Here is a 72089-nt window from a genome sequence, read left to right as displayed (position 1 = left end):
GTCTACCAAGACCAAATACATTAACCTCGCCATTTTCATTAACATGCCAAAATTCCTTTGAGAGTTCTCATGACTATCATCAACTATTTTTAACTTAAACCGTATCTCTTTGAGAAATGAGGTGATATGCAATGTATCATGAGAAAATTAAAGTGTTTTTTTGACCTTGGATGCATGTAAACCCATAGGAGACCTTTGAAATGACATAATAGGGGCACTTTAATATACACTTCAAGTGATTTGTGGTTACAAGTGTGCATGTAGACCTTTTTTAACAATGGTTTGAAATGTGGCTCATCCAATTGCTTTTTTTTGCACTCATTTTATAAAAATACATTATAATATTTACAACTAAAAGCATGCATTAATGTAGTTAATAAATAAAATGATAAACAAATAACTCAGTATCACAAGTATGCAAAGGCAAAACCTAGAATTGTCAAGATGAATGACAAGGCGCTCATAATGCCATGGTGACAGAGGGATGAAGTGACGGTCCTCCGCACTCAATTTTAATCCAGGCTGCTGAGATTAGCTCTGGGAGATAGGTGTCTCAGCATGTGCTATCTGCTGATGGGGGCCTGAGAAATTAAATTAATGGCAAAGGGAAATCAAGTGAGAGAGCTCCTGAAATCAAATTACCAATCCAGTGCAAATGACTTAGTTGAGAGTCAAAGTTGTAATTGATAGCAAGCAAAGGATGAGACACTGGATGAGACAATATGATCTAGCATGCATTCTTGCTAACATCATTTGTGAATCTGCTGTCTTGATTAAATATTAAAGGAGTGTGGATGGGGAAGGAACATTTCGGTGGATGGGGGGGTTAGGAGTGGTGATGGTTATACAAGCTAATTTACATGGCCTCTGGGTGTGTTTGAAAATTGTCTTTCTCTTGACACCAGTCAGAAATAAGAAATGTTATACTTGTTAGGTCAAATGTGTTAAATAAATCCTTCGAGGATTTTTATCACAACAATAGAAAGGAAATGCAAAATAACACTTTTTCCAAAACGACTACTTGTTGATTTGTCTGAAGGATTCGTTGACTAGTCAGTCTTCAAGGGTTAGTTCACCCCCCCCCCCCAAAAAATGTCTGTAATTAATTACTCACCCTCATGTCGTTCCGAACCCGTAAGACCGTTCATCTTTGAAACACTAATTCACTGTTTTCACATGGACTTTTTTATCGATGTCTTTGCTATCTTTCTGGGCCTTGAAAGTGGTAATGGAGTTGCTGTCCATGGGGGGCAGAAACCTCTTGGATTTCATCAAAAAATATCTCAATTTGTGTTCCGAAGATGAACGAATGTTTTTTATAGGGTTTGGAATGACATGAGGGTTAGTAATTTATGATTTTTGGGTGAACTAACCCTTTAAGGAAGCATTGAATAAATAACACAGACAAAAATATGTTTTGAGAGTGCACACTTTCACTTCGTAAAGAAACCTAGTAGAACGCCATTGTATTGCCACCAAAATTCAAAAAATTCATTTCCCGTATGAGTTTTTGTTTTACATTTCTATATGATATAGTTTAGCAATATCACATAAGCAAGTGTGCTGTTTTTCTCAAATATCAGCACAATTGAAAATTGTGATCTTGATTTTATTCAACAGTTCAACAAAATAATTGACTGTGAGTTACATTTTAGAAATAATATGTCTGATAGCAACACACAGTGGTGTTTTGTTCCTGAAAATTTGAGCAAATCAATGATTAATAATTCACAATATTATCAAATAAATGCAGCCTTGGTGAGCATAAGAGACTTCTTTCAAAAACAATTGTACAGACCCCAACTTTTGAACAGAATGCATATCAACTGACATCTGCTCTCTATACAGTCACAGACCTATTGCAATAGCAAATGCTAGTTAGTGAATTAGCATGTTTCCCCACAAGGACTAGGAAAACAGCATCAGGAGTGCATGATGATAGCGTTTATCTGTATACTGAGCTACATTTGTCATTGAGAGAGAGAAAGGAGGACAGAACAACAGAGAGACAGTGAGCGAGAGACAGGGAGGGAGAGAAAGAGAGCCAGATACCTGACATTATTGAATGAAGTTGTTCTTTTAAGGGTGTAATTTTCACGCTGGTGTCCGGCTGTGCACAGCGCGTCAGTCCTGCTGAATGAACTCTGTGTGATGCGTGCGACGAAGGGCTCAGACAGTGAAGGCACCTATTCAGCCCGGCTAGCGTGTGAGCACAGTAGCAGCCCTTTGAAGTCTGTTTACTGCATAGGAGCCATGCTGAGAGCACTAGAATGCCAATCTGTGACACCACTGACACCTGGCATGTAAACATCTATAATAATTCCATCTTCAAATGTCATGTGGTGTTGCCCTTTCTTACTTTTGTGGACTGCAACAGTCTGCTTTTTTAATATAATCCACTGAGAGTTGATATAAAATTGCTCACTCTGCTCTTTCTGTAATATATGTACCTCAGATAGGTTAACTGAATTAAGTTAACATGAACATATAGAGCACAAATGTACAGAATCTGCCTATACTGCTTATTTTCAAACTGTCTTATGCTTAACTAGCATAGTCAGTCATTTCATGCTAACACTGCTGTTGTGGATGTCCAACAGTCTCTTGACATTTCTCTTCTCAATTCTTTCAAAACATTATGATCTCTTGTCAAAACAAACTTTTTATTTGAACTTTACCTATTATTTCTTCAACTACAGAGTACAGACACAGTTATGTCCTTGGTATTTCTTTTTTATTAAAACTAACAGATTGTAAGACTTTACATTTTGTTAAACAACGGTAACAATGTCTGGAATTGCATTCATGATTAATTTTGCTACTTTTAAAGACTTCAAATGTCTTTTATGTATAGATCTGGGCTGGGTTTCCCGATAACGTTGTCTCTTAGCGCGCTACGAAGACTCTTAAGGTATAACTTAATTGAAGGTATACCATTTCTAGGCGTGTTCCCCGAACCATACCTTAGGAAGCTGCTTAAGATATACCTTCTTACGTGCGACGGTGCTGTCCGTAGCGATGGTGCTGAATTGGTTGATCTCGATGGCTCGAGAATCAATTATTCTCTCGTGCAGGGGCTGTTTATGTGAGAAAGCGGTGTTCTTTATAAAATAAGCACTTCAGAAATAGTTGAAATTGCATTTATTAGGACTCATGGGATATTCTAAAAAATAATCCAAATTATAATAGCCTAGACTACATATTTTTAAATTGTATCATATATTGCTGCCATGATAACCATTTCAAATTTTTACGTGCTTTCTTCTCTTTCCCATTTTTGTTCGCTGAGGTGGAGCTGCGATGAAATATTGTTCTTGTAAATACTTTCCAGCATTTCAGTAATAAAAGTGTACTAACAGTGCTCGGTAGTGATCAAAAAGGATTTAAACAGTGGATTTTGAATCTCTTCTTGGAAAATCAGAGATGTGGATTCAGACGGCAATTAAATTACCACACGACCTGTTTGTCAAAAAACAGTATAATTTGGCCAGGGATTTTTACGCGGTTTGGGTGAGAAAAAACGAAAAATGGATTTGGACGGCACTAAAATCACCGTCTTACCGACTGTAAATGTTTAAAATACCGTACGAGCCCATGAGAAACAATATTAGCGTCCGAATAGGACTTAACTGACAGTAGCCTATGCTTTCACTGGCCTTTAAAAGCGCTCTTTAAAGGGGTGGTTTACTGCTTTTTTTCTTTGCATGATTGTGTTTATGGGGTGCAATATAACATGTCTTCGTGTTTCTTTTTGTTTTTTTTGTCTTATTTTTCATAAATTTCACCTTTATTGTAAGCCGCTTTCTCCTCTGTCATTTGAACGACCGGTTGACTTCCTGATTCTATGAAACCACTCCCTCGGAAACAGGCAATGGGCTCAGATTGGTTAGTTGGGCCGGTGTGTTGTAATTGGCTAAACTGCGTAGTGCATGTTGTCCGGAAACTTCACGCCCATTACCTTTACGGGCGAAAGTTGCATGTGCTCCGGTCAAATGTAAATAATGGTGTCAATACTGCCGTATCAGTTTGAGCAGGAATCAGACCCAGAAAGCGGCAATGAAGAGAGTCAAGCAACCTCCACAAACACGGCTCTTACAAAACGTTTCTGAATGGTAAATTTTTTTATTATTATTATTCTATTCTATTCTATTCTAATCTACTATTATTATTATATAAGAATTTCGATACGCTGTTACTTGAAAATGCTACTGCTGCTTGTTAGCTTTTGAGATACGGTTTTCTGAATAAATGACTGAGTAATACCGTTTTTTAAAGTTATTGTTTTAACTTCAGCAGCTGAAGTTTGCTGTTGCGATTACATATCATTTTTTGAACTTTATACACGTTTGTCTTATACACACAAAATAGCATCGAACTAACTGGCTATAAACAAACAGCGTTGGCATTGGTTTACGTTCTTGATCAAATCGAAAAATTACGTCATAAAATATACATGGAAAATACATTTACAAAATTTGTACATAATTACAAATTCAGGTCCAAAATGTTTGTACGTGTAAGTGGCTACTAAAGCCAGCGCTGGCATTTGTTTACGTCCTTGATAAAACTAAAACATTACGTCTGAAATTATACATGCAAACATTATAAAGTCTTACTTACAGGTTGTGGCCCAACAACTGCTGCCTCTGGTTTTAAAGTTGGAACTGCTTCATGTTTTAGTAACAGTTTCTTGTTGAATCCGGCATTGAATTCGTGGAGATTCTGGAAGCTGTCTTCCGTAAAATGCGCAGCACAGAGAGCTATTACGATTGAAATTTTCAGGAACATAATCAAACATAAATTTTAGCCATTGTTGACGAACTACAGCGTCCGAATGAAGCCCGAACACAGAAGACCTGGCAGCGGGGTGAAAATAACACACTTTCGACGGCATGGCTACAGCTCTCCACTATAGGCCTAACTCTTCCTCTTCGACAAAGCCGCAGAAATATGGCCATGCCCCCTTTTTTGCATGGGTTAGTTACGTATAAAACCCGGGAAGTATCTCGTTGTAGTCCCATTCGAGTCGTTTTTGTAGGCATTAAACTTCCTGATTTTTAAAAGAGGATATCTCTGCTTACGTTGAACTTTCAGCGCAGCAACTTTGCAGATACTGTTCATGCACCAACAGCAACATTACACACCATTTAAAATGAAAAAAGTGAAATCACAATCAACCACCCCTTTAATAATATTGTATAATAATATAATTAAAAATCTAACAACAATCAGTGTAATGACAGTTTTATTCTTTGCATGAAAACACTTGAATTAGCCTAATTGAACACTGTCTGGGAGTATTAAAACTTCAGAATTATATTCGTATAGACTAGCAACAGTGATAAGGTAAAGCTAAGAGTGGTCCAGACCAACCTTCCGAACGTATGACTTACAGAAGGTATACTTAACGTTTCGGGAAACACGTATTAACGATAAGGTACAGCTTAAGGTGTAATTTAAGAACGACGTAGCGTTAACGAGGTTTCGGGAAACCCAGCCCTTATTGTTTTACTTTTGTACCAGACTTTCAATCGTAAAACATATCATAAATATATTAATTAAAATGATGATGAGTGACAAGTGACGAAATGTGAAGAAAACACAAACACAATCTTTTTTCAATAGTTCTGCGTAATTTCCAGTCAAGTTGTATATTTTTCAAACTATGCCAAAAGTGTGAAAATAATATATAATTGTGTGTATTTAGCATATGTTTTTACTGTTATTTTCTTTACATAAATAAGATTTTTATTCATCAAGGATGCATTAAAAATTATCAAAAATATAGGCATTTTTAATGTTACAAAATATTTGTATTTCAAATAAATGCTGTTCTTTTGACCTTTCTATTCATCACAGAATCATGAAAAATATATATATGGTTTCCACAAAAATATTATGCAGCTCAACGGTTTTCAACATTGATAATAATAAGAAATGTTTCTTGAGAGGCAAATCAGCATATCAGAATAATTTCTGAAGGATCATGTGACACTGAAGACTGGAGTAATGATGCTGAAAATTCAGCTTGCCATCACAGGAATAAAATACATTTAAAATTGTATTAAAATAGAATACAGTTATTTTAAATTATAATAATAAAATTTTGCAATATTACTGCCTTAGCTGTATTTTGAATCAAATAAACACTTCTTTTTTTCAAAAATGTCTTTGAATGGTAGTGTAAGGACAAAAAAAGAAAGAAAAAAAAGTGGAAACTCAAAAGTGAACTTCTACAGCATTTGACTCCACACTACTGTAGTACTGTGTACTGATGACTTGGCAAAGCTGAACATAGACTGCTCCCCATTATCTTTCTGGTCTCTCATCCAGGTCAATTTCAGACATGATGTCTTTGAACAAACAACCACTATCTCTCCATCTCTCCAAAACAATTGACATTTTAAACTTGATTTGTGGCTCGGCAGCCGGTTCTCATTAGCATATTATTTAGCCAACATCGCACTTGTTTTGACAGATTGCTTTCATAAGTCACCAATGAAAAGCTTCCGTGGACATTTTGGGTTTTACAGTCACCAAGCTTCCATCTGTTCCAGCTGGACCCAGTTTTATGTTCCGCTATCACTCACCTCCTTAGAGCAATAAAGTTTTTTTTTTTTTTTTTTTTGCAACTGGCAAGATCTTTTTACTTCAATATCAGTTCACAATGCTGGCTAATTTAGCATTTAGCTCTAAAGCAAGGAATATCATTCATTCAATATATGCTGTTTTTGAAAGAAATTTTCTTATAACCAAGGCATAATTTATTTGATCAAAATACAGTAAAAACAGTAATTTTGTGAAATATGATTACAATTTAAATGCACTGTTTTCTATATGAATGTACTTTCAAATGTAATTTATTCCTGTGATGCAAAGCTGAATTATCAGCATCATTACTCCAGTCTTTGTCACATGATCCTTCAGAACTTAAATTATGCATAATTGCATGCAACTAACCCTCAACCAAATCCTAATCCTATAGTAAGTACATGTAGTTGCTTAATACTTCTCAGTACTTAAATATAAAATTGCACTGTAACAACGACACCTTAAAATAAAGTGTAACCAAGATTTCTTATCAATGTTGAAAACAGCTGTGCTGCTTAATATTTTTGTGGAAACGATGATACATTTTTTAGGATCCTTTGATAAAAAGAAAGTTCAGAAGAACAGCATTTATTCGAAATAGAAATCTTTTGTAACATTCTAAATGTGTTTTTTTTTTCTTCACTTTTGATCTATTGTGTCCTTGCTGAATAATAAATTAAACAAATTTTAAAAAATCTGCACATCTCTATTTTTACTTCCAGTTTGCTGTATTCTAGAAACTAACGAGAAACAGCTGAAGATTTGCCAGCTTCTGTATGTGTCATACGCCCAAGAGTCGTTACAAATGAGGGGCAATCGTTCTCCTAAATGAAAATTAATGATAGTCATAGGTCTCTCATATGGTGTGTGTCCCACACAAAAGACTAGCAATATTGACTGTGTAATTCAATTGTGTTGTTGCAGAGCAGAGTTAAAGTAATGAATCAGAAGAGCTGATGGAATCATCACAGCAACATGCATCAAAGAAAACATTTTCCTCTTTCTGCATTAGAAGCCTTGTCAATTATAGACACAGCATTTGTTGATAATAAAGAATGAATCCAAAAGAGTCACACTGCGGCGCAGATGCAGAAGTCAATGCTGAAACAAAGGAATAAACTCACTGTGACACTCAGCCATAGCGGGGGATATTCAGATGCACTGTAGACACTGTGAGTGAATCAGCTGCGAGTCCTTATTCATATCAAAGCCAAACTGATTCCTAATGAGCTGCTTTTCTGCTGAACACAAACAAAGTGTGAGACAGGCGAGTTTCACCCTTTAAACGATACAAGAAACAAAGCAAAGCAAATTTAATTCTTTTGATCATGCTGAGTTGCCCCAATCCATTAAAAGAAAAAGAAAATAAATGACAGGCCTCTTTTTCATTTATTTATACACCTTCATGTATTTCCAAACCTGTATGAATTTCTTTCTTTCGCAGAATAAAGAAGGTGAATATCCTAGACACTATTTTCAATGTATTGAGTGTTATACAATTGTGCACTATATTCCTGAAGTCCTCTGAAGTCATTTGATATAGCTTTGTGTGACAAACAGACATATAAGTTGTTTTTTAACAACCTTTTTCCCTTCCATATGCTATTAGCTGCTGCAACCATATCAGTGAATCAGTGAGTTGAAAACCCACGAAAAAGAACAATTTGTTCATTCATCTAAAATAACTGACTCATGAGTCGAAAGAATGATTCGCTCTTTAATCAGACGTTGCTAATCAATTAGCTAGGGTGAATATCAAGATTTCCAGTGAATAATGACAAATTTTGGTCTGTTCCGCATGTAAAGCTTTCATATGGCATCAAATGCATAAAGATACATTTTAAAGTCAGCACGAAATGGATATTTCGATCGCCTTTTCTTATTAAAGATTACGAGAATTAAAAAATAATCAATTTTAAAATAAGTGGTCTTAGCATAACATATAAATATTTCTGCTTCATACGGTGATCAGAATCACCATCAGATCGCAATTGGAAGTTATTAACACTCGCTGATGTCTGAAAGTGAGTTCTGAGCTGAAAATTGTTTTAAATGTCTTAAATGTTGAGGTTAGCTGATAGCTGATATGAAAACATGGGAAATGAGCAGCAATGTTGACCCTCTCCTGACTCAGATAAACTCAGCCTTTGTTTATGACCACTCCTCAAGCCCCAGTTAGCCTGCTTTGGACAAAGGTATTTGTGGGCCAAAAAGCCCTGGCCATTGACCCCGGGGAGGCCTGATCAAGCCCCAAAAGTGACAGCGGGAACGCGCTAGCACTAGCACTAGCACACTCTCTTTTAGCCCGACAGTGAGTGCGACTAACAAGCCTCAGGCTGAAGGAAATGCTTCTATAGGTCAACTTCACAGATGTGACGGAACCTGTCGTGGAGGACCAAAAAATAATTAAACAAGCAAGTCTTTCTATCGTGACATGAAACAAATGATTCTTTTGCGTCCCGACGCCCATTGTTGTTTACAAATCACCAGGACACCTTAAAGGCAAACGGATCATACCAAAATCGAGCTGATATCATGTATATGAACCCAGCATTACTTCAGCAATTAAAACAAAAACAAAAAAAGAAACAAATGTGATGTTTAACTAAACAAATTTTTGCTTTTTGGTATGGTTAAATTGGATCATCGAAGGTCAGCAGCAAAGAATTTGCTAATAAAGTGAGATTAAATACATTAAAGGCCTGGTTTCATAGACAGTGCTTAGATTAAGCCAGGATTAGGCCTGGGCATTTAAGTAGCTTTTTATAAACGTGCAAAAAAACAAAACAAAAAAAAAAAACACACACACATTACTGGTGTGCATCTTGAGACAAACCAATGGCAAGTTGCTTAAGCCTTGTCCAACACAGGTATTTGGAATAAGATTATTTTGTCTTCCACAGAAGAGAGAAAGTCATGCGGCTTTGGAACGACACGAGGATGTATAAATGATGATGACAGAACATACATTATTAGATGAACTATTCATTTAAAGCACAATAGTTGAATTAATAACTATGATTGTTATTGAATTCGGCTGATTGTTTACCAGACACTTTTCGTCAGTTGCATCAGTTGACCATTACATTTGAAGAATATACGCTTTAATTGGCATCTGTGGTTCCAGAAAGAACCTTCTTCCATTGCACAAAAGGTTCTTTATAATGGAAAAAAGGGTTTATATTCAAATGTTCTCCACACTAAGAAAAAAGGGTTATTTTAAGAACTGGTCATTGAAAGGTTCTTTGGGGAACCAAAAATTGTTCTTCAATGGCATCGCTGTGAAACCTTTAATTTTAAGAGTTTATTGTGAGCATGCCTCTGAATATCATGCAGCTTTCTTCACATTTGGCTCAACCTATTTGGGGCCATTTGAAAGAACATATTCACGTGATGCCTATTATGCACAGTGCCATTTTTCTCTCTTTTTTTTTTTCCTCAAAATGAGGTTTTAGACACATTCATAGGCAGAATATACAATAGTTGCTCTTTAGTTCTGAAAGTTAGACAGACTAAAGTAATTCTAGTGCATATCAATCACTCAGCTTTCAGTCGCTGTACTGCATTTGCCGGCTTATTTTGATAACCCCTTATTACTTTCATTGGGAATGGAGGCACTTGTGGCTGGCCGCTGATGGCCTGAAGAGAATGAATCAAACTTAAGGTTATATTTTCAAGTAATACATCAGTTACACACCATATGAAGCACATTTTTGCTTCAACACAGAGAGAAAATGAGACAGAACACCCAGAGTGTTTATTCTTTGATCTTCATTAGCAGTATATGGAAAACACAGCCACTCTAAGCTCAAGTGGACACTTGGGAAAGTATTTTGTGTGTGTGTGTGTGTGTGTGTGTGTGTGTGTGTGTGTGTGTGTGTGTGTGTGTGTGTGTGTGTGTGTGTGTGTGTGTGTGTGTGTGTGTGTGTGTGTGTGTGTGTGTGTGTGTGTGTGTTGCTTTTAGAAGCAGGGCGCATTATGTTGTTTATTTTCACATTATTTACTTACACATTAAGTACAAATTAAATGTACAATTCCATTCAAAAGTTGTGGACCAGTAAAAAAAAATTTGCAAAGAATAAAAAATAATCGATGCTTCAATATAGTAAGGACACATTAAATTGATATTTCTATTTAAAATAAATGCTATTCTTCAGAGCATTAAGATGATTTCTGAAGGATCATGTGTCACTGAAGACGGAAGTAATGGAGGCTGAGAGACTGAGACTGAGCTTTGCTATTACAGAAAAAAAAACAAAAAAAAACATTTTACAATAGAAAACAGTTATTCTTAAATTGTAATATTATTTCCATTTTTGCTGCTTTTGACACACACACACACACACACACACACACACACACACACACACACACACACACACACACACACACACACACACACACACACAATTAATTTGCATTATACTAAAAACAAGTAACTTTTAATTACATGGAATAAAACATATTTCAAATCAAGCAGTTCACAAAACAATGTGCAATACTACATATGCAATGAATGAATGAATATAGTATTTATTTCTTGTATGTAATGCAATGACATTCAGACGTTTCAAAGTGTGACCTAAAAGTGTCCAAATACTTTGTATGCCACAGTAAATACGAGTTCATGTCATAGATCGATGACGGAATCAATTGAGTGTGTCAGGAAAACACACCATATTCAAACGGCAGGCAGTGTGGCCAAGAGCTTAAGCTTTCAAACTGAGCTGCTTTGGTGTCTGCGTCGTTGTAATTGCTGAGCTTCTAAATTGGGAAGCAGAAGAACAACAGTCTGAATTAATGAAGAATTTCATCCGGTCTAGACATGCTGTCTGCCAGTTTCCTGCTCCTCAAATCTGCCAAAGCACAGCAAGATACCAGGAAATGGTGATGTGGGTGCCTTGTGCGTTACGTTTCATTATGCCCCTGCCATTTGTGAGGGCTTTTTTTTTTTTTTTTTTTGCCTTGTACCTCCCCTATCATCAGGGAGAACTTTGCTGCTTGATCTGGGGGATAATTTGCTGGGTTCTCTCCAAGGAATTATTGATCTGTCTATGATGAAACAGAAACCCCAGGACTATAGTTTCCCAATTATGTTTTAAAACCCACTTAAAACACCCTGGATTTGTTTTTCATCATTGTGTCAAGTACACTTTTTATGTATGTGCAATACTGCAGCTATAGCGAAACACCTTCAGAACTAATCAAAATGTTTAGGACATTTTTTTTTTTTTATACCGCAGACTTTTCGCGATTGACTTTACAGACATTCTGGAGTAAATATTAAATTGAACAGCTATTCTCTATAAACTACTGTTGTTGACACACTTGAAAAGAGAATTCTTTCATTTTTTTATTTCAACCAACATGCCACTTTAAAGAGCCCTTATTATGCTTTTTCAGTAATTACCCCCAGCAAGCAATTTTGTGTTTAAAAGACATCTAATAGTCGTCCAAGCACAGCCCAGACGTCTAGGCTAAACAAAGGCAAAATTTGGGCTGTCAGTGAAAATTTTATAGACATCTAAACCATAGCCCAAGAATAGACTCATCAATTAGATAACAAAGAAACTAAATGAGGGAAGAAATGAAAGCAAACACCTTGTAATCACTGTTTACATACATGATGGAATATCTCGCAAGTTATTTTGGCAAAAATGACATTCAAGGTTATTTTGGCTAGAAGTGGGTTACTCATATAGCCAGATTATATCGGGTCTATGGTTAACCTAGACAGTGAAATGACGGCTATTGCTTGCTGGGATATAGCTGTTTGTGAATATAAAAAAAACGGCAAAGTTTCAAAGACCAAAGTGCATGAAAAATGTAGTATCCCAAAAGAAAGAACCGATTCTGAACTGCCCGAGTCGTCAGTAATTCCAGTCTTACCCCTAATTTACACCAACTGCGGAACGGCTGCGGATCTGCTCCGGAACGCCGGCGGAGTCAATAGGTTTCCATTAAAGTCAATGTGTGTATTTTCACTGACTGCGTTCCGACTCCGGTGATCACTGCCCTCCGGAGTTCGCGGAGATCTCGCGAGGTCCTCGTGACTTCAGCTGTCATTCATGGCCGCAGCCGTTCCACAACAAATCCGGACCTGGTGGGTATTGAAGGACGGCGGAGCACGGAGCCGACACGCAGTGGAGCCGATCCGCAGCCGTTCCGCAGTTGGTGGAAATCTGGGGTTACTTCCTGCACAAACATACGTAGTCTTGTAACAGATTTGCATAATGCCAGCCTATGGTCTTCATTGGCTGCCCGTGTACAACGTCTACTTTGACCGGCTCTGAAACACAGTAGTTCTAGCTGAGGAAGCTAGCCTTGGTTTGGTTCATGTTGTTGAAAAGTCAAGAAGACACTCTTTTCTGTGCTGCGAAAACAAGTTCCAAAGGATGAAGACTAGACAAGAATTGTTACAGTAAAACAGAAGCCATTGCAACTGTTCGTATGACTGTGTATACAAGTGCTGATGAAGCCTCCAGAGTAGAAATTCAGATATGATATTCTTTAGTTTCCAACATGTGCTGTAAGCGCTAGACCAATCACAAAATACTGGGCCATCTGACCAATCAGAGCAAAGTAGGCTCTTGAAAAGGAGGGGTTTAGAGAGACTGAATCCTTTATCAAATGGTTTCAGACTCCTTGAGAAAAGAGGTGAAAATTAAAGTGTATTTTTGACCTTAGATGCATGTAAACCTATAGCCTGGTAATACCAAACTCTGCTACTTCGCTTTGCTTCCTAGACAGAGTCTGGAAGGGCATAATTGAAAAGCGTTTTCTTTCTCGCCGGGGGGGCGCTTGTCTGAAGTCTAAAATCATTGGTTACCCGTAAGCCAATCACATAACGTTTGGTTATGGCGTGTGTTATGCGCATGCTTAGCCGCATCTAACTTCCACTGTAAACACATGTATGATGCGAAAACAAAACCATCGAGCGAAATACCGGAGTGAACATTGCTGTGAACGACTTTTGCAGATTATGTGAAGTAAATCTACGCATCCACGGTACAATCAGCGTCTACGTCACGGCTCTCAGCCCGCCCTCTGTTCGTTGATTGGCCGGCTATTTTGAGGCTGGAGGAAAACTGGGAGATAGGTCGCTATCTCAGACTGAGTACATAAGCGAACTGAAATTGAGCGGAAGTACGAAGTCTGACGTAGTCAGGCTAGTAAACCTATTGACCTCCAAAACATAATTATAGGAACCTTTAAAAAGGTGCTGATTTAACTTATCAGCAATACTGTAAAGGAAGTAATACAGTAGTTCAATCTGCAAAAGAAACATCTCATGATAACAAGAAAAGTATTCGGTGAAACAGGACGACTGCACTCTTAGCTGCTCATGCGTATTGCGCCATCCCTGCTTCATCATTAAATAGATATGAACAATGCATTACCTGCAGCTAAAACCAGCAGTGCCACTGTTTTAAGTCAAAATAATTATGCACAAAGAAGTGTTGTCTCTGGTAAATAATGACTGTGAACGAGACAAGTGATCTAGGACAAAAATTAAGCTTTAATTTATGCCAAATAGCATTTTCAAACCCATCTGCATGGTCTTTATATAACAGAGCCAGTTGTAAATGCCCTCATAAATTTTTTAAATACACTCAAGTTGGGATGAGGTGTCAGGATGCTGCAGAGCCGAGAGTGTGTGTGCTAGAGTTTTGTCTCTTTAAGAATATATAGTTTCATGCAAAACAAGCAATTCATTTTAGACTTAGCTATGTGCGAACACAAACTACAAAGTAGTACTAGGGTTTAAAGATATGGTACATCTGTAATTAGTTTTTTGTTCATTCATTAAAATTTAGTATGCATTCTTAGAATGCGTAATAAATTGTTTGAAATGTCCAGAAAAAAAAAGGGACCACAATCACATTTAACTGCATTCTGATGTTCAAATCTGTCAAGCTCATTAGAAAATCTTGATGGATTGACATAAAACGGCATTCGTTCTTGCTGTTCGAATGCGTTTGTTATGGAAATAAGGGAATTAGAAAATTAACATAATATAAAGATATACAATCCTGGATTCAAAATCTCATTTAAAACTGGAAATAAACGGAAAGTTTGGTGTCATTAAAGCAAAATGGTGACATCACGTTAATTTTCACGTCTTTGCACTTAAATTGGTATGCTGATAACATAATTTGTAAAGAAAAAACTGTATTCAATTAGATGAAAATGCAAAATAGAAACATTTGCACTAAATATCATTAAATCTAATAGTTCAGTGCACATCAGTGGTGCCCAGGGAAATTGGTATTGTTGCTTTCTCTCTTTTTTTTCACTCTTTCCCTGCACTTTTGTGCCACAGCCGTCCAGCATAAGTTTACAAAGTTGCAGATGATTCATTCACTGTCTAATTGCCCCCTTAGGAGGCAGGTGTTGGGTTCAATCCTATCGAATTCTCGTATAATGAGTGCGAATGATGATGCTGGTCCGGCTTCACAGAAAGGTCACGCTATAATCCTCTTTTACAGAAACAAATGAAATTAATGAAAGCACTCTGTCTCACTCTGTGGTCCAGAAGTTTAGAAGTCTATAGCACAAGCCCCTCCCCGAGTGTCTGCGATCCAAACAACGCTCAAGACTGATGGAATCAACAAATCTCATTAGTTAGTTTAATAACTGAGGATGCTGCAGTTGCAGATTTTTTCAAACGAATGTTTGTAGCACAAAATGACAATGAGTGTAAATCGCATTATTTCAAGAATAGGAAACTCTAATTGAATTATTGATGCTGGTCGTCTGCGCAGTGAGCAGTTTAAGATGTGGAATACTCCAAACAATCTATAAAAGCTGCAGCTCAAAAGACTTTAATCAATAGTTTCAGACACAATATGTTGAATATTTAGAGCGTTCATTATATTATCAGTAAACAAAAATGCTGAAATTCTATATCTCAGAAGAGGTCTTTATAATGCTGCCTCTGCAATTTGCTTCACCGTTCATGTTTAGAAAAAGCAAAGAGAACATTATATATATGTATCAATTGTTATGACCCTTAATTCCAGCAAAACTGTATATTTTAGAGGATTTTACTGCACATTATGCATGTCATGTACATTATTGACATGATGGATTTAACAACCTCATGTAAGTGCTTGTAAAACATGACCTGTAGTTGTTATGATGTTATGTCCTACCATTATATTCATGTAAATACATCATTACAGTGTGCAATATCTAAAAAGTCAAATGTGTTAAGATGCAGACAGATGGTGGATGAATTTCCAGGGTATAGTAAATGGTATAAACTTGATATTATACAAGCACTAATTGTTTTCCTCCATTTTTAACAGTTCAGCGCTGTTGTGCCCTTTAGCACTACTTGTGTTTCATGGGTGCTATAGTTTATCCTTCTGTTTATGCTTTTGTTCTCCCTACTCAACTGCCTTGCAAAAGAGTTGCTGCTTTATGCTCTTAATAAAGTACAAAAAAATCTCTCATAGACTCATGGACTTCCAACGCAGGTCATTACAAGTCCGCAAGACAAGTACACATCAAATTCAACAACTCCTATTCCAAAACCTAGTGATCTGTCGCAGTACTTATTAGGCACCTTCTAAGACAGCATCATAATAATGTGTAAATTCCACAAAGACAACTCAATATTGAGTTTTTTGTTCTTGCCTCATCCACCATTTCGGGTTTACTGTATTTTTTTCCACTAAGCTTCATATTCTAAGCTCTGTTTTTTTTTTGTTTTTTGTTTTTTTAACCAAGGTCATTGCAATGCATTCTGGGATTGCTTTCTTTGCAAAGGATTTATCAAATTTCTTTGTTGAGACACCAAGGAATTTATTCAGAAATCAAATTATTTGTCAAAAAAAATAGACAACATATAGGCTCATTGAAAAAAAAAAGCAGTTTCTAGTTGAAATGAACACTAGTGGCAGTAAAACACCAACAACTTTTATTTCTTTTTCACACTAATTATAATAACAGGGGCATATTATCGATTAATAAAGACTTCAAAACACTTTTACTATCATGATTTGTAAACTAATACATTTTGACAGGAGCATTTCTGTTGTGTATTATATTTATTTCATTGTGGCTTATTTCCATTGTGTTGTGGCTTTAATTTGGTTGTGTTGTGGCTTTATTTCATTGTGTTGTGGCTTATTTTTGTTGTGTTGTGGCTTGTTTCCATTGTGTTGTGAACTTATGTTTGCTTTTCAAATTTCGTTGTGTGGTGCACTACTGGGCCACCGTAGAAAGCTTGTTCCTGCAGAAACTTGAAATTAAGCCGCCCATTGCCAATGTTGCCATTAAGCGTTAACTGATATTGGCAATGTGAATTGGGAATGACTAGTATATTTGAGGTAATAACCAGTGGGGGCTTTGGGATCCATATTTACCATCCCTGACTCATTACCGACGTTATGGAAAGCTGCTAATTTTAGATAATGAGTGATACTTCTCACCAGGATTGTGGGTAGTCAGAGACAGATGCACGGACTGTACGTTCGCATTTGTGTGTGTTGGGTTGGGTTGTGTGTTATAGGGCAAGAAGCGCTTGGCGCCATTCCTTTTCTCTCCCAGCATGCCGCGGAGCAGACATAAGCCACCTCCATCTGCCTATCACTGTACTCCACCCTCCATCCCAAATGACAGATAAACACACAAGATGTTTCATTTAAATCATCCGTTTATCACTGCTCTGCTTTCTAATTAACACGCAGGAGTGTGATGAATCTGGGGCCGAATGCTGCACATTCAGTACAGTGGCTCTGATGGCTGTTCTGAGACGAAGGAGTGGGTTTATAATGACACTTTTGAGACATGCCGGTCTCCAGAACTACATCTATGAGGAAACCGAAAGAGGTTTTTTTCGTGCGGTGAACTTTTCAACTCAAATGTAAACAAAGAGGGTGATGAACAAAACAGCAAAGGTGCTGTTAGCAACAATTAACTAAACAACAGAGGTACACGGGACTATTTTCTCACAATCTGCTGTGTTGTGTCGCGCTGTCATGTTTTTTACATAGAAAAGCACATGCTGTTCGAGCTGAAATCAGTTGGTTTAACAGATTATCCGGTTTAGGAAGTTTAGCACAAGCTAAATATAGCCGTTACAACAGCTCGCAGTTGCTTAAGAAAAAGAATAGTGCCGCTTATCGCAAATACACCTTATCAAAGTCACCGCAACCATTTTGTTTTCACATTTAATCAGGGTGCTAAGTGGTTTCAAGTCCACGGTGTAACAAACCGTGTTACATCCTTGCTTGAGATTTAATGAGGGCATACATTTATCCCTGCCTCTAAGTGTGAATGTTAAACACCTTAAGAAGTGCACACATGCTCTATATTAATTCAATGTGCCAAAGGATTTCATTTGCACATTTTCAGGGAGATTGTACGGTCTGTGGAGGGGGAAAAAAAGAAAAGAAAAGAAAAAGCTCAGGGCAAGTTTTTATAGCAGGTGTTCTGCACACAGCTAGTACAATAATCCTCCTCATCATCCAGTCAGGCACTAAAGAGCTAATATTATTTTAATGTGGTGATTAAATATATTTACAGTGTAAGTTTAAAGTATAAAGTTTATTTGTTTAGGAAAATAAAACGATATTATAAGTGTGGTAATAAAACTGATCATATAAAATATAAATAGGGCTATTAGTCGATTAAAAAGTATTAAAAATATAAGTGTATATCAAAAGTATAAGTTGAGACAGTAACTATTTTTTTATTTATTTACCAAGGACACATTAAATTGATCAAATTTAATGAAAATAAAGACAAAGACTCTTTTTTTTTAAAGTTTCTTAATTTATTTTTTTCCTGTGCAGCAAATGATGCTGAAAATTCAGCTTTGACACCACATAAACAAATTACATTTTACAATATATTCGAATAGAAAAACAGTGGTAACACTTTATTTACTTACAACAATAAATTATGCATGATTACAAGTTACTAACCCTAAACCAAACTCTATAGTAAGTACATGTAGTTAATTAAAATGACTCAGTACTTATAATTAACTGTCACAAGGAAACCTTAAAATAAAGTGTAAACAAATTGTGTTATTGGTCAAATAAATCATCCTTGGTGAGCCTAAGAGTTTAAAAATGTTCCAAAAACATTAAAAGTAGATTACTGACCCCAAACTTTTGAATGATAGAGTACATATGTGTATAAATGTGTGTAATTCGCTCCAAAATTAAGATACAAAGACATGACATTTTTTTATTGAATTAGTTTTATTGCATACTTTATTGTGTAATCGTCTTTATAATTGATCCCATAAAATTAACATGCAAAATTGACAGCCCTGGTTGTAACTTAACAAAGGCAATAAAGACCATGCATCACAATTTGACTTCTCTAAGTGTCCTGACAGATAGGTGTCATCCTGCTAACCTTTCCTACAGGCCAAAGTGTTGAGTAATGATAATAGTTTGATATTAGCCCTTATCCATATGGAGTCCAGATGGTCCAGCTGCCTTGGCCTTTTTGATTGTGTCCTCCACCCAGCCACGTATGGACATCAGTCAAGGTGAGTGCTTATTATGCAAAAGGTAACACTGTGCCATACGGTCAAGAATTGACACATCTCAAGACACATTCACTGCATATACTCTACTGGGTAATCGCAGTCAAGCCCAGACCCTGTCAATATGTATTACAATATAATCAAACAATACCCATTATAGTGCCTGCAATTTAAACAGAATAACAGGCAAGGGGGTGATACCCCCTCCAATATTGGAGAGATGTAGAGTATTAGATCACCTAACTAAATAAAAGAAGAGAAGTGGAAGCTTATACGGTAGTTAACTTGTCAGAGTAATCTGAGTGCAACCCCGCAGGGAGCCGGCCACTGGCATTTTCTCTGCCGTTTGTTAGAAGAGAGTGAGTTTACATTTTGATTTAATAAGGCCCAAAGGCATGGCCTAAAACAAGAATCAATCTTTACGATGGTAAAAAAAAAAAAAAAGACATATAGCACAGAGTGATAGAAAAATATGTCTGAAATATACAAACTATTGCTTTATTTCCCAGTCATACAACCGATGTACGCTCAACGGCTAGAGAATACCCATAATGCACTGTGAGAGATGATAGTGCCCGCAGCTGAATCATCCATCCATCCACTTTCCGAACAGCTGGTCCAATGTGGGTACAGTGTAATATCATTCAGGATTTTTTATTTTATTTTTTATTTGTTATTAAATTGTTTGATTAAGGTTCATAATTTCCATGATAGAGTTCAAGATAAATCTTTTAATCTTACTACTGAAGATGCCAGTTTGCCAAGTTTCAAATAATTATTAAACAGCAATCACAGACTATGCAAAAGCGACAGCCCTCAGTGTCTGAATTCACTCACTCGTTTTCATTCACTCCTTCGAGTGTACTATATTAGTGGACTAATGTGGGGAATAGTGATATAAGGGTCTATTTTGGACACAGCCAGAGTGTTACTGACAGACTAGGAAGAGAGGTGATTCAAAAATGTAAAATATTTGAAAAAAAATATGTTTTTCGAAAAATCAAGTATGAAAATCTCAATAGGTCCCCTTTAATATTTTTAATACAATAGAAGTGTAAGAGGACTAGAGCTGTCAAGCTCCAAAATGACACAAAAAGCACCATAAAAGTTGTCCAAATGACTCGCTGAAAGAAAGAAAAAACTTTAAGTATACTGTACTTTGTACTTTGTAAGGTTTCATGGTACATTCCTCCAAATCCTCCTCCTGCATGTTCCTCAGAGAAAATAATAGCATACAGGTTTGAAATTCGATGAGATTGAGTAAATAACGACACAGTTTCCATTTTTTGGTGAATTATCCCTTTAATGATGCCCATATCAATGTTTGCAACATCAATATACGGGAGATACCGAAATGTGCCAGTGTATTGGTTATTAAAGTTCAAATTGATTTAAGACTTTATTCTTGATTTGATCGGTCATAAACTAAGCTCTTTATTTCATCCTGTCCTCTGATATTGCAGCACTGAAAAAGGTCATAAATTACAACAATATCACAAAAATAATCTCACCATATTTCCTGATAGGTCAGAAACTGAAACATGTCTGTCAACAAAGCCTCACAAGAGTGAACAACCCTTAAAAAATATTTTTAGAATACAATGGAAATCTCTCCTGAAGTGTAATTTGTAGATGGGGGAAATTATCTAATTTATTTAATTTATTAAAATAAAAAATGTTCCAAGTTGTCAGTTTCTGAAATTGGATTAAAAAAAATTTGTGGATTAAGATCCATATTTGGAACCATGTAAACCACGCCATATGAATTTACAACAATTCAACATTACATTCAATCTCTGATTAAATTCACGAGCTTGAAGATTGCTCTCACCACCATTTCTAGGATATACATAATTGATTTCAATCTGACCCAAATATATTTCTATTTCAGAATAATTTTGCTGCACATTGGTTTTTGATTGGCTGTCTAGTCAGCATTCCTGAATTCAGCCATGCCTAATCCACAAAATATTGAATCATAAATATTGAAACCAGTGTTGGAGAATAGCTAACTAAAAATAATGACACTAACATACATAGATTTCTCAATAGTGATACAGTTTAGTTATTTTCAGCAGTATAGCTTTTAACTAGCTACTTTATACAATGAATAGCCACAACTTCATGTTTATATAAATTAGGGTGTTTTTGTTGCATTTATATATTTAACCGTTTAATCTTGATACACTCACCCTAACTGAGATTAAAATTATAAATTATATTATTGAATAGTTCTATTTTTTTGTGTATGGAAACATACCCTTAAAGGGTAGTTCACCGAAAAAATGAAAAGTATGGTTAGTTGTATGGTGCTTTTTGTGTCATTTTTGAGTTATGAGGTTTTTGACCAGTGAATGTCAGACATATCTGTTTTGTCCATCATTAGAATGACCGCATTTGAGGAAGTAAGTGCATCATATAACATTTTCATCAACTAACATGTTATAAAACGTATTATAGCTTTGTGGACGCTCAGTTTTTTTCTGTCATTTGGACAAAATCTCATATTATAAAAGATGGAGTGTTCGCAGGCTATTTAAGAAAATATTAAAGACACTCTTCTCTGCTCCTCAAACACATAAAGCGTTAGCCTTTATATAGTGTTTGTTGAGTAAAGAAAACGCTTTACATATTCAAACAACCAGTTCTTTATTTATCCTTGCATTGTAAACAAGGCGGGGTGGAGTTATGAGGTTTTGCTGACAATTTGAGAATACAATGGAGTAGGTTCAGTCACAAGCTCTTTTTAATACTTTTCATTTGTTAAATCCCACAGACAGATATAAAGTGAAACCAATAGTAATGGCTTATGAAGAAAAAAAGGACGAAATACGGAGATAAGAGGTTTCTGCCCAACAGTGACTATATATGTTCTTGGCTGTAATTGTGTCACATGGTGCAGCAGTTTTACAACAAATCACTAGTCCCTGGAAACATATTGTGTCATGCCTGGCATCCCTGTCGTGAAATTCAATAGATAAAGAAAGGCGATAATAAAGCACACTGTTAGTTATGTTCTTCCTCCTTATGATTAAGGTGGAAATGTTGCCCTCTCCAGGAAAGTCCTCTTCAAATAATTTTCTATCGTGTCTTTTTATCAGGCGAAGGGGCCACGGACTGAGAGAGTTCACCAGGAAGGCGCCATATTGCCTGGGATGAGATTAGGAGGTTACTGACCCTGACCTGCTCTAATGGCACTCCATCATATTTACCAAATGTCATTATTTTCACAACGCCTGCTTATAGGAAGAGATGAAATAGACTGGCAACAACAAAGCCGTCAGCTCTCAAGGGTGTGCTGTCGAGATGGAAGAATGCAGCTCAAACAACAGGGAGATTTCATCACATGCACGCATTACAACCCCTCTGAGACTGAGAAAACGGGGACGGCTGCTACCCTCAAAATTGGCGTATCTTGATTTACGCAATGGCGCTCAATGCTGAGTGTGCTTTTCCTCACTTTTTTTTTTTTTTCAGAGCAGACACCAGATTCACCTCATATTGCACCTTCCCTTGTAAAGTATTAGGAAAAGCTGGCGGGGCGTTACCTCCTGTTGTCCTGTCAAGCCCACGTAATACAGTGTGAGCAATGCAAGACGAAATCCGGTTAAATACCTGGATGACAAATAAATGTATTGCAAAGGGGGAATTAATTCAGCGCTTGTACGACATGTGTCCTTATGACAAATAAGGGGGACATTTGTCAGTCTGTAGCACAGATGGCCCCGCTAGAGCGCTTGACAAATTACCCCCACCTTGCCTTTACTGGTCGCTTGAGCGTGGGGAGCCGAGCGATGGCATTGTTAATCTGCAGCATTTGGCAATTCAAACTGCTTTTCCCCTGCTCAACGGCGAACTGCCTTGCTTTTAATGACCTTCAAACTGTCTTCTATTATTCATGCCAACCATCCCGGCAAGCATTCTGGTGCTAATAACTAATTAAGCCACAAATTACGAGCCTTTTGGATTTCAATACCATACTTAGGTGTAAATATTTTATGTACTTGTGTTGTTGCGTCGCATGATCCTTACATACGCAAGCTTGTTACTAGAGCTGTTTGGTGTTTTATGGCCGTGTGCTCCACGCCTCTGGTTCCTTTGGACGGGTCATTCCCTTCAGTGTCAGATGATGGTGTGGATAACCTCAGGGAAGGGACACTTAAATTGGCTTAAGAGAGATGCGGCTGTATGTGAAGTGGCGCTGTGCAATTCCTCAAAGAGTAGAAATGTGAGTATAGCATGAATTCATCAGTTGTTAATGAGACAAATGATTGCTGTATAGCTCTGAAGAAGGGAAACTGCATTTAGTCCACTGTAAATATACAGAGATTCCTCCCCAGTACACTGGCAGAGGGAGGACTAATTTAAAGTAATGATGCGACCAACTAAAAGGGACAGTTCACTCAAAAATAAAAATTCTGGCATGTATTCACATTCACGTTGTTCCAAACCGATATGGACACAATATAAGAGATTTCAAAGAATGTCTCTGGTGTGTTTGTCCATTCAATGAAATTGAGCAAAGATTATATCCACACAAAACATGTGTGTGCCGTTTAAAAAATTTTGTTCAAAGTATGCATTAAAAGGATCAGTGTCATTAAAGACATGTAGAATGTAACAAAAGATTTCTATTTCAAATAAATGTTGTTTTGAACTTTCTATTAATCATAGAATCCTAAAAAAAATAAAAAAAAATAATGACATTTTCACAAAAAATATTAAGTAGCACAGCTGTTTTAAACACTGATAATAAGATATGTTTCTTGCGCATTAAATAAGCATATTACAATGATTTCTGAAGGATCGTGTGACACTGAAGACTGGAATAATAATGCTGAAAATTCAGCTTTGCATCACAGGAATAAAATACATTTTCAAAAATATTCACATAGAAAACAGTTATTTTAAATTGTAATAGTATTTGGTGAGCATAGTCCTCACAGCCTTGGTGGCGCATACGAGTCTTCTTTCAAAATCATTTAAAAAATATTTTGAGTTGTAATGTGTATAAATACATATTCAATACACCATAGTTAACTGATCCTTTATTATGCTGTCCACTCTATGATTGGTTAGTTGTACAGCCTTAGACATCTGCTTGTTATTGTGATTTGGCCCATGTCCATAGCACAGTCACTTAATGAGGTGTGACTGACCATGTGTTCCTGATTTATAAAGAACAAATGATGAATGTGATCCTTCTTATAGTGTAATTGGCTTCATTTTACACTTGAATTTTTAAATACATCAGCTGCATCAACACACTTGGGGGATTTTAACTAAAAACGAGTTGCGTTGACTGATAGTGTTGTTTTAACACCTTACTTAATAAAGGAATTGTGCAAATCAGGTAACGATCACAAATGCCAGGTAAAACCAAATTGCTGTGATAAATGAATAAGCCGCATGTTTTAGCTGGAATAATCAGTGGATGACAGTGAATTCCCTGTGTGGTTTTTAAATATAACCAACCTAATTTATAATATTGCAACATCACTGTGTTTCAAGCAACATATATGCTTTTGGAAAGATTGACTACACAGAAGGACACTGCAATGATTTCTGAACTGACTACAGATAAGAGCTGTGTGTCTAGTCTATGCGTCCCCTTGAAGTCATTATCCAAGAAGTTTAATTGACTATGCATATATCATTAATTCCTAATTAGCTTTTAGCAGAGCATTGCCTCTTCATCAGTGATAAAATGATATTAAATTGGCATAAATCAAATGGGTATATTATCTTCAAAGGAAAAAAGGCTAATTTTATTGATAATCTATATATTTACAGTAATACAGTTTTTGTATTTACATTGACAAATCTTCAACCATCGCTTACACAATGTATTTATTAATAATTCTCTAACTATGTGAATGCAGATTATTGTGATTTATGTCAAATTGCATGGTGCTTGTGATTAGTTGATATATCAACTCATTTATTAAATATGGCAATGGTTAGATCTGCTGGTTGCTGTTGATTATTGCTGCTGCAGAGCATGGATTTGCTGCTAATAGATACACAGCCACAGCTGTGAGCCAATCAGCTTGTGCCATGCAGTAATGATGTGATTGCTTGCAGATTAGATGTAAAGGACGATCAGCCTGCGCCTTCTAGAGTTTCATGACTAGATATATATTTAATCGTAATCAAGATTTTAGGTTAAAATGTAAACATATTCATGTTAACCTATACTATACATTAAACTTATATAGGTGTAACTGCTCACTATTTATTTTATTATTTAATAAACAATTGTATTAATATATTATTAAGAATTTATATATTTCTTTCAGATCATATGAGGTCATAAAATTATAAAACAATTAGAGAAATGCTATGCTGCATCTAAAACTATTTTAAAAAAGCATTTCACACCACAGGGCATGTCATCACAAAGAGATGTTGTAACACTTAAAGGGCAATATTTGCAATTTCATAACACTAGGACCTTTTTATGACTCTATGAAGCGACACTCCTCGTTCCTCTGCCAATCCACAGGAGAGCCATCATTGAGGAAATTTGTTGATGTAAAAGAGGAACACCCAGCTGATATTCACTTTGAACATTATGGTAGAAAGGAGCTGGTCCACCCTGCTCAAAGCTGCACAAAATACAAGACTGGAATGTGGAATCAGACGTCCGTGTGCTCCAGTTCTTCAGTCAGAATCCAGATAGAGCCCGAAGCATGTAAGCATTCTTACTAACGATTGCATCAGAAAACAATAGTGCTTCAGCTGGTGGGAAAGTTTCCTTAGAGGAAAAAAGAAAACCAGATTGGCAATCTCTCATTCACCTTTTAAGAGCGAGCCATGCTAGCAACTCAAAACATTTGATTTCCCTACCAGCACCAGTGAAAGTCTGGTTGATCTGAACCAGAACTGACTCTTTTGCTCCATACTCTCAACATCACATTCTTACAGCAATGTTAAAAGCACTGCTGGGCAATGAAAGCATGGCTAACCCTTGTTTTTATTCTGTCAAGCATCAAGACATGACTTTCTGCTCAACCTTCACAAAAGGCAAAGAAATCCTTAGCAATAGTATAGCAATGGCTCGGAAGAGCCATAGCAATTAAATTAACCTTGACGAGTCATTGACCAAAATTTCTTTATTCTTAAAGATGTTAGGAAAGTTTAAAAAGACAAAGGGCTGTGAGATAATGATCTCATTAAACTGTTCAGTGAAACATCTCCTTGATTCCTTGAGAAATAGGCTCAAAAAATAAAAGATAGTCTTCACGGAGAGGAACGATGCGGTTGCTTTCCAGTGACTCACTTAAAAATGAGTTTTTAAATGACGGAGTACAGAATGCCACCCCAAAGAAAACAGATCATCCAACAGCTCAGGCCTTATGAATTATACAAACCTCCCTGTCGTCAAGTATCCTCCCATTCGTTCATTAAAACCACGGCTTTAAGTTCATTAAATAACGTGAAAGAAAAATGTTCCATCAGTAACTTGAACACTGTTTTGTTCAGATCTTGTATTATTGATGCTGATGTTGTTCTTTTTGGAATCATTTGAAAAACCAATGACTATAAGAAATCAATTAATTTTGATGATCAGCCAGATTAAACTGTTCAACTTGTAGTAGTGATGATACTTTTTACAACTGAGATTACTGGAATAAAACTTTTTTTTCAATCAGATTGATGAGTAACTTTGGTTATTAAACTAGATCATTGACCTTTTCGCTACTAGCAAATCTTGGATATTGATCAGGTGTTTTTCAGAAGAAACTTTTTTTGCTCCAGCCAGTTACCTTCTGTTTGATATTCCATCTTTCATGAAGCATTGAAAAGAATCACAATGAGATGCAAGCTAATCAAAATGTCAAGCTAGTCAAAACATGTTTCTTGTCCATCAAAATAGTTTCCTTTAATATAGTTCATATGGCAAAATTATTTGGATATTGGTGAAATGAAGATCCTGTTGAAATAAAGCTGTTAGCAGGCTTTCCAGTCTGCCAAATCTGGTTAGGCCATTAGGTTAAACACCAGCTAAACCAGCTTAAGCCAACTAAGACCAGCATGCCACTTTAAGCTGGTTTTAGCTGTTGTTTCAAGCAGAGTATCAAATATTTTGATGCAAAATCTAATCTTAATTAGTCAATTCCACTGCGATATATACTACCATTTTTTCACATAAATGCTGTTCTTTCAAACTCTCTATTCATCAAAGAATCCTGGAAAAAAATGATTTCCATGGTGAGAATAAGAGACTTCTTTCAACACGAAAAAATCTTACCAACCCCAAACTTTTGAAAAGTAATGAACTATATAAACACCTTTCTGTTCATTCATATACTGCACATGTTGTTTTATTCCTCCACTTGTTCAGAGTAAAGAGATTTCTGCACTACCTGAACCCATTTCTACTTGACAGAGTAATGATCACTTAGCATTCAAAAGTGACCCATTATGAGCCGCCTTTTTCCATTCTTTGATTCTCCTTCTCTCTTTCACGTCACTTCAGACTGAATGTGCTTCAGCCGTTCTGATGACATGTGAACAAGTGCAGCCTGCTTTCAAAATCCCGCCATCGGGTAAATCGGCTTTCTGGGAAAATGATGGCAATGAATGTGATTTAAACCTCATCTTGGGACTAAGCATGGAAGCTGACTGGAGAGTTATTGAGCCCTGAGAGCAGAACTGGCCTCTGGTGTTTTGTTCTTCTTTTTTTCTATCATACACTACAGGGACCTGTTGATGTGTATGTATAACCTATTTCACCAACTGACCCTGCAGCCACTCTTACAGCTTTCTAAATGGTCAGACACTAGAAAATAAACTTAGGGTTATCAATCAGGCCAATCCAAACCAAGAAAGCATGGCTAAAACAGGGCTATGACATTTTAACACAACTTGTGTTGTGTTTTACGTCCAATTTCTTAGGACTGAATGAAAGTTCATCCCCAAATTATTTTTTTTCTGAAAAGTCTTCTGAAGCCCTATAATATCTTTAAGGAACAAACCAAATACACTATTCAAAAGCTTGGGGTCAGTGTGACCTTTTGATCAGTATCATTACTTTTATTCAACAAGGCTTCATTAAATTGACCAAAAGTGACAACTTTCTATTCATCGAAGAATCCTGAAAAAAAGGTATCAGTTTCCACAAAAATATTTAGTTGCACTATTTTCATTGATGATAATAATAAAGAAAGGTTTCTTGAGCACCACATTTCTAAATGATCATGTGACACTGAAGACTGGAGTAATGATGCTGAAAAATCACAGGAATAAATTACGTTTTAAGACATATTACAATAACAGTTATTTTAAATTTATTGTAATATTATTCCACAATATTACTGTTTTTACAGTAATTTTGATCAAATAATTGCAGAATTTATCAAATAATTGCACCTCTGACAATAATAATTTCACAATTATAAGATGGAGGTGACTATCAGTGAATTACTTTTTTTGTATGACTTCTGAAGACTTGGAATAAAGGGAGTGAATCATATCATATATATATATGCGCAACACATTCTCACACCCAAGGCGTCACTTTTTGTCACTTTCAACCATGCTTCAATATCTGACGCTCAAAGCACCCTTTAGCGTCCATATGTGACGCTTCGGTTATGGGTAGGTTTAGGCGTCATGTAACTGACGCTTTCGGAAGCGTCAATATTCGACGCACGAAAGTGACAAAAAGTGACGCCTTGGGTATGAGAACGGGCTAAAAAATTGTATTGTTGGTCATTTTTAAGCTTGACATTTCTTGCTCACAGTTTACTTCCATTGTATGAAAAATAGTGGGGTGAACATAGTTAAACTTCTATTTAATTCCACGGAAGAAAAAGTTACACTGTTTTTTTATTTTTTTATTTTTATTTTTGTGAACTATTGCTTTAAGATAGGAGACAATGCTACTGCAGCATATACAGTATGCACTTTGTCAGATACTGTACTTTGTATAAGGCTTTGTCAGACTTTGACCCAGATTAAATCAAAGGATATTGTTCCCCTACCACACACACACACACACACACAAACAAACAACTAATTACATGTCCACCACCGATATTCCCACTGGAACACTACTATAAGCAGTTCTGCAGTGGGAGAAAATGCCTCCAGGGAGAATTTCTCTTTCATTGTCAAAACTATAATAACGTTATCTTCCTGCAGAAGCTTTATAATCATCATTTTAGTTTTCAAGTTTACCCATTCAACCCCAATTCACACACCGCAATGTTTCACAATGTCTGTAATCAAACCTAAAGCAAAGGACAACAGAAAGCCATGATTTGAGAACAGAGATCTAGCAGGCAGAGGCCATTCCTGTAAACACTGGTTTAAGAAAGTGCCAAAGAAACAACACTTTCGGAATAGAGTTTTTTCTTGAGTAGGGGCCAAAGTCTACAAGGACTATTTATTCACTAGGTTGGAATAAACAATGTTTTCACAGATACTGGAGGCTGTATGCCTTTTGGGAATCTACATTTAGAGGAGCTATTTTAGTAATAATAATAACAACAGTAGTTTTCTAAATTATATATCTCAATTCAAAATACTTCTATTCATAAAATATATCTGTGACTTTTTGTTATACGTCACCACCAGAGCTGAAATCAAGAATTTAGTTTTCAACTGCAACATTAAAGACATGCACCTCACTTATGGACATATGCGATTATCCGTCTCATTTCCGTACAGAAACTTCCCATTAATTTTCAGAATGAAGAGGACAGAATCTCAACTCCTATTCCCCACCATAATACATCCTGGAAAAGGCAATGAAAAAGAGGAAGGGGTAAGAGCCCTCAGTTACTGAAATGAATTGATAAAGAGGAGACTTAGTAAGAGGGGGAAAACAGCCATTGTAAGGGCTTTTTCTGAGGTGCACGGGACATTATTGGGCAGAGGGAATTTGAACAGATAGTGGGTCAGAAAAGGCATTCTTTATCTCAAGTGAGCAGATTATTAAACTTTAGAATTGAAAGGTATTTATTTTGAAAACAGTTAATGTTGATAAATGCTGACAAAAGGTGCTTAATATTGTTTTGTGGAAACCATGATACATTCTTTTCAGGATTCTGAAAAGAGCATTTTTTTTAAAAACAGAAAACTAATTAGGATTAATGCATCATTGTTAAATAAAAGTATTAATATATGCAGTTAAATATACCGTATATTTTTATTAAGAAATGTATTCAGTTTAATTCTGAGATCTAAATTAGATCTCTGTGTGTGCTTTAAAATCATTACTGAGAAAAACAGATCATGACCTTCTAGACAATGTGAAATGCAGTTCTTATTGTTATTTAGAACAATAATATTGAGAGTTTGAATTAATTAAAATTCCCACTAGAAAAATATTGGCTCTACTTTTTGCCTCTGACTCAGTGCATACTCTACAGTTGTTAATTATGACTCAGTTGTTTTGGTACTCCATATGCATTGCACTACATGTCATTTATAATGAATGGCTTTAAATAGAAAACTCAGATCATTCTGAGAATCCATTGCTAAGGCAAGCGGAGCGTTCAGTGCATGTGGCATATTGAAACACTGCAATGGTGAGCCAGAGCAAAACCATCCATTCATCATTCTGTTAAGAACCTCCATATTTCCTGCAACAACAAACCACTGATCTGCATTCAGAAAGGAAGAGAGGAAGGAGGAGCAATAGGCTTATTGCTCTATCTGACCGATTTTTCAGGTTACTTATTATGAAATTGGTCATTATTTAATAATTGGCCTGAAATAAAGTCATTGCCCCGAGACTGAGCGGCTCATCTTGGAGGAACGTAATGTGTGATGTAATGCTATTAGCAGATCAAGCTAACACAGTGAGAGGTGAAAGGGCCAAAGAACTGACATATGCAATCAACCACCTGCATAAGAATCTGAAGCTCTGTGCCAAACACATCGCAACCTGTGGGCAACCCTGCATCTGGTTCTGATGAATCAGCCTCATTACAGCCAAACTTGAGCTGTGTGAAATCTGCATTAGTGCTTTTGCTAAAGACCATCAGGATTACATGGAGATGAGAGGGGTAGACAGATCCTGAGCTAGCTGGAAGCCCAACAGTGTTGGGCAAGTTACTTAAAAAAAGTAATTAGTTATAGTTACTAGTTACTTCTCACAAAAAGTAACTGCGTTAGTAACTGAATTACATCATTACAAAAGTAACTAATTACCAGGGAAAGTAACTATTGCGTTACTTAAAAAAAAAAAAAAGTTTAAATATAAGAAATTTCTTGGATACCCCCAATATGAAATGTTAAATGAATGAAATTGACACTAAATAGAACATCTTATTATCATAAAACATTGTACACTAATCTACACTATTTTAATGTTGCTGTGGGACAATGTGAGAGACACCTATTAACTTAAATATTAAAATATTATCATTACTATAGTGCAACAATAAAACAATAGATGGTTTAGAACTTTTAATATTTATTGCACAGACCACAACTGGCCAACAATTAAGTCTAAAAATAAATTATGCTTCTTAAGAAATGTACCAAAAATAAATAAATAGTAGCCTAATAAAAATATACATACACATACACTAGTGCATATAATTAAAATGATAAAACTCACACACCTTAACAACTGGTAGACATTCTGTAGCCTATAGCCTACTTGAAGTATTTTCTTCCTCACAATAGTAAGTTTAACAAAAAGTGTTTTCAATATAATACTGAACAATGTATCAACATAAATAATAATAATACAATATAATCTTTTGGGGGTTTATTTTCATAATCTACAGAGAACGTCATCATCAGAGGTTATTTTAGCCAAATTCTAGTCGTGTTTGCCGCACGTGCTCACAACCGTCAAACAAATATGTTTGAACGTTCCCTGCAGGTTATTTTGGAGTTTATGTTATATAAACTAATTAAAACATTGCATATGATACCAATATGCTACAGAGATTATTCAAATGCTGATATGTGTAATTTATTTATAAATAAAGTATTTATGCTCGGACACATTCGGTCTCTGTCGCGCACTGTCGAGCGCGTTCTCGGACACACTCGGGGCCCTATCTTGCACCCAGCGCAATTGACTTTGTACACCGACGCATGTATCATTCCTATTTTGCACCCGCGCAAAGCGGACTTTTCCCTCCACAGAAGCACGTCGGTAAGTTAGGAAATACACTTGCGCTCCCGGGGGCGGTTCAGCGCAAAGAGGAGGCGTGTTCCGGCGCAAACGTTCATTCATGCTATTTTGCAGGTTTAGAAAACAATTGCGCCACTAACCAGGAAAAAATAGTTTAAAGTCAGTGGCGCGTTGCGCATGTTATTCATATGCTATTTTAAGGGCGCATGCTTGGCCATAATCAATGTAGCGTGTGCACAACGCACATAGCCTACACTTTGATTCTCTCATCTACACAGAAGCAGCAGTTTTCATTTTTGAATACATTATTACGATAGATAGATAGATAGATAGATAGATAGATAGATAGATAGATAGATAGATAGATAGATAGATAGATAGATAGACTATTTATTATAAAAGCATACATCTAGCTTACACATTTACCCAAATTATCATACGCCTGTTTAACCGAAGTTAATTTGGGTGGGTTTCTCCATTTCAATGTAACTTCTCTCTTTTACGGCCGTGACGAGAGCGTTGCTCTCCTTGGCTGTGAACCGCTCCTGGCGCGCGCCTGGCAAATCCGCCGTTTCAATAGCAATCCGCTATGGAAAAAGCGCGTTTGCTCTTAAAGGGAATGTGAGATGACGCTCTGATTGGTTTATTTCACGTTACGCCCAAACCACACCTATGAATAATGAAGCTACTTCAGACCAACCCATTTTAGATTTGCGCCTGGCGCAATAGTCATTTATCCCGCCGGGAAAATAGCAACAGCGCCGAGACCCGCCCACAAAGTTACTTGCGCTTTGCGCTTTGACACTTGCGTTTCAGATCGTTAAAATAGGGCCCTTAGTCTCTCTCGCGCACTGTCGAGCGCGTTCTCGGACACACTCGGTCTCTCTCGCGCACTGTCGAGCACGCTCGCGGCATTCGCCTCGCTTTTGTCGAGTCCCGCGCCTCATAAACACTCACACACCAGAGAAAAAACATTGCAGCTCCTATGGCTGAGAGAGAGCCTACTCGGATGAAAACCGCTTCAGTGAGCTCAATTATAGTAACGCCGCATTTTTATTGACAGTAACGGTAACGGCGTTGTAATGGAGGAAGCAGTAATTAGTTAGATTACTCGTTACTGAAAAAAATAACGCCGTTAGTAACGCCGTTTATTTATAACGCCGTTATTCCCATCACTGAAGCCCAAATCAGGATAACGTATATTGCTAGAAATTTGTTATGCTCATTATGTTACTTAGTCAGATGGGACATTCAGACAGGTCTGTTTGACAACCTGATACATATTGAACACAAAACTGGACGCCACTTTCTTGATCTATAAGTTTAAATAATATTGCCTGCCTGAAAGTCCCTCAGAAATTTTTTATGTGGGCAGTGGAATGGAGGAAAAACACAAGGTCTTGAGAAGCATTTTTAAAAGTTGGAAAACACTGCAAAATATTCGAGGCACAAGCGCAACGGTCAAAGATGTCTGTCTACCATGTTTACATTGAAAAATAATAGAAAAGTCAAGTCAAGTCAAGTCAAGTTTATTTGTATAGCGCTTTTCACAATACAGATTGCATCAAAGCAGCTTCACAGTATTAAATTAAAATAATACAACAAAGTTTGTTTCAAGAGGAATTTATTGATTGATAAAATTAAATTAAATATCCCCAAAAAAGCAGCACAGTGGAATACAAAAATGTGATACACATCAGGACAGAGAAATAGTAATAAAAAGAAAACGCAGGGTCTAAAGATTTGTTATTAAAAAGTTGAACTTCTTTAAGTTTTTCACAATTGCTAAGACACATTTCGTCACCCTTCACCCCTTTTCTCACAACATTAATCACAAAACCAAATCTTCAAACAACATTCACAAAACCCTTGACTTTTTTGGCAAAATCAAGCAATCGGCTCAAAACCATTTTATCTGTGCTCAAAATCAAATAATGCTTTCAAATCATACACACCCAGTCAATATAAACTCTTCAGATCATTCATTAGACACTACATTTAAAAAAAAATGGAGAACGCAGCATCCAAAGCATGTGGTTACAGAAATAAATAATAAATAATACAATATATAGTACACAGCAAAGAAAGTTTGCAATTTTTGGCGAAAAAAGTATAGTAATCGCAACTTAGCAAGGTGAATATATTGTATACTGTATGTATACTGCAATTATAGTATTGTATTGAATATTGTGTAGTATTGAATGTTTGAACCGCTGTCATACTGTAAAAATACAATACAATAGCCCAAATGTAAAAGCCCAAAAGGTCAAAGAAAACTCTAAATGAAAAGCATGTTTCTGTACACTCAAAAAAGTTGTGCAGCTACAAAATCAAGGTCAGTGAGAGATTCGTTCTGCTTCAGCATTATGTCTTTGTGCTGGGTCCAGCCTGAGGACTTTGTCCTCATCACAAGCAATGTTGTTTCTTGTTAGGCAAAGAAAAACAACCTCTGGTGTGCCGGATCCAGTTTTGACAACACTCCACACCTTGCTCTTCATCATCCTCATCCTCTTCCTCCTCTATTGTTGGTATCAACATTCATCTGAGCTGGCTAGTACAGTTGTTCTCTTTCATCATCTCGTGTTCGAGATCCACCTATGGGAAGGGTATCCGTACCTGTTGGTTTGATCACATCATTAGAAACAATTGGGAAAAATGTTGAGCCGTTGTGTGTACACGATGACAACTTTATTGTAGTTGTTTAACTTTTTCCACTTGTGTTTAGCATTTTGCAACACAAGTGCCTCACAGTGCGAAATGTGTTTAAGTGAGAGAGAATGCGTTTTGCAAAAAATAGTGCTTAAGATTTGCAAATGGTGTCTAACTGCCTGAACTTGATTAAGGTTTTGCAGAAAGAGTGATTTATTTGACAAATGGGCTTAGGCTTTTGAGAATTTGGTTCAGAGAATGGGGTTTAGTGTTTTGGCAATTTGAAAAAACTGTAACTTGAACACTGCGCTGTGTGCGACACTGCAAAAGACACAAGCGCAACGGTCAAACATGTCCGTCTAGCTCATGTTTGAGGGGGAGATAATGGAAATTCAGTGCAGCTGAGCGCGAAAGACGCGAGATGCGAACATATCAGTCCATCTAGTGCATGTTTACATAGAAAAACAATGGAAAAGTGGCACAGTTGAATGCAAATATTTGTGAGAATGTCCGCTTATCAAGGTATGTTGATAAAATGACGACTTTTGAGGATGAAATAATCTCTGGATTGGCCAAATTTTCTAGTTAATGGCATCAAATACTCAAAAAACATATTACAGTTTTTTTTCAATTGCTAACAAGCATTGTTCAATACTGAAGCCACATTTTCAAAACTCTTCACAGTCTGCATTACCAAGATGGATCTTGGCCAAACAGTAAATCTCACCTCCAAAACTAACTCAGACCAACAAAACACTTCATGTCTCAAACTAAGCTCGTTCCACCATAACACTGGCAACAATTCTCATTCAAAAAACATACGTAATTCATAATGCACTGACCTAAAAACACTAACAACAGGGAGTATAACATAAATGATGAACTTTTATTTTTAACGTTTGAATTTTTCTTTTTCACATAAATATTCATTATATGATAAGAATGAGATCTTTTCATTTTACTGACTGTATTACAACTTAAAGAATTAATGAGAAATTAAGCAATTCGTTTTTTTATATATCTTTACATATATTGCATCTTTACATGCAAAAATACATGTCTAGTATAATCCCGTACGTGTATTGGAGACACAGCAGGAGGCCTTTCTGTGTGGATTTTGTATGTTCTTTCAGTGTTTACGTTGGTTTCCTCTGGGTTTCCCCCACAATCCAAAGACAGTACAGGACATGTGATTTGGAGACTGTAAGTTTGCCCGCAGGTGTGAGCGTGAATATGAATGTGTGTGTCTCATCCTGTGATGGACTGGCCATCTGTCCAGGGTGTTTTCCTGCCTATGAACCGAGACGCTGGGAAAGACTCCAGCCTCCCCACGACCCTACAGGACAAGTAGTTTGGTAATTGTATGGAACAGATGTATGGATGGATGCACAGTACTGTGAGGGTTCCAGTCCTCCCTCTCTCTCTGCCACTCTTCTTTCCCCAACAATGTGTCTTCCTTGATGTTTCCAAACAAAATCATTCTGAAGCCATCTCGATTTACCAAAAGAAAAATGATTCACAGTTTCACTGAATGTGTGAAGAATTCTGAAAATGTGGCTTCAGTATTGAACGATGTTTGTTAGCAATTGAAATAAACTAAGTTCATTTAAATATACTAACATATACTATAATATAATAATATAATTAATAATATTGTAAAGTGGGTTTCCGGTTATGGCGCCTGAGCAGTAGATGTGTTCTAATTTAAACCTCAGCGTTTTCGTTGGCATCTGGCAGCATTTGTTTATTAACTGTTTCGTGACTTCAGTCACTTGTGAAATGTCCAAAGGAAAGAGCAAACAGGTTGATAAAGACCGAGAAGGCGCCTCTACACCGGGTGCTAGCATTACGCTAGCCGAGATCAGTGCTCTACATAACGATCTCAGAGCCTCGATCGCTGCGGACCTCAAAGCATCTTTCGAAAGCTTGGCAATCAAGCTAGATAGCATTCAGTCCACTGTGGCAGATCATGATCTTCGCATCGGTAATCTCAAGTGTGGCACTACTGAAATTAGTTAACAGCTTGAGCAAGTCGAAGCTATGTGTTCAAGGCTCCAGAAGGATAATGAGTGGCTCAAGGCTGAAGTCTCAGACCTGGAGAGCCGCAGCCGGCGCCAACATATTCGAATTCTGGGCTTACCCGAGTCAATCGTCCAACTACATTTTTTCCCCAGATTCTGGTGGATGTCCTTGGATCTCAGGTGTTAACCTCGCCGCCTGAGCTGGACAGAGCTCATCGTAGCCTCGCACATAAACCAGCGACTGGGAAGAGACCGCGACCTGTCATTCTACGATTTCATCGCTTTCAAGTGAAAGACCTTGTCATCCATAAATCTCGCAAAAAGGGTGAGCTGCTGTATGAAGGACATAAGATACGTATCTTTGAGGATTACTGCCCTGAGGTTTTGAAACTTCGAGCCGAGTATAAAGATGGGATGTCGTCACTGTACAAATGCGGTCTCAAACCTGCGCTTCTCTACCCTGCTAGACTGCGAATCATGCTTCCAAACAGTGAGAAGAAATGGCTGGCTTCTGTTTTGGAAGCCAACAACTTCATCCAGAGCTTGGACTCGTTGTAAATTCGGTGTGGCTTGTGGACTTGAATCTTGTCTGTTTGCCAAATTTGACAAAGTATTATTTTTTCTCCCCCAAACTTGCTCAATATGAAGGCTCTTCTGTTTGATCTTGCAATCTCATTTTTTTTACAGTATGGAAATCTCGGGCATCTAGTTTTATGATGTGTATTTTTTGCTCTAAATGGTTCGTTCTGACATAATACGTTCAAGCTCAGAAAACTGGTCATGTTCATAGAATTAGCTATCCATGTCTGCGATGAGTAACAAGGCGGCACCTCGTGGTTCACTGAAATTCACCAGTTTGAACGTTAAGGGACTGAATTCTCCGGTGAAGCGAAAAAAGTTCTTAATTATTTGAAACATTTGAATACTAGCATAGCCAGGAAACAAACCTCAGGCCTGCAGATCATCTAAGAATTAGAAAGGGATGGGTGGGCCAGCTCTACCATTCTGGTTTTCAGAGAAAGTCTCGAGGGGTTGCTATTCTCATACATAAATCAGTTCCTTTTTCTGTCTCCGAGGTCATCTCGGACCCCTATGGGCGTTTTATTATTATTAGAGGACAGATCAATGGAATTTGCTTGATTTTGGCCAATGTATGTGGTCCTAATTGGGATGATGAGGCTTTTTTCAAAAGTTTTCTCTCCCCGATTTGCATTCCAATCAAATAATTCTGGGTGGGGATCTTAAATGCTGTTTAGATCCTTTTCTAGATCACTCTTCATCTAGGCCCTGTGTGCAGTCTTTTGTGCAGCAATATGCGGTTTCTGATTTGTGGCGCTTTTTTAACTCCAACACAAAACAGTTTTCTTTTTTTTCACCCGTTCATCGTTCTTTCTCCCGCATTGACTATTTTCTGGTTGATAATAAATTGCTTCCATTGGCTAGCTCAAGTATATACAATACTATTATTATTTCAGACCATGCTGCTGTTACATATGACCCGGCTTTACCAGGCCTTTCAATGTCCCGGTCTCCTTGGCGTTTTAATTCCTAATGCGCAATGATTCCGATTTTATAGCGGTTATAATCGATCGGATCAACCTTTTTATTTCCACAGATATTACTCCGGATGTTTCAGCTAAGACAATTTGGGAGGCATGTAAGGCTTATTTAAGGGGAGAAATTATTTCATATTCAGCTTACAAGTGAAAAGTGATGAATGAAAGGAGAGCTAATCTTTTTAATACTTTGACAGACCTGCAGTCTAACTATGTTAATTCTCCAAGCTCCGATCTCTTTGTTAAGCTTCTCACGGCGAAGACAGAGTTTGATCTACTTGCTCCAAATGAGGCAACTGAAGCTCTGCATTAGACTCGTTGCAATTACTATGAATTCGGTGATAAATCGAGTACATTTCTTGCCCATCAGTTGCGTCAGTCTGCTGCCACACACCTCATTACTCAAATATCCACCTCAATTGGGTCTTCAGGTTATCCACTTACTATTAATGACAAGTTCAGAAACTTTTACGCCTCCTTATATACCTCGGAAAACATAGCTGAAGAGGCTCAATTCAATAACTTTTTCAGTTCCATAAATGTGCCTTGCATTGATCTTGATATCTCTTCAAATTTAGTAGCCCCTCTTACTTTAGATGAAATTAAGATAAATCTCACAAAATTAATCCTCCCTCACTCTTTACGGCAGGCTATTATTTCTCTTATTCTCAAGAAAGATAAAGATCATTCTCAGTGTAGTAATTATCGCCCCATATCCTTACTTTGTTCAGATGTGAAATTATTAGCTAAAGTCCTAGCGAGGCGTCTGGAGACGGTACTTCCGACCATAATTTCTCCAGACCAAACAGGGTTTATTAAAAACAGACACTCTTTTAATAATATTAGATGCCTTTTGAATATTCTTTACTCTTCTTCTTTGAATGAATCTCCAGAATTAGTTATTTCCATGGTACATGGTACCTGAGAAGGCATTTGATAGAGTCGAGTGGCACTATTGTTTTACACACTGAGGAAATTTGGTTTTCCCGACCAATTTATAGCTTGGATTAGGCTCTTATATCTCCCTTGGCCTATGTATGAACAACCAATAACTACTCTGAGTATTTCTCCCTTGGTCGCGGGACTAGACAAGGCTGCCCACTTTCCCCCCTGCTGTTTGCAATAGCTATTGAGCCTTTGGCAATTGCTCTAAGATCTAGTGCGATGGTTGGCATACAAAGGGGAGGGTTGGCGCATAAGCTATCCTTATATGCAGATGATCTTCTGTTAGATGTGTACGACCCTGGCACCTCCATTCCCTTGGTGCTGAATTTGCTAAAAGATTTTGGCCTAATTTCAGGCTATAAATTAAATCTGAGCAAAAGTGAATTAATGCCCATCAACACGGCTGCCTTGGATTATCCATTAGCATCCCTGCCATTCAAAAATTCCTCTCAGAGTTTTAGATATGTGGGCATACAGTAAATGTGACAATAAGCTTTTCAGATCTATTTGATCACAATTTTGTCCTGTTGCTTAATCGTCTTGTACAGGATTTTAATCGTTGGTCTCTCCTTCCTATATCCCTGATTGGTAGGGTTAATTGTATTAAGATGAGCAGGCTCCCTATTTTTTATTTTTTATTTCAGTGTATTCCTATTTTTATTCCAAAGTCCATTTTTTGTTGCAAAGTTTCTCTGGAATAAAAAAACCCCTCCAAAGCTCAGGAAAGGCATTCTGCAGAAGACAAAACAATTGGGTGGCCTGGCTCTTCCTAATTTTTTTATGTACTATTGGGCAGCGAATATATGCTCCACCCTTTACTGGTTCCATTCAAGCAACTTCGTCAATTCCCCATCCTGACTCCACATTGAGAACGCATTGTGTACGTCCTCCCCCTTGGCAGCTCTTTTATGCCTCCCATATACAATGTCCCCAATTAAATATTCTGTATATTAAATATCCAGTCTTAAAATCTGGACCCAATTTTTGCGGCATTTTGGTCTCATACCCCCTTGTTTTTTTGGTCCAATACACTTGTATTTTGGAATAGTCTGGAATAGTCTTCCTGATACTGTTCGTTGCTCAGACTCGCTCTCCCAGTTTAAAACTAGATTAAAGTCGCATCTCTTCAGCCAGGCATTCATATAATCCTACAGTTCAAACTACAATCCGGCCTCTAGCTCATAAATGCCAGAGGAGAACTGGCCCCCGACTGAGCCTGGGTTCTCCCAAGGTTTTTTTTTCTCCATTAGGTCACCTGATGGAGTTTTAGGACACCATTAGGTCACTTGATGGAGTTTTTCGGTTCCTTGCCACTGTTGCCTTTGGCTTGCTCAGTTGGGGATATTTTGGGGATATTTAATTTAATTTTATCAATCAATAAATTCCTCTTGAAACAAACTTTGTTGTATTATTTTAATTTAATACTGTGAAGCTGCTTTGATACAATCTGTATTGTGAAAAGCGCTATACAAATAAACTTGACTTGACTTGACTTGACATTCCCAGAATATATGCACATAGTCCCCCACCATCCCACAATCTCTCCAGCATTGTGATAACGGCGAAGTACTGTCAAATTTGGCAACCACCAGTGGAACTCTAAAGAATCTCATTTTCATTTTCCAATCAAATTTAATACCCCCTTGTTATCCCCAATACATTCTAACCCTTTGTTTCATCCCTCCATTTTGGATTGTGCATATGCATCCTGGAGAGACCTTGTATTGGTTTCTATTGCAGACCTTTATATTGATAGTGTTTTTGCTTCTTTTGATCAGTTGAACTCCCAGTTTAAAATCCCCAAAAGTCTTTTTTTTTCCAGATATTTACAAATTCAAGACTTCGAACGTAAAAAAAAGGTTAACTTTCCAAATGCGCCTCCCCCTTCAGATTTGGACACCATTCTGAGCGTGGATCCTTGTACTAAAGGGTCAGTTTGTAAATTAGTGAATATAATTGTTCATTTGCATTTTTCCTCTGATAACCTATGCATTGTCTGGTCCCAAGACATCGGTACTGACATCAACGGGGAGACATCGAAACCAGTCTTGAACAGGGTTTACTCCTCCTATCTTTGTGCACATCACAGACTCATACAGTGCAAGGTGGTTCATAGAGCACACTGGTCCAAAACCAGGTTTGCTCGCATTAACTGCTCTATTGACCCGGAGTGTGATCAGTGTCATTCTGGTTCAGCCACTTTAGTTCATACATTCTGGTCCTGCCCTGCCCTGTCTTCCTTTTGGAATATTTTTGTCTCATTGACAGCCATAACCTCTGTAGAAATACCACTTTGTCCAATTATTGGTTTATTTGGGGTTTTCCAGCCTGGCCATTCTTTGCCTTTTTATTTCTCAGACTTTGTAGCTTTTTTAATTCTTTTGGCTAGACGCTTAATTCTATTGAATTGGAAGAGCCCTCACCCTCCATCTCACACTCGCTGGGTTAGAGATCTTCATTTCATGAAATTAGAAAAAATTAGGTACTCTCTTCGCCGACCTAGCGCTATTTTTGTCAAGCTTTGGCAACCTCTTCGTGAACATGTCCAAACTCTCCAGCTTGTCCAGTTTGATTTCGGACCCCATTCCCTGACCCCAAGCCCACCAATCACCACCAATCACCAGCCTAGATGACACTACTTCTGCATTGTCTGGTCAATATATAATTGGGTTTACTGTATGCAGGATTGTATTGGAAATGCACTTGTAAGGTTTCTGTTGTTGTTGTTGTTTTGTTTGTTTATTGTTGTTTTTGGGTTTTTTTTGTTTCTTGTTGGACTTCAGTGTATCTGTTTACTGTTACATATTTTAGTGTCTTTTTGTCTCCCACTGTTTTGTAATGTATCTTAAAATGTATAAATCATTAAAAATATATAATAATAGTAATATTGTGAAGTTGGTTAGATATCTAACCAACCGGTCCATATCCAAAGAACTTTCTTCTGCTGTGTTTTTGTGTTTTCGAAAATGTGACATTTTTCGACAAGCAGACATTCTTATCACGTCTATACATGTTTTCTGTACAACCATTAGCCAAAGTGCAATTTTTATTTTATTTATTTTGCGTCTATAATTCTGGTATATAAAACCGCCCCGTGAGTGGTCATTATACATATCAGCCAGAAGGTCTCTTCCTTTGAAAGGGTGGCTCATGGCTAAAATAGACTGCAAATCACTTACTGCTGAATATAACATGAGGTCTGCACTAATGAAATCTCTAAAGAGTCGGATCAATCGATCCTCCAAATCTAGCTCTTCACATGCTGTGCTCCTCAACACTTAGCTGTTTATCTACATACAAAATCTTACAGTGTAGCCCTATTAACTCAATTTCTGTTTTGTATCTACCCAACAGTGGTGCCTCCAAGCTGTTTCATGCCCTTCCTCATTCTGCAATCACTTCCCCTCCTGCTAAAATCTCCTTCAAGACCTCGACCCTCCTCCAGCAGGTGTAGTCTTAATGACGCTTTGATGCCATATGTCAGATTTCATCACTTGCTGAGTGAAGTGACTTTTTTCTCAATCACTCCAAGCAACTATATCACAACCGGACGACACTCACCTCTTTAGACACAAATAACCCCCGAAAACAGTTTATCCCAATGTTAGTTACCTGTTATCATCAGGAAGGTGACAAGGGGCCCTTGGTACATTTACATAACCTATAGCTATTGACTTATATAGACAACTAGATCCTTCAAAAGCAGATGGGCTGTAATTTCTCTACGCATGTGTCAATGTTAGCACTTGAGTGGCAGCCTTGGTAGCAGGTTACACCGCTGACAGTTCTATTATTAGCACTGTCACAAATTGCTTTCAGTAAATTGTGGTTACCCAGAGTGCACTTGTTAGGGTTGGTAACAAGTAATCACAGTGCTTAGCGCTTACATGACATGAGATGTTCGGTTTGTTCATCATCTATAGTACTGAAACAGCAGAAAAGATTGTGTCACAACCAAGATTGAACTCACTTAAATGAAAACAGAAATAAACTGGCGAGATAACAGTGCTCCCAATGTCCTTTAAACCATCTGTGGACAATTTAGTTACCACTACAGCAGGCAATTCCTCTACCTGAGGCCCAGCCTGCAGAGAAAACATACTTCCCAGATTATACTACCGGCGAGATTCTGAAATTGCGTGCCAATGGACACCTTACTATCCCATGAGGCCACGTGAAAAGCACTGAAATTATGCAACTGATGCTAGTTGCGCAACAATGACAACATGTTGAATGTAGTGCGTCTGGATTCAGTTCATACTGCACACATTCATGCTATATAGAACACTTTTTTAACAGGCATGAAGTGATTACTTTTTCAAAAGAAGTACCTACTCAGAGAGTATGCCATTTCAGATTCATACATCTTTATGAGTGAATCTTTGAATCACTGACTCAACCAATTGGTTCAAAAATACTCATTCACAAAGGAATGAAACACAACTTGTGATGATTCTCCATCGGAAATAATTTATATACTTTATAGATATTTTAAGAGCAAAAGACAGCAGAGGTTTAAAATGCACTGTGATATCAATTTGTTTTATAATATTGTGACCAAATCAGACAAGAAAACAACAATAATGGTTGGTAGTTACCATTATCCCTACCCTGCTCTCTCTTAAGCCGGGTGCACACTGTGCAATTTATAATAGTCCTTTACGATTGTTCCTTGTCAGACTGTACGAATATGATTCCTCGCTGTAAGCCATGTCACACTGTAAGATCTCAGTTGTCATTAATGTCAGACTGTACGACAGTCAAGACACGTTAAAAACGGATTCACGCAAGAAAACGTGTCCAGAGTTTTACATAATCAATCAATGACACGTTCGGGGATGTGAGCTGCGTTACACGCGGGATTGAAATGGTGGCTACAAAGAAATCTCTAACGTTAATTTTGGTCATGGCTTGTCTTGAAAAACGAAGACAATTTGACAGTCATCGTAGGACAAGTCAACACTTTAGGACTGTGAGTCAAATCTTCTGTCACCGCCAGAAATTCGCCGGAGGTCAAATTTTACCACAACGTCATTAATCGGCTGTCGGTGAACATGTCAAACTAATGATCAAAGACTTCAGATTTTAGCCAAGGATCAGAGGATTATTTTAGGATTTGCAGGTGTGCAACGGCTTTAGTTAAGAAAAATATCTCAGCTTTCAGCCTTTCACTACAGTGGCCCAGTAGTGCGCAACACAACGAAATTTAAAAAGCAAACATAAGTGCACAACACAACGAAATGAATCCACAACACAACGGAAATGAGCCACAACACAACGGAAAATGTACAACACAACGGAAATAAGCCACAACACAACGAAATAAAGCCGCAACACAACGGAAATGCTCCCGACCACTAGAGGGCTCTCGGAGCGCGGTAAAGTTAGTTTTCCTTGCCATTGTTCTATAGAGTCGGCAGTCTTAATATATCAATACCACGACACGTTTTTACAGTATGTAACCATTGTATATCGACATAAAATATACTTCAAAATCATACAAATTATACATTTTAACAACTTGAAAGAATTGGCTGACGTTCCCTTAGGGATCATGCGCTGGTAGCATTCTAGAGTATAAATATGCAGCTACAGTATAATGCATGTAGGTGATTTTGAATTAATAAATGTTGCTATACAATGGTTAACTACATACTGTTAAAACGAATAGTGGTGTTGTTAAATTTTTTAGACTCAGTGGCATGGAAAACTAACTTTATCGCGCTCCGAGAGCCCTCTAGTGGTCGGGAGCATTTCCGTTGTGTAGCGGCTTTATTTCGTTGTGTTGTACATTTTCCGTTGTGTTATGGATTAATTTCGTTGTGTTGTACATTTTCCGTTGTGTTGTGGATTAATTTCGTTGTGTTGTGAACTTATGTTTGCTTTTTAAATTCCATTGTGTTGTGCACTACTGGGCCACTGTATTTCACTGAGATTGAATGCAATCAAATCATTTTCAAAATCGTGAAATTTACTTTATGTTTTTTTTTTTATTCTAATCTATATAAATTTAACAGCAATATATTAAATGCAAAAATATGGTGTTCATTGGAGCTTTCAACCCCATTTTAGTGTTTTACATTCATCACGGTAATACATGTAAAGTTGAACAATTAGCTCAGTATAAAAAATATTAATACTCACCTTTAGAGAAAAGCTAAACATGAATCTCATTGACTTTCTGCAGCAAGCATATAATTAATGCAGAGAGCTGTAAACATTTTCTTAATTAACAGTCGGCTGCCCTCACTGAAAGAAGTGTGACAGGGTAAAACGAGCAGGGCACCGTGCAGGTCTAAGAGCGAATAAATGTCTTGTTTAGATCCCATGGGACTGCGAGTAGCTCATGAGCAAGCAGGTTTTCAAAGCCCTCGGTTAAACTCCAGGTTTAATATGGAAATACCACATCAACAAGACAAGGCAATCTTCCAGCCCTGCCAATACACTGATAAAAATGTTCTGTACAAAACCACAGTGTTTTTCTATATGGAAAGAAACATATCACTGCCAACCTTCTACGGCAGTGGTTTTCAATCCTTGTCCTAGTGACCTACCGCTCCCCACATTTTGTATTGTTCCCTTATTTAACACACCTAACTCAGATCATCAGCTCGTTAACAGAAAGTTTGTCAGATAAGGGAGCTACACAAAATGTCCAGAGAGGTGGGATTGAAAACCACTGCTCTATGGAACCCCAAAAGTAACATTTGCAGGAAAAGGCTAGACTTAACCTGTGTGCGTTAGACAAATTTCTTTTGCAAGCGACAGTCTCATAAGTTTTTTTTCTTTTTTTTCTTTTTTTTTTTTTCTATAAATGTCACTTTAGGGGCTCCTTTGTTTATTTATCACGTAAATAAAGGGAACAGTTTACGTATATAAGGCTTTACATTGGCACACTTAAAGTCACAGTGAAATCAAAATTGACAATTCTTATTTTTTATGATATATTGCAGTATTTATTCTACAATATTTATCCATTCACATCTTCATGTGCACTCAATCTTTAATAAAAAATCTGGTCCACTACAACGACGATGTTTTTTCGGAGACAAGAACGTGCCTGTCCAGAGATGGACCTCATGGGAGCTTCCAAAATTGGATTGGGTCCTGTTCCATTGTGAGTCCCCGTTTACCATCAGTGAGATGGAGGAGGATCACAATGCAGCCATCTAGCCCGTGCACATTGTGCCACCCACCGCCACCGTCCCAACAGGCGTCGAACATGAGCCCACCATAGACGCCAGCGCCAGTGCCGAAATCTGAGTCCAATATCTTCCCGAAGCCCGAGCCGTAAGTCCGACCAGGTGCGTGACCAGGCAACATCGTCTGTCCCAGAGGGATTACTGGTGGAGTACGAGGGGATGGTGTGGAGACCTGTCCTGTTAACTTTGTGGATCCATCTCAGGCTGATAGTTCGCCAGCTTGACCCTGAAGTGTCAACCCATTTGCTCCACATAGAACCTCCAAGCCCCATCACTCCACTTCGGTCCACTGACCTGTCGTCTCTACAGGGCTTCGTCGTCCCTCCGGCTCCACCTTGGTCAGTCATCGCTCTGCCGTCGCCATGGACTTACGGGCCTTCGTCGTTAACTTGTCTCTCCTCCCCTTTGGCTTTGTAGGGCTCCTCCTTCCCTCCGGCTTCGCTTCAGTCCTCCGACGCCCTGGCTTCACCTCAGCTGCTTTTCCCCATGTCTCTGCCTAAGTCTCTTGGGCCTGGGTTTCCATCACCTTCAGCCATGTCTCAGTCGGTCGTCCCTCTGGTTCCATCTACCAAGTTTCCACCATGGCTCCTCCTTCCCTCGACTTTGCCTTGGGCTTACGTAATGGGATTCGGCCTGGGGATTCCGCCCTGGCACCTCCTGCTAACTCCTCCCTGGCTTCTACCTCCATTGTCTCCTCCTTGGATTCTCCCACTGTTTGCTTCACCCTTCGCTAATGTGACCGCATCTTTGTTAATGAGTTCCAAAAGCTTTAAATATCTTAGCATAAAAGTGGATCCTATCAATATTGCTTTGTCCTGTTGTGTAACAATTCCTCAAGATTTTATTTTGTGCTTACTTTTTCTCATAATTTCCATATTCTGTGCTGCACCGAAAGTTGTGCTGGCCACTGATGCTAAATGCGGAAGCAATTATGTATATTAAAGGAGTCATAACCTAGTATTACCTTGGATACCCACGCTCTATTATAGTCTTTCAAAAGAAAAGTGGAAAAAAAATAAACACAGAGCTCCTCTGACCCTTATTTCTGAAGGCATTATTGTCTAGCGAGATCTGATGCGATATTTTGGCTGTCGTGGATGGTCATTTTAATAATGCAAATGAGGGGCGCGTTGATTGGTGGCAGGAAGGAGGGGGGTTGACACCGCAGGTGACTTCAGCATATCATTCCAAAATGACATCAAATTGTGAATGAACCCGACCTGGCCGCGACCTACGGAATTCAACCGTATATGCACGAGCCAGACTCTGAATCTGAGCTGGAAAGGGAAGATGTAGAGTTGATGGAAGGACGTCTACATCAAGATGTCTCTGAATGGTAAAGACAATCATTTTGACTGAGACATACATTATACCTTTTATTTAATGTAGATTAACGGAGATGTAGTCTACTTTTTTTTATCAGCTTACAGTGGTTATTGAGATCAACGTTTGCTATCATGTGGTGTTTTTGCCTTGTTTCACGTTGTGGTTTTTTAGACATTCAAATTTGTGAACGATTCCGGTGTAAAATGATTAGCACAGACACCTAACGTTAAGCCAGTGGGAAGGGTTGTAGGAACCGCGTCATTAAAAATGAATTTAATCCACTGGTCCCTGACAGCTTGGTCCGTTCTTGGGAGAGAAAACACATTTAAGTTACATGTTGATTCTGGCAGTCAACAACAGAGCAACTCACGTGTGCACTACGTTTCTGCATCTTTCGCGACTGAATATGAGGGGGAGAGGGGCAGGGCGGGCTTCCTGCAGCATAGGTCTGCGGTGTCCATATATGGTATATCCTGCCCCGTCTTGACGTCAAGTCGGGGCAAAAATTTAAATCTCGTATTTGAGTGCGCGTGCACGTGGGCTGGTTTACGAACCCAGGGGTAAACAAACGCTTCACTTTTAAATATCGGCTTCCCGGCCAGTGTATAATCGTTAGGCAATCATAACATACATTGATTCTCGTGGAAAAGTGAAAATTACAGGTCATGACTCCTTTAAGAAAATGATCTTGGCTATTTTTTTTACAGTTACGGTCAGTGTAACTAGTAAAAAGTACCTGCTCCAAGTGTAAATTCTAAGCGGTACAATCAGCCTACTCCTTGATGTCAAAAGAGTGTAATGCACCGAATTAACTAGTGTTATACACTCAACATTCATTGGCCTCTATGTGCTTTCTCAATGAACACCCCACAGCTCTAAATGATTGACATCTCATGGCATTTACAAATCCAGAGTAAAATTCCACAGTTCACCAGAGTACAATTTCCAGCTCGTTTATGAAGCTTTTGTGCATTTCCAGCTTGTATCTCATTAAAAATTTCAAAGCCATGCAGTGGTAGCAGAATAATAAATATGTATTGTATTGGTATGGTTTGAATCCCTAATTAATTTAGATGATTATGATAAACACAGAACAGATGTTTCTGACCCTACAGCAGGGGGGACTACATCAGTGATTCACAGAGAAGAACATTTGAATGACCTTGACATTTCACTTTAGTAAAATGCCAGTTGATGTTCTCAGCTGACTGTGGAAAGGGAAACAACCAGCCGGAGCAATATTGATGTTAAGTTTCAGCATTATACAGACTACAGTGTGATTTTATTATTCCATCAAACACATTACTCATGCTTTTTTATATATAAAAAAATAAAGATAGCTATAACGATAACTATATTAGCGCACAATATCAATCTGTTTATTATAAAAAGTTCTGTCGTTTTCCGGTCGAGCTTGATTTAATAAGGATGGATTATGATTGGCTGTCAATGTGTTTATCATTCATAAGCTGAAAAAATAAAGTTCTGAAAGTGATTCCATTGATATGGTGTCGCTATCATTATTGTTGTGGTGTGGACTGCTATTCTTTTACATTTAGAATGATTTTTATAATTTGCTGCTGATGACTGATTAAAAAAAAAAGTGTCTAAAAGTGATTCCAACAATATTGTTCTTCTGTGCCGTTATCGTTATATTTGTGGTGTGGACTCTGTTATTCTTTTAAATTCAGAACTATTTTTAAAACAAAATCTTTATTGTTATCGTTATCTTTATTAGAAAAGGCTCTATAAAGGGTTTCATAAATAGAACCGTTTAGGGGTTCCCATCATGGGATAACTTTATTTAGTGTAATTTTATTTTCATAAAAAAAAAAAAAAAAGTTTATTAAATTTTATGAATTAAACACCATGTAAACAAACATACAGAGAAATAAATAAATAACCTGTTAAACGTGAAAGTATTATAAAGTAATTTAAAGGGACACTTCACCTCTGGAAAGATGAATGTGCATTTAAAATAGGTCATTTATGTAGAAGAAATGTGAAATTATTTTTGAATTTTGAGCTTTCTAGACTGAGAAAAGCCAGAAAATGTATTTTTGGCTTATGTGGATGAAAGACAACAACTCCCAGAATGCACTTGCTTCGCTGCCCTTGGAGGCCACTCCCAAGCCACGCCTACCGGTAAGAGAGCGCAGTTGAAAACAACAAGGCTAGGCTACTAGTGAGTCTCCGTGACGAGTTTCCCCGGGATTTCGAGATCGCCCAAAACGTCCGGGATTCGGCTTTTGCGTTCTACAGTCGCCATTCATTATATGTTTACTGTGGCGAGCAGGACGACACTGAGGGCCGCGGAAGAACGGCGCGAGGCCGGTGGCGTGATTACTGAGACGCACAGGTCTCGTATCTCTCACGGAGGAGCGGGAATTTTCTTAGCAATGTTAAAACGCACATCAACCGATCACTTGTTTAGCGTTCATGTAAACACTACATTTAAATTCACCAATCGGAATGAATTCAGTAAGATTGAAACAAACATCGGAGGATTTTTTCCAGACAAAAAATACATAAATCTCTCATCTCAGGGGGATATGACGGTGGAAAGCACGGTAATTCGAAAATACTACAGGTTTTCTACTAATACAAAGCTTAATGCTAAATCCTGAATCATCCCTTTAAGACATTTATTCTTATATAGAATATTTTTAGCATAAAGTGTTCTTTAAAATTGAATCAAGAATCCATATAGAACCCCATTGATCCTTTTTATCTTAGAGTGTAGTGTAGTAGATCTCAGTGTGAATAGGTCTTAAAACTGAAATCACAGAGTCAAATTAAATTGTGACCCTACAAAATGCTGAAAGGACTACATGATCCAAAATCTCAACAAAACAAACAAACAAACAAACAAACAAAAAAATTATAATAATAATATATTTGATATTTTGTTGTTGAGATGTGATTTAATATGACAGCCTGAAAAGGAACCTAGCTGAAGAAAGTGGGATTATTTGAGTTGTGTGTGTGTGGTTGTATTAATAGGCCTGCGTGTTGAGTAGTAGCAGGAGCAGGTGCTTTTGGCTGATTGAGTCATCTCTCACCCTGTGCTTCCCTCCAAGACCTTGTCCTCCCCTCTCAGTAGTCTTGTGGCTCTAGCCCTATAGGCACACACACATGCTGCACACACACACACAACACACACACACTCAACAAATGCCCAACAAAACTAACGGCCAAGACTTCGTCTCTTGCTAAATTGCATTTATAGTTCACCCAAAAAAAAAAATTTACTCACCCTCATGTTCTTCCAAAACCTGTTGTATTTTTCCTGTGGAAACAAAAGGAGAATTTTCATACAACAGTATTCCATGCAAAAGTGGCCATGGCTGATAGTAGAGACCTGTTCCTTGCACAAAGCTATCGTATGACCTCTTGAAATTAGACTTGAGATGTACAGCGTACAAGTGCTTTTATGGTGGTTTTTGGAGCTTGACAGACATGGTGACTATATACAGTGTGATTTCATAAGAATTTGAGACTATTTGTTTGTAATGTTTACACACACAAACCAAACCTAACTGTAAAGGTCCTTGCACACTGAGTCCGGAATTCTAGTCCGAATTTTTCGCAGGTAAAAAAACAAAAAAACCTCACTTTCCGTTTACACACTGCCTCCGAAACTTTCGCCTGTCATTAAAATATTCTGATCAGGTTAGATTTTCTGCGTTTTTCACATCCGTGGCAAGCATTTTGAGAGGTGCTTTGACCATTCAGAGCCACCGAATGACGAATACGAAAAAACACATTCGAAAATTTCGGACTGAGTGTGCAAGGACCTTAACTCTATGGTAAGTACATGTAATGAATCAATATTACTCAGTACTTATTTGAGTAAGTACAATGTACTGTAACTAACTAACATTCAAATAAATTGTAACCTACTTTGTGATTGCTACATCTACTGTATATTGCTTTGTTCATCTTAAATATTGCAGAACACTGATTATGTGTTTTCATCAGAGTGTGTTAACAATATTTTGTTATGAACAGAGGTTTTCCTTCTCTGCCTCTTTTAAATGTGCATCATGTATCTAACACGCTCAGTGCAGACAATGGGAGTGATTGACAGGTAGTTTTATTCAGGCAGAAGGGCTTTCCCCTTGCTCTGCTGCTCCCCCAGGTGTGAACAAAGGACAGAACTAGAGCAAATCCCCATGTGGCACAGGCTGATCTCTATGAATGAGTATAATTACTGCTCTGTGTTTCAATGTCTCTGGAGGAAAATGATAAACTGAAGCGTTACTTAACATGTTTTGTACATTTAAATCTTGGTTATGGAAAAAAAACCCTCTAGAATGTCATAAAGAAAGACTATATTAAAGGGTGAATTTTATGTGAATAGCCTAAATTCAATCTGTTCATCATATAAAGCGATCGTGTCTCTTCAGAAAATATTGGACTAAACCACTCAATTCATATGGATTAGTTTTACGATCTCTTTATAAACTTTTTCAAGCCTAAAAGTGGTAGTTGCGTAGACTGTCAATGGAATGGAATGAAATCCATCCCATCTAGTATCACTCTTTTTTTCAAAGTTCTGTCCCCACAAGACCATCGAGAGTACCTTCACAGACACTCTCCACAGAATATGGTATTGGTTTTATTTCGCGATCCATAAACATTCTGTAATTGGATTACGGCTCCGCAACCTACTTAAGGTGGTTCCAAAGCCTCTTGTCTTCCTTGCTCGAGCTGACACAGGTTCACTGATTTTGGATCACGTGTGTGAAAGAATCACAATCACCTCATTTCCAGCTTTCTTATTTATTCAGCACAGTGCTCTTTTGAGTCGCTGAATCTCTTGAGAGGATGTCGTTGAAAATAGCTCTCAAAACTGGCTTATTTTGCCAGATATAAAATGTGCTCCGCTAAAAAGATCTCAGTTTAAAGTGCTTCTTTGACAGTTGCCGTGCAGACCCCACATGAGATGTATAAAAGAGTTTGAAACTTGACAGTTTTGTCAGGATTACCATGGCAACCACAAAAGGGTCTCATTATTCACTGGTGTATTTTTTTTATTATTTGTATTTTTTGCATATAAAATCCTTTTCTCAAAAAAGAATAAACAAAAATAAATATTAAATAAATAATAAAAACAAAATGATAATTTTTTTAAATAAAATGTATACAAATATCCAACAATAAACCTTTCCTTCCGCTTAGTTACTAAACTAGTTCCTTAATCACTCCTCATTAAATTCTTTCTACCAATCCAATGAAAATGATCCATTTCTCAGATTAAAATACAGCTGCAAACATTGTCTTTATCTCCCTCCTCACACTCATCTAACATTTTTTTGCATTTACATCTCAATAATAATATACAAATTTCCCTCCGATATGTCGCATTACCCTGCTGCATAATTCTAAAATCGTTAAATAAATCTTGTTAATAACTCATTAGCATCAGGATCTCAATATTGTTAAATAATGAAGCATCCCTTATTTCTTTCATCTGAGCGAGGGGCCTTCAGGACGTTTCGCTGTAGTGTAATGACGAAAATACCCAGAGGAATATCACCGTTTAATTCAGACGGTGGGACTAAGTGATGATTACTGCAAATTCATCTGCAAATAAGAACTTTCCATATTTATGGGTTCTTATAGTTCGGAGCAGATGGCGATATTACGTATTAGTGAAAGAAAAGCTTAATGGTAATGCACATTTGCTTGTCATCAGGGTTTTTCAATGAGATAACAGGGAGTTGTGCTGAAGCCAAGACATCAGTTGTTTTACAACTAATAGCTAAATAAAAAATGCTCAAAATGTAGATGAGAAACTAAAAGAGAATTAAGTAACAAATGTAAAAAAAAAAAAAAATAGCAGTAAGAAATCTTTCTGCCAACATCCATGGAAACGCATCACTGACTAAATTAATGTCTGCTTTTATCATGTCACATCTTACTGTCAGAGATATGTGTATTCATAATTTTTTTTTGGTAATTGATCTAAATTTTTGCAATCAGACTCCAAATTACAGTTTAATATGGTCATTAATTATGTGAGTAAACGCAACAATAGCTACACGTTTACATGGACACCTTGTTTGAATTCATTCCAATTGATGAATCCTATTCAAATAGGAATTTGTTTTTAGGACATGCGCACACTGCACGAATATACAAAATTTCACGAGACGACAGAACATATACCATTGTGCTGTGCTGCTTATATTTATCAAGTAGTCATTCCCGCACCCAAAACAAAGCAACTGTGGATAATAGTCCAAAACAAGAAATGGGACGTTGACCTTCTCTTCACAGACAATGAGTGGAAGGAGAATTTTAGAATGACATGACAGTCATTTATGGCACTTCATTCAACAACAACAGCACGTTCCTTCTGTCATACGCCATCATGCCATTTCTACGTCAATGCACATGCGCAGTACTTTCCACTTTCGGTTTTCAATCTGATCAAGTGTTTGCATGTCCTCTCAAACAGATTACAAAAGGTTTAAACCACCACTTACATTCTGAATGAAATTTTAATCGAATTTGGTCGAAATTGCTGTGATTTGACCCCACCAGCAAAGCATTCTAGGTAACTACAACACATCACAAATATCTGTAACTTAGCAAATCACATCAAACCTTCTTATAATTAGCAATTTTAGAATTACTGTAGCATAAAAACATTAGGAAAGTATGCAGTGTGCCAATGATTTTGAAGGTCTAATGTGTATTTTTGACACTATTTTACTGTATCAACATTAAGCTAAATTGAGCTGAATAATGGCACTATTGTCTTCAGAGCTGCTTTTTCTGACATTGAAGTGGATTCATAATTGATTTGGCAAAATTAACACTGTTATTTTTGTTTATTACTGTGAAGCTGCTTTAAAACAATCTCTATTGTAAAAAGCGCTATATAAATAAATGTGACTTGACTATTTTGTGCCACTAGCGACACTAAATCGAAATAATGATTGTTTCCAAACAGTTCCCTACCTGCCATAGTAGAAAAAAAACAGATAGTCCCGCCCCCAAATCAGCCCATTGGTTGAGCCAGTGTTGCTATGCTGGGATGCCCAACTGAACAGAGCAATGTTTTAAAAATGCCTCAGAGCACAGCGCTCACACTTTTTGAGTAAATCAGCATGTGAATGGCATAATTAAAATCATCTCTGCATACTCAGGAAGAATAAGGGAAAGTATTTAACAATTAAAAAATAATCACCTTTAATTTTTCATTGTGTTCACTATGTAAACAGCCAAATTGACGAAGAGACTGAAACAGAAAGGGATCAACAGCAGATGTAAGTAAGTGCTTGCACTGCCTTAAAGGTAGATGGGAAGAGGCAGGAACATTTAGAGGAAGGGGAGGAAGAAGAGAAAGCCGGAAAAACATCAGAGGAAACTCAGGGGCCACACCGGGGGGAAGTTCGTAAAGCAACGCAACCTCTGTGGGGGAAAAAAAATGGGAAATGATCGGAGAGGCGCTGCAGTCATATTCCACCTTGGTGACATTGTTCATGGAGAGCAATAGTCCGCAGAACATAGAGACATTTATGTCAATATTTACACTCTAATGTAATTTTCCTGTGGGCCAAGAGTTTCAAAAGAGCTCTTCAGAGTGCTGACAGTGTCTGGCCTCCATGTCAAACCCCTGCTATGATACTAATTACACTCCTCGAAAATTGGTTTAATATGCATAAAGTGTCTCGTCTCATTATCCACAGGGTTTTGCGTGCCCTGACCAGGCGGAGAACACCTCGGTGTGAGCCGTACACCAGCGTTACGTGCCACACAAAGCACTTTGTTGTGACATTTACACAACAAGGGGCAGGGAAAGGGGGGTAAAATGGGTCAGAGCGGAAAACGGAGCTGAAAATAAGATGGATTCGTACATACGGTATGGTTTGTAAATTAATATACAAGGTTTTATAGCACTGGCAAATGGAGGCAAGCTCTGGGAAAATTGTGACAACAGAAAGACAGGCAGAAACGGGAAGTGGCGAGTGAGGGAAATTATAAAGACAGTGGAAGACATGGAGGAGAGTCCAATTTGGCACTGTCCTCCTGTCAATGTGTTGCCCCGCGTCTTACCCTTATTTTCTGTGACGGCTTCTGTTTGTGTGTGTGTGTTTCAAATCTCATTCCTCTCCTGTTAATGCATGACACCTCAGCGAAGGAACATTTCGCACCCTCTTTCCACTTCCACCCCACTATCCTTACTCCTGACATAATGACTGATGAAAATTCCTCAGGAATTATTCTTCATCTCCAGTGAAATAATGCAATTAGAGAGAGAAAGAGGGCGAGAGAGACAGGAAAGACCTGAGAGGAAGCAGCAACTACTGCTGCTGACAGCAAATTATGTCCCTGCCCCGACCCATAAGGTACTGATGCAAGACGGGGGGGTTTTTCTCTTCCCTTTTATTATCATCGTAGTTGAATTATTCAGCAGGGCCCATTAGCGTTAAGAGCAGGAGTATTTTATATTTAGTCGGCTGTGTTGACTGCATCAACAGCTCTCTTCTGAGACCCTCTGTTAACAGCTCTGACAAGAAAAGAGCGCAGTGACTCAGAACTGACTGCAATTAAAGACCGAGAAGGGAGACGGAAGACCTCTGATAGGTCCTTTTCCTAAATCATCACCGATTTGCGCAAGAGCGCATGGCCTACCATGCATTTCTATAATGTCGTTGCATTAGCTGCAGGGAGAATTCTTTCTTTCAATGCACTGACATGACTGTTTAGTAAAAACTTAAAGGGATAGTTCACTCAAAAAAATACATTCTGCCATGATTTACTCACCCTCATGTCACTCCAACCGTATTTTTATTTTATTTTATCTAGAACACAAGAGAAGATCTTTAGTTAGCAAGATGTGCCAGTTCGAATATGCAGGAAAAAGATCCAGATTTAATAGCTGCAGCAGAGGGGAAGATTTCCATGAATAAAGACCTAAATTTCAGTCTCAAATTATTGTACGATTTCAGAAGACTTGGAATATAGTGTACAAATCCAGCAGACTGTTTTCGGTGTCCTTTTATTGTTTTTTTTTTTGTTTGTTTTTTTGGTCCTTTTTCCACCAGACACAGACACAATAAACCGTAATTGTATAGAAAATAGCTGCACAAAGATTTCCCACTAAAAAAAGTTAAGCATATGGGGTTGGAAAAACATTGGGCTGTTGAATATTGAAGTATTAAGGAATATTTATTAGTCATTTTGAAATGAAAATTCACTCAATCAATCTATTTTCTAAATGCATGTTTTTGATCGTGAATGATTTATCTTTTTTTTTTTTTTTGACTTCATAATTCATAATCAAAATATCATAAATCTATATTCCGATGAAACGACTGACTTCTCTCTGGTGACATATCGTATTGCTGGACATCAATCACTTAAGTTTTTTTTAAACTCCACCCCTTTCTTACAATCAACTCACATTCAGATGTTCCTCCATCCAATCATCAACCGATGGATAGATAAGGCCGTGTCCACCAAAGCATTTGTTTTCCCGCAGCTAGTGTATTTATTTCCTTTTTTTTTTTTAATGGGAGCACCATGCTTTTAAACGTCAGAGGATTATCGAGGCACTGAGCGTCTATTGCACGCTGAAGTGCCTTGCTTTGGTCACAGAGAGTTGAAGACTGTTCAACTTTGGGTAAAACGCATGCAGCGCTCATCACTGTCACACTTTTTACCCAGCCGTCCAATCACAGAGGAGGAGGGGTGCGACAAATAGAACACCGACCAACCACCACATTCTGCTTGTACAAAGTCAACAGATGACAACAACAAGCATAATAACGGAACAAAATTATTAAAAAAAATCCCAAGCAAACACTTTACATTGTATCGACATTTTTATATAGAAACAATACAGAAACAAACTATCTGTAAAATGAAATACTAATAACACTTTCGCGGATATTCCATATCATAGCAAGCAAAGCGTCTCAAGTGAAAAAAGCGATGCGCGGCCAAAACGCTCTTGGCGTTTCCAGCAGAGCGCCTAGTGTTTTTTAGCTGGCTAAAAACGCATTGGTGGACACGCAGTCTAAGTCCTGTCCTATTTTTAATTTTTTTATTTTTTTCAATAATCCGCTTCATTTGGATGTAGCCTATTCACGAAACTGTCACTTCAGTTTCATCAGGACTTGAACAATATTAAATATTAAATGTTTTCTTGAGTGTTGAGTGGCTTACAAAAGAGAATAGAGTGAGTTTGTCATTCAAACTTCCATCTAAAATTAAATGTGCTTGTTTGAAACGTGACGATGAGGCTGATACACATGTGGCCATTATTTGAGTGACACGGACTTCCATTTGTGAGTGTGTCTCTGCTTTGTCTCTATCCCCACCAGCTGTGCCCTTTGACTGGCACCACAGGCTTTGATGAACTGTCATATCAGCCAGCTCGTCACCTGAAAAAAACTAGCTTGTGAAGAAAAGGCGAACTTTCTCAAGTCTCAGACAGAGAACGGCTCCAATTCACTTCTGAAGAGACCACTTGGAAATTGCAACATTATATCTCTTGTTTTTTGGGTTTTTTTTACCAACGTTTCTTTTTCCCCGATATCCTTTGCAGTTTTTTTTTTTTTTTCAGAGCTGAAAAACAAAAAGGATCGTGCTTTTAAAACCCTTACTTACACAACTCACAGGAGACCATTAAGAAACAATTCCCCGATATCAGAGCTAGTTTGACAGCAAGGTGATGTTACGACAGCCGTTATTCATATGTTCTCTGCAAATCACACCTAAACCAGTCAAAACCCCCAACGCGCTTCGTATTTGAGATTTTAACATAGCTTTTATAATTTTTAAAGCTGTGAAACAGGAATGGCTCTTCCCACACTGTCACATGATATTCAGATATGGCAGATTATTTATGATGAAAGTTGTCTGGCTGTGGGTGGAAGTGAGATGGTGCTAGCTCTCCATGTCTCTGAGGAATATGTGTATAAAAAAAATCTACAAAGTGACTCTCCAAGACCCGCCTGCTCTCTCACATATGTAGTCAGACCACTGCGAGAAAGTTTTAGAGGACAATGAAGAGGCGCTGTCATCTGAGTTACAAAAATATATGGCAGTGCTATACGGGATCCATTTAGTGCAATGTTTCTTCTAGAGAACAAGGATATTCAAATCAAATTGGGGGGAAAAAGTCTTGTCTTTGCATACAGTGTGAACATATTAGGTTGAATTTGCACTATTTCTGGCTACTAGCTGTGCCCTTTGAAGCTTTTAAACAAAGTAAAACAGCCAAAAAGAGTAATTTAACATCTCAAAGGACTTATTTACAACAATCATCTCCATAGTGAATGTATGGACGAATTGAATATACTTTATGCATATTGTGTTTCAGCAGTGACTGTAGTCTTCCCTTTGAAATGTTCTAGAGGCTATTGATCTTCAAGTGACCTCTTGATGTAGAATCATTATGCTTTACGTTTGTCTTTCAGGAGAATATTTACCCTTTTTCTCTTTTTGAAATTCAGCTTGGACAAGGTCATATATCGTAGCAAACATCTTTCATTGATAGGGGATTCAATGTCATACCGTTCCAACAGCAGAACACACACCTAGAGAAAGGGGCTAGTTGTCACATACAGTATAATTTAAATGGTTTTATGCAAGTCAAGGTTAAGTTTGTATAGCGCTTTTCACAATACAGATTGTATCAAAGCAGCTTCACAGTATTAAATTAAAATAATACAACAAAGTTTGTTTCAAGAGGAATTTATTGATTGATAAAATTAGATTAATATCCCCAAAATATCCCCAATATTTTACCATTCTACTACCATTCTACTACTATTCTACATTCTAGTACCATTGCACTACCATTCTAAAGTTTAGTGTCAGTATGATTTTTTTTAATGAATGAAATTAATACTTTTATTCAGCAAGGATGCACGAAATTCATAAAATAATTTCTATTTCAAATAAATGCTGTTCTTTTGAACATTCTATTCATCAAAGACATTTCCACGAAAACAAAGTGGGCTTTTAAATAAAATGTAACCATTGATAATAATAAGAAATGTGTCTTGAGCATCAAATCAGCATACTTGAATGATTTCTGAAGGAACAGTTATTTTAATTTATATATAAATATATAGTATATTATAAAAGTATAATTAATTATATAAAGTAAAAGTATAAAAATAAACCCATGCCCTGGTCTCCCCGACTAATATATGTCTAAAACTAAATTATTAGAATTTTAATAAGATCTTATGTAGAATTACTACATAAGATGAAATGTAGTCAAATACTAAATGGACAAAATGACAAAAAATCATAAATATAAAAGAATGAAAATGGAATCAAAATTGTAAAAAAATAAAAAAAACTTCAGCAAGGATTTTTTCCTCTTTGCGCTTGGATGTCTGCGCTTCTGTCTAGCATCCATCAGGTTTGGTAAAGGGCCCTCGAAGGGCGGCGAGTGAAACACCTCCACATCCCTCTCAGAGTTTAACAGGGAAGTTCTTTTCTGCCCTGAGCAGCCACTCAGTCTGGGGTTTGTGTTGAGTGACAAAGAGCGCTTTTACACTGTGACACATGTCTGATAGGAACAGCCACAACTCTCCTATGACATGTTTCTGTGTGCTTCAGAGCACCCAACTCTCTTCCACAATCCACCCACAGAATGCCAATGATCGGAATAAGGGTCTCAGCTACAGATACAGCCACTCAGGTATGACTGGATGTCAGGAATCAGTCTCACAAGCTGCAATTACACTATTTTCCTCCTCCATTGGCAGGTCCTTGCTAGCTCCAGACCGATGCTCTCATTTACATGACCTTTGAATGGGGTGGTTCGTATTCAACAAAGGCCCTGTACCGGAACCGCAGAGGCTGCAAACGCTAGCTGTTATTATATCCTCTACTGCTCGCCCACATAATACGTAATGAATATTAATACACTCACACTACAGTACAGACTGATGGGTTATTAAAGGTAATTATGGGTAAACTTTGCCAATACCGAATCATTGAAATGTTCTTCTGTGTATAACAGTTGGAGTAGTAGTTATCTGTTGGAAGAAATCCTGCCACTTCTGGCATCTCTTACAGCAAAAATGAAAATTCTGTCATCATGTCACTTTGACTCACTTTCTGAAATTTACTTTTGTACCAAGGCTGACATCAATAATTCGAAAAATCATTGAAAACTCATGATGTGCCAAATTTGAATATGAACATATTAAAATCATACAAATCTACAGACGAGGGGGAAATTAATGAAAAATTATAATATGTAATAACGATTATAATATATAAATAGTAGCAGTGAACTCTGCTCTTCACACAAAACTATTGTACCAGCAACTGGTGTGCTTTATTTTATTTATTTATTTATATTTTATTATGTATTAATTTTTATCTAATTAGTTCAATTTAGTTAGATAGATAGTCATTTTTGGTGCTTGACTGATCACTATTCACTTTCATTGTATGAAAAAGAGCGGCATTAACATTCAGCGAAATATCACATTTTGTGAGCAACAAAAAAATTATTAGTGAAGGTGAGTAGATGATGACAAGATTATATTTTGGAGGAGCAATCAATCTGAATCAAGTAAAAACAAATACAATAAATTGTTTCGTAACATCAAGAACCAAACTAAGGTAGAAACATACTATAAACTGAATTAAAGCCGAGGCATTATTAGCATAACTATTTTTAAAAATCTGAGCGATTGCCACAAACTAAGTGTGACACATCAAAGGTATTTTCTTAAAATATGTATTCTTTAACGTTACAAAATTAATATCAATGAAATACCTGTTAACGCAGAGTTTAACCAATAGAATTTTATTAGCATAAATGCTAAGTGATTACAGTAATGATAATTTGAAACCAACTAAACATAGGAGAAATAGGGATTTTTGCACGACCCCATTTATGTTGTCTGACTGCATCAGAGTTCTCCTAGGAAAAGCCTGCAGGGTTCCTGTACATCTGACATACAGCAGCCATATGAAACGTTCACCAGGAATAAAATCTGGAGCCACAGCCTCAAAGGAATCCTCACAGAATACATTACTGAAAAATAAAACTGACTTTTCAAAGTATTACCAATGTCAGGTAAGAAATTAATAAGCTTCAGAACCGCAGCATTTGAAGATGGTTTCAAGGTAGCAATGTTTCTTTCATTTGATACTTTCCTTCATTTCGAATGCTCCGGTGCATATTAAGGAAGAGACGTCAAGAAGATCGATGGATCACGTTTGCATCCACCCAAATTTCTACAAAACAGCCATCTCGCTTTTAACTCGTCAAAGAAAATCAAATATAGCCATGCATTGTGGAATTGAGACGAACATGGGACTAGATCTGAGCGCCGGTCCTAAAAGACATGAACCTGCAGGGCTTGGCTTTCACCATATGTTCAGAAATACCCACACACTCAGCAGGATTTGTGCATAAAGAAGAAGAGAAAAAAGCCAAGAGAACGAAGGAGGGCTAGTGTTGAGAAGTAGAGGAGGGGTTGCGGAGGAGCTGTGAACTCCAGGGGCAGGGGGTATTGGAAAGAGAAGGATCACACCACGGATAGCGAGGGCGGTACAACTGGAGCTGACTTAATTTGAGGGGTGCTCAGCTCGGCCCTTCTTCTCAAGAGCCATGGAGAGGTCTCGCGGCAATCCACTGATCAAAATGGCAAAGGAGCTGGAGAGGTACAGCACAAACATAGAATATCAATCATCCATGGATGAATATGATGCATGTGCGAATGGTGCAACATGGTTCTTACCAAGTGGAAAATATTTAAAAACGGATGATAATTCTGAATAGCAAACACGCATTCAGTGTTAGGTCACGCTTTGTTTTCTGCACGTTCCTCCTTGTGATTCGTTCATCCCTGCAGAGGAAGAGGAAACACCTGGGGTCGGCACTCCTGTTCCCATTCCTCTGTTTCTGCCTGGCTGACTCACCTCGTCATAGGCCGTAATTAAAACCACAGGTGGGAGTTGCAACACTCTCGGTCTCCTCCCGTCACAGAAGGACACCATATGGTTCAAAGGAAGGTTATTTATTCAAAGAAAAAGAAGGGGTTAAAACATCAAAAGAAGCTAACTTTTGATCAGACTGAAAAGTGCAGGCTGGAACAAAGGGGATCACTGTCCTTCAAATCATTCTGCAACATAAAGCATGAAATCTGAGTTGTTGTCCAGCGTGGCCATGCTGTGATTGTAGTTGGACCGGACTTTTCCCCTTAACACCTCATGGGATCGTGTTGTTTGATCCGCCCTGCAACAAATACTCCTGACGCGATATCATTCAAGCAGCCATGATCACACATTAATGACCAACTTTTTATTAATTCAAGCAAAACAGGTCAATGACATATGAGAGTGTTTATGATAAAGAAAGGGGAAATTGTAATAATTGTAGCGCATGTATATGTATAGTGAGAGAGAAAGAGGGAAACGTCCTCCCACTTTCAACTGCTGTTTTTCCAGCAAATAAATGTAGTATGTGTAAATATTTGTATGAACATAAAAAGATTCAACAACTGGGACATAAACAGAACAAATTTCACACACATCTGACAAACAGAAATGGAATAATGGGTCTCTGAACAGAGCGGGGGTCAATATCAAAAGTAGCAGTCAGTATCTGGTGTTTCCACCAGCTGCTTTAAGTCTTACAGTGCATCTCATCTTCATAGACAGAGAAAGATTTGCCAGCTCTTGCTGTGAGATGTTACTTTACTCTTTCGCAAGGCATTTGCAAGTTCTCGATCACATCTGCGGGGACATATGGTGACATGTGGTTTGGCATTGCAAGGACAATCAGCTGTCCTTCCTGATCTCTGTAGCAGTCTCTTATGCGTCTTACGGACATTGCAGTGTATAGTTCTGGCCACATCTGCAGATCTCAAGCCTCCCTGCAGCAGAACTATGGCATATTTTCGCAGGTGTTCAGGGACCCTATTGGCATCTTTATCCTTGTGTTTCTCAGAGTCAGTAGAAATGTCCTTGAAAGTGCAACATTAATTTTCTTCCACCTGTAAACTGTTATTGTGTTAAAGGGAACCAATCATGCAAAATTCACTTTTATAAGGTGTTTGAACACAGATGTGTGTCCACAGTGTGTGTAAACAACCTGCCTATAATGGTAAAAATCCACCCAATACTTTTTTCTATAATCCCCATAAATCATTAACAATCTCTCCAAACACGCGGTTCCAGATTTCCCCCTACTCTTGCGTAAGAGGAAGCTCCACCCATGACTGGTGACGATCTGCCCTCAGTGGGAAGCACAGAGTCCGCTATTTATGTTTACTCACTCTATAAACTAGAGATTAAATGTCTGCGCCAAAAAAACATTACAAATGTTCGGTTGTTGAATGTACCAACAAACAAAAGAGTCTCCATAGACTCCCGGCGTCCGAGTCACTGAGGACACCATGGTTGGAATTTCATTTTCAAAGGAAATGTCCTGAAGAAAATCGATAAAGTCTTATACAAAGACCATAGTCGCCTCGATAAATGTTACATGCTTTCTGAAGAGAATACACGTTTAAACAAACAGGCTCTAGTCCAGGATGGTCATTCATACATTTGGGAGTCTGCTCACGCTGTCGCTTCCATCTTTTCACCTAAATTGCAATACAGTACATAACACAAATGCAACAGCATGTTATAAAAGCAAGATGACAACATAAGCAGGGGCGGCAGTGGCTCAGTGGTTCATGTAGGTTGTCTACAAACCGGAAGGTTGGTGGTTCAATCCCCGGTTCCACCTGACCAAGTGTCGAGGTGTCCATGAGCAAGACACCTAACCCCAGCTGCTGCCGACGAGCTGGGTGGCGCCTTGCATGGCTGACACCGCCGTCGGTGTATGAATGTGTGAGTGAATGGGTGAATGTGAGGCTATATGTAAAGCGCTTTGGTGGCCATAGGTCTGTGAAAACGCTATATAAATGCAGTCCATTTAGGAGTTGAGTACTCTCGTGTTTTCTTTGTGTAATACAGTTTTTGTTTAATTTGTTCAAACGAACTTGAATAAGTGAATGCTGCTACTGATTGTGTAAAAAAAAAAAAGGTTCACTGAGTCGTCGGATAGGGTCGTGTGTTGTTCGTCTTCTCATTGTGCCTCCATCAGCTGGGATTGCGGCCTCATTGAATCAAGCTGCCGTCGTCAGGATCGTGAAGACAATCGCTGAGAGTTATTGAGTGAAGAGACATTACCCTGACATCCGTTGGACATCATTCAGCGCTTCATCCATGAACTAAGACTGGTGATGTACACTATTTGCCTATTTTTCTACTGAACATGCTGGTAAGCAAACTACCATTTTCTGTCAGTGAGTGATCAGGACTGAACTGTTCAATCGTGCAGTTATCTTTCATGGAACTGTGATTAGTGAATTTTCCTGCAAATGGATTCATAGACCTTCTTTTGTGCGCATACCTGACATTTTTGGACCTGTGAACTCATGGACAGTGTATAACTTGTTCCTTTCTTTTCCTGGATTTTTTAATTGGATCTTGGATTTTTGAGCCGAAATGGAGTGAACTTCTGAATTGAAGTGAACTTCCAAGTTAACTTTATTTGAAAGGTTGAGTTAACTGAATGTATCAGTGAAACTTTTCAGTCTACTTAAGAAGTGGCACTGATTGTTATTTTGTTGAGATTGAACTGAAACCGACACAAATTTGTTGATTTTCTCTCTTTATTGTTTTCCACATTTTTATTTCACTTTGATTTGACTGCACTTGAAATTGTTTTTACGCTTCCTGTGAAAACAAAGAAAACAGAATAATTTCACTTCATGCAGTATAATAAATGTTATTTATTTACTTATGTTGTTAGTTAAGCTAAAACTGTCATAATGACTGGATACGAGACAGGAAGCAATTGCAAGTGGTTTATTCAGATAGTGCAGAACAACAGTCCAACAGTACAACAGTACAAGCCGATGGGAAGAGTGACGCAGGGACTTCGATGGTCAGGATCCGTGAAGGTGACGGTGAGACAACGGATGAATCCACAACGAAGACTTGGAACAGGAACACAAGGCAGGAACTGGACACCGGAACACCAACACGAACGACATCAAACAACGATCTGACAAGGATGATAGAACAACGGTAAGTATTTAAGGAGTCGTGATATTGCTTGCAGCTGGTGATGTGATGATGATCAGCTGGAGCGGATCAAGTGATGTCATACACTCACACCCACCACACACGCGCTCACACAACAACATAAACACAAGACTAGAAGGAACAGATAATACATCTACCGTGACAGTACCCCTCCTCCTAAGAACGCCTCCTGGCGTTCCCAGGCTCCCCTACCTGTCGATTGTAATCATCGATAAGGGAGTGATCCAGGATGTCTCTAGCAGGTACCCAACTTCTCTCCTCCGGACCGTAACCTTCCCAGTCCACCAAGTACTGAAATCCGCGTCCCCTCCGCCTAGAGTCCAGAATACGATTAACCGAATATGTGGTCTCCCCATCTACGAGTCGCGGTGGGGGAGGAACCGGGACAGGCGGATTAATGTGAGAACGAAACACTGGCTTAATTTTAGACACATGAAAGGCGGGATGGATCCTCCTGTACGTGGGAGGTAATTTGAGGCGGACTGCCACCGGACTAATGATCTTGGTGACAGTAAACGGGCCAATAAATTTGGGTGCAAGCTTATTAGAGACGGTGCGCAAAGGAATGTTTTTGGTTGAAAGCCACACTTTTTGACCCACGACGTATACGGGAGGCTTTGACCTGTGGCGATCGGCCTTGGCCTTGGTGCGCGCCCCCACTTGGAGTAGAGTCTCACGGGCTCTATTCCAAGTATGGTGACACCTCTGAACAAAGGCGTGAGCGGAGGGAACCGCAACCTCGGATTCCAGACTGGGAAAAATAGGTGGCTGGTAACCTACACTACACTCAAACGGAGAAAGGCCCGTGGCCGACACTGGCAACGTGTTGTGAGCGTACTCCACCATAGAAAGTTGTTGGCTCCATGAGGAAGGATTCTTGGATACCAAACATCTCAACACTCTCTCCAAATCCTGGTTGGCTCTCTCGGTTTGACCATTGCTCTGGGGGTGAAACCCTGAGGACAGACTAACCGTCGCCCCCAGTAATCTACAAAATTCTCGCCAAAATTTGGACACGAACTGGGGTCCCCTGTCGGAAACCATGTCAATCGGGAGGCCATGTAAACGAAAGACGTGGTCTACGACCGCTACCGCTGTCTCCTTAGCTGAAGGTAATTTGGGTAAGGGAATAAAATGGGCTGCCTTCGAGAACCGGTCCACCACAGTCAAAACTACTGTGTTCCCCTGAGAGGGTGGGAGGGCGGTAATGAAATCTAGAGCGATATGGGACCAGGGTCTCGAAGGAACCGACAGCGGTTGAAGTAACCCATCTAGAGGTCGATTGGAAGTCTTACCAGTGGCACAAACCGAGCAAGCCAAAACAAAATCGTGAATGTCGCGAGCCATGCGTGGCCACCAGAATCGTTGCCTGACTAAAAAACTAGTGCGATTAACTCCTCGATGGCAAGCCACGTTGGAGCCATGACCCCACTGGATAACGTCGGACCGTAATCCCTCCAGCACGAACAAACGACTCGGTGGACCACCGGGCGGAGGCGTTACCCCTTCTAAGGCCTTCTCAACCTTCGATTCGATCTCCCATGAGAGTGTGGAAACGACTAGAGTTTCGGGCAAAATGCACTCGGGAGTAGTCGGGCGTTCGGAAAAATCAAATATGCGAGATAAGGAGTCGGGTTTGATGTTCTTGGAACCCGGACGGTAAGAGATAGAAAAATCAAAACGACCGAAAAAAAGAGCCCACCGAGCCTGCCTGGAGTTCAGTCTTTTAGCAGTTTGGATATACTCTAGATTCTTGTGATCAGTCCAGACCATAAAAGGTACCCCCGACCCTTCTAACCAGTGGCGCCATTCCTCCAACGCTAACTTAACTGCCAACAACTCTCTGTTACCAATGTCGTAATTGCGTTCTGCCGGGGACAACCGGTGAGAAAAAAACGTGCAGGGATGCATCTTGTCGTCTATAGGGGAGCGTTGGGACAACACTGCACCTACTCCCACCTCTGACGCGTCGACCTCCACCACGAACTGACGTGAAGAATCAGGGGCGACAAGGATGGGGGCTGAAACAAAGCGGCCTTTCAGTTTGGTAAACACAGCCTCGGCTGTGTTAGACCACCTGAACGTCGTTCTGGGGGAGGTCAAGGAAGTCAGAGGTGCCTTGACCTGAGTTGGCTGAAATTGCGAATAAAACGCCGATAGAAGTTGGCGAACCCCAGGAACCTCTGCAGGGCCTTGCGAGAATCCGGGCTTGGCCAATCTACCACAGCCTTGATCTTCTCAGGGTCCATCCGCATACCTTCAGACGACACGATGTACCCCAGGAAAGGAACTGACTGTGCATGAAAATCGCATTTCTCCGCCTTGACAAAAAGACCATTCTCTAGCAACCTCTGAAGCACTCGTCGGACGTGTTGCACATGTTCCTGGAGACAAGAAGAAAAAATCAATATGTCGTCCAGGTAGACATATATGAACTGATCGATCATATCTCGCAACACGTCATTGACCAGTGCCTGGAAAACTGCCGGGGAGTTGGACAGCCCAAAAGGCATGACCAAATATTCAAAGTGCCCCCTGGGGGTGTTAAAGGCAGTTTTCCACTCATCCCCCTCCCTAATGCGAACCAAATGATAAGCGTTACGCAAATCCAATTTTGTGAAGATGGACGCTCCCTGCAACCTCTCGAAAGCTGAAGACATCAACGGCAAAGGATAAGTATTCTTTACCGTGATGTTATTCAACCCTCGGTAATCAATACAAGGTCGCAGAGAACCGTCCTTCTTCCCCACAAAAAAGAACCCCGCCCCAGCTGGAGAAGAGGAAGGGCGAATGAACTTGGTTGCTAGAGAATCAGAAATATATTTCTCCATAGCCTCCCTCTCAGGAATAGAGAGTGAATATAACTTGCCCTTAGGCGGAGACTTACCTGACAGTAAATCTATTGCACAGTCATAGGGACGATGCAGAGGAAGAGAAGCAGCACGAGACTTACTGAACACTTCCTTCAGGTCCAGATACTCCGCGGGCACGTTAGACAAATCCCCTGCTTCCTCCTGAAAAACAGAAACAGGCACAGACGAACAGGCAGACACGAGACAGGACTTATGACACTCCTTGCTCCACTCCAGTATGGCTTTATGATGCCAGTCCACTCGGGGGTTATGTTGGATGAGCCAGGGATGTCCGAGGAAGACGGGTGCCAGAGGTGAATCCATGATGAAAAATGAGATAGTCTCAGAATGGTTGCCAGAAGTGATGAGAGTTAAATCTTCAGTGGAGAGGGAAATAGTAGGGAGTTCTTGTCCATTGAGTGCGTGAACCGCTATACTGTGTGTGAGGGGTTTGAGGGGAATCTGTGGTCCATAAAATTACCTTCTGCCCCAGAATCCAGAAGTGCTCGACAGTCATGCTGGTGGACTGACCATCTTAGTCTTACCGGAAGGAGCGTGGAGGGGGCTGACCACGTCCCTGCCATTGGATCTGGACCCGTCGACTCCTCCGAAGGTACGGGTGGACGGAGCTCGGCGCTCGCTCCTAGATAACCGAGCGTCCACCCGCAGAGCAAGATCAATGAGACCGGTCAGTGTGGTTGGTAGATCCAAGGCGTAGATCTCCTTCTGGACGTGGTCAGCCAGCCCATGCAGGAACATGTCCCACTGCGCCTCCTCGTTCCATCCGCACTCCGCCGCCAAGGTCCGGAACTCGATCGAAAAATCGGAAACTGATCTTTCTCCTTGCCGAAGATCCGCCAATGTTCTAGCGGCCTCTCTCCCCGAGACCGCTCGGTCGAAAACCTTCTTCATCTCGGCGGCGAGGGTCTGGAACGAGGCGCAGCATGGGTTCCGGTTCTCCCACACCGCCGTTCCCCAAAGTGCTGCCTTTCCAGTCAACAACGTTAGTACAAACGCCACTTTGGCCTGTTCAGTGTTGAAAGTCTGTGGTTGAAGAGCGAAGTGCATCGAACAACGCGTCAGGAATGCTCTACAAAAAGCTGGTTCACCTGAATATGGCTCTGGTACAGGTAGGCGGGGCTCTGACTGGAAGGCTCTCGCTGGAGGTGTGGGGGGAACGGCCGGTGTGGGCGGCGCAGCGGGAGTCTGAATGCGTTGGATCTGCTGGGTGAGCTCGGACACCTGCGTCACCAAGGCTTGTACTGCGCGACCCGTGTCGCCGATCTCTTGCTGCTGTGAGTCCATTCTTCGGATACTGTGATGAATGAATTCTTCCAAAGATCCTGAAGACGCGCTCGCTGCTTCCATTCCGCGGTCAGATCGTTCTGTCATAATGACTGGATACGAGACAGGAAGCAATTGCAAGTGGTTTATTCAGATGCAGTGCAGAACAACAGTCCAACAGTACAACAGTACAAGCCGATGGGAAGAGTGACGCAGGGACTTCGATGGTCAGGATCCGTGAAGAAGTGCAGTGAAGGTGACGGTGAGACAACGGATGAATCCACAACGAAGACTTGGAACAGGAACACAAGGCAGGAACTGGACACCGGAACACCAACACGAACGACATCAAACAACGATCTGACAAGGATGATAGAACAACGGTAAGTATTTAAGGAGTCGTGATATTGCTTGCAGCTGGTGATGTGATGATGATCAGCTGGAGCGGATCAAGTGATGTCATACACTCACGCCCACCACACACGCGCTCACACAACAACATAAACACAAGACTAGAAGGAACAGAGAATACATCTACCGTGACAAAAACTGTTTATGCCCATTTTGAGTCACTTATACTAAGGAGTAGTGAAGAAAGTGAAAGTGAAGCCAAAGCGTCTCGATCGCCCCCCGGTGACTGGTCCTACAGGTCATAAACCACGCCTCCCCATGTTATTTAACCAACTAAACAATTAAATTACACTTCAAATATCTTTTTTCCAAATATGGTTTCTGTCATTTACTGTAGTTTTTATCACAATGATGTAAATTCGAGTGTTTGTTTTTAAAATAAGTTTGTTTTTAGTTCGTTATTTGATGCAGTGGTGTGACGTCATGATTGACAGCTGTGATTGACAGGTTCTCTGAGTGAAGTAGTCACTGAAGCACCAACAGACTTTTTTTCGAGATCTTCGGCGGACTGAGGAGATTGGAGCTTTAAATGTAATATCTAAATTTCTATGATTAGTTAAAAAAAGTGCTGGAGCGTGTGCTTGCGATTGATTCTGCGAGAGTGAGGGCGGGGCCTTGATTTCGCGGCTTTACTTCCTGCTCAGACTCAGGTCCCAAGATGTCAGCGGCATATCGGGACACTGGCGGCTTCACTTCTCACCAATGGAAGAGAGTGAAGGGGCGTCCATCTTTTTTAACAATCTATGGATAAACACAACATACAACTAGGCTAACAGTTGTACAAAAACTAAAAGCATTGGGTGGGGGGACTACACTGTAAAAACTAAAGGAGCCTCAAATATCCTGTCGGATACGCAAGGAATTTCTAAATGTAATTTAGGTGCCTCAAAGCTCTTTCTCCTATAGTAGGGTTACTGGAGGAGCATTGACAATCTTTGAGGTTCTTGCTGGAACTTATGGGATCCTTTAAGCACTTTGTATTTAGTTCAGAGGTTCTGGAGTCACCTTTTCATTACCATGAGACCTCGAAGTGCTTTGGGGGAAAATAGAGGAACTTGAATGCGATAAAAGGGTTATTGGAAGATCTTTTAACATTTAAGTGGTTCCTGGAAGATTTCTTATGTTAAAGCCAGCATCTGGAGGAACCTAATGGTTCAGTGAGGCCAGAATGAGATTATTATTATCCTATTATTATTATTATAGGCTACTTAAGTTTGATTCAGTATACATACCCAGGTGAAAAAGACGTACTATTAAAAATGTACTTGAGTGTGTTAGGCCTACAATACAAATATACTTTAATGTATTTTTAATACATTTAACAGTAGCCTATGTCTTTTTCACTTGGGTAGCTTACATTTATTTAGTATCTATAGGCCTATTTTATTGATTAATTTAAACCTTAAACAACACTAAATTATAATAATATTAATAATAAGAATTCATTAATTATTATTGAATAAATAATAGTAATAAAATAATAATTTTCACCTACTTCTTCATAAATTATTATTTGAAGAAGAAGAACCAG

The 72089-nt window shown here is 38.6% G+C and overlaps 1 long non-coding RNA gene across 1 annotated transcript; it reads right to left on the bottom strand.

Moving 5' to 3' along the window:
* Positions 1–34026: 34026 nt before the first annotated feature.
* LOC309509045 lies at positions 34027–51195 on the bottom strand. Its single transcript, XR_014209782.1, has 3 exons — positions 51163–51195; positions 50969–51025; positions 34027–34823 (listed from the first exon to the last, which is right to left on the bottom strand). It is a non-coding gene; the product is annotated as an uncharacterized lncRNA (long non-coding RNA).
* Positions 51196–72089: the final 20894 nt, after the last annotated feature.

The sequence above is a fragment of the Leuciscus leuciscus genome, assembly GCF_965113295.1.
Source record: "Leuciscus leuciscus genome assembly, chromosome: 11".
Lineage (NCBI taxonomy): Eukaryota > Metazoa > Chordata > Actinopteri > Cypriniformes > Leuciscidae > Leuciscus > Leuciscus leuciscus.
Note: the sequence above shows the minus strand (reverse complement) of the source record. Positions and strands in the feature narration are given on the sequence as shown.